General features: G+C 49.1%; 1 protein-coding gene and 3 non-coding genes across 4 annotated transcripts; all 4 read left to right on the top strand.

Annotated features, from left to right (window-relative positions):
• Positions 1 to 15,005: 15,005 nt before the first annotated feature.
• Positions 15,006 to 26,723, top strand: RPL3 (ribosomal protein L3). The gene is made up of 10 exons (XM_074941594.1): positions 15,006 to 15,139; positions 16,900 to 17,092; positions 17,800 to 17,968; positions 18,956 to 19,091; positions 20,588 to 20,774; positions 21,301 to 21,461; positions 23,348 to 23,449; positions 24,749 to 24,844; positions 25,504 to 25,623; positions 26,608 to 26,723. The coding sequence occupies exons 1-10, from the start codon at positions 15,137 to 15,139 to the stop codon at positions 26,650 to 26,652; spliced, it is 1,212 nt and encodes a 403-aa protein (XP_074797695.1). The 5' UTR covers positions 15,006 to 15,136; the 3' UTR covers positions 26,653 to 26,723.
• Positions 18,909 to 18,955, top strand: LOC141981106 (small nucleolar RNA U82P). Its single transcript, XR_012637661.1, has one exon. It is a non-coding gene; the product is annotated as a small nucleolar RNA U82P (small nucleolar RNA).
• On the top strand, positions 20,940 to 21,031 carry LOC141981102 (small nucleolar RNA U83B). Its single transcript, XR_012637659.1, has one exon. It is a non-coding gene; the product is annotated as a small nucleolar RNA U83B (small nucleolar RNA).
• LOC141981101 (small nucleolar RNA U83B) lies at positions 25,975 to 26,067 on the top strand. Its single transcript, XR_012637658.1, has one exon. It is a non-coding gene; the product is annotated as a small nucleolar RNA U83B (small nucleolar RNA).
• Positions 26,724 to 51,567: the final 24,844 nt, after the last annotated feature.

Raw genomic sequence — 51,567 nt, 5'->3', positions numbered from 1 at the left:
TCTGGCTGCTGCCAGGGACTGCCATAGGGCCTTATTTGCTAGCATCTCAGCCCAGAGCTTCTTGCCCAGAATTAAGAGTAAAGCAGTCGCCATCTCTAGGCTGCAGCGCCACAGGATGAAGAGCCTGATCACCTGGGCAGTGACCCATTGGGACGCTAGGTCTGCTACAGTGGTGAGGGGATGGAACAGTGGTTTGTAGATGTTCACAAAGACAGAATAGGTCAAGAAGTAGAGTAGCACCAGGTGGACTCGATGCAGCTCCCAGTTCATTCTGCTCTGTATCTAGTAATCTTCTTCACTGGCAGATGGAGATCCAACCTTTTTGGCCCTGCTCTTTGCTCTCCTAGAACTCCAACCTCTCAGCTGTGGGGTTGTGCTCATCTCAACAGTAATGTCCTGCCCTGCCATCTGTCCCCTGTATTTGGTTCTGGATAGTCCCCTCAGATGACTGGGTGATGACACCACAGTCAATTGCATCAGAAAGAGAGGAGGGGTGATGGGTCCTCTAGAGGACACTAGTAGCTTGAAAACACAGGATCAACTTAAAGGGAGTGGAAGCTGGTGATAGAAGAAAGTGGATAGGCAAAAATGAAGGAAAAGTGCTTGCAGAGGCCTTGGGCACTGGTACACCTTGGTCCCTCCTATTCTCTGGCTGTGGCACACCATAGTTTAGTCTCCTAAAGGCTGTAATACTTAGGTTTAATTCTGGTTGTGGGGTTTGATGTGAGTGTGGCTGGGTGTTTGGTGGCCTGTGATGTACAGGATGATCAGAGTAGATGCCTTCTGGCCTTAAACCTTAGGACTATGACTAATGCTGCAAAGATCATACTGTATCTGGCTTGCATCAAGACAACCAATCCTGAGCAGTTGCCACTGTTACTGAAATGATTTTTACTTGCCAAGGTTCTACACCAGTTCCTGTATTTATTCTGTGACTATCTATAGCAACATATAAAGCAAAGCAGAACTCTTTACAGTGTTCTAACCATCAAACTATCAAACTTTTAAATGTTTGTAATTTGCAGTGGTGTCAAACAGGGATCTGTTTTGGTACCAACACTCTTCAGTATATTCTTCTCTCTGCTCCTTCATCACGCTTTCTCATATAACACAAAGTGTGTACATACAAGATCGGACGGGAAAACTCTCCAACAGTGCATGTCTAAGAGCAAAAAGCAAAGTCAAAAACCTGCTGATACGCTAACTGATTTTCGATGATGATGCGGTGCTCATCATACACGCAGTGAAGAGGAGCTCCTGCACCTTTGCAATAGCTTTGTGCTAGCTTGTGATGAATTTGGAGTAGTCCTCTGTTTGAAAAAAAGAACAACCAAAAAACCAAAACCCAATGCTTATGGCAAAAGGTGTGTTGACTGCTCCGGAAATTCTAATAGCTAGCATCATGCTATAAGTTGTGCAGAAGTCCTGTTATCTAGGATCAATTGTATCTGATAATGTATATCCAGCTGGTGAGTTTAATTTTCATAACAGAAAGGCAGCCACCATATTTGCCCAACTGACCAAGTGCATGTGGGATAGCCGGAAACTGACACTGCACAACAAGATACAGGTCTACTAGACAAATGTTTTGAGAATGCTGCTATATAGTGGTGACACCAGCTACAGCAGACATGAGAGCAGGCTAACGCTTTCCACACCCTCTGGCTTTGCTTTATTTGAATATCAAGTGGGATACCAAAGCTCCTGTCACTGAAATACTTGAGAAAGAAAAATTACAAAGTCTTATCACTATTCTCAAACACAGACATCTGCGTTGGCTTCGTCATGGGCACCAGATGGACGATGCATTCCAAAGTATCTCATGTATGGAGAACTTGTGGATGCTCCAAGGACACTGGGTCGACCTAGGCTCAGGTGCATGGCCATTTGCAAAAGGGACCTGAAAACTTTTTACATCGACACAGCAAGGTGGGAAGATGCAGCTAGCAACTGATGGTGCTGGAGGGAGTCAAAGAGGCTGAAGAGAGGGGGCTGAGAGAGCAGAAAGTGAAAAGAGTGAAGAGGAAAGCACAGCAGGCCTCAGGTGCTAGTAGTGCACTGGCTTCATCTTCCTGCCCTGCGCTTTATCCTTGCATTATCTGGGGCAAGGACTGTCGCTTGAGAATGGGACTTTTAACCACTTGCGGTACTATAGCACGGCACATAGCAACTGATCTGCGTTGGCACTTACACCATTGTCTTTTCAGACAGACGGTTGCCATTCATTTCCAATTTTTAAGTGCACACATGTATAGCTGTGAATTACATGAAATCCAACATAGATTTTATTTATATATTTAAGCCAAAAGAGAGTTCAGCTCACCTTTGAAATGATGAGAGGACAGCTATCCTGTTCTGTCCCCGTTGTTTGGCCCAGGAATAGAGGCCCAGAGGACTGTGAGCAGTCAAGAATAGTTGGACTGTACTGCACTCTAACCTCTTCTTAGCACCCTCCCCACAGCAGGGGCCAGAAGAAGGGCTGTCAGAGAGCATTTCTAACAGCTTTGTGCAGAAGGTGATCCCCTTTAAGTGGGAGATATTCCCTGTAAGCTGTTACTTTGGCAGTAAGGTAAAGGTATAGTAGAGCTACAGCTAAGCAGGTCTGAGGAGTTAATTATGCAGGTATAACCAATCCCCTCAGCTCCTAGGACAAGAGCGAGCTGGGTAAATGTATCAAGGAACAGGAGAAATTCTCTTTTTGGTCCCTGTTTCTTCCATCTGCTGTTGGAACATAGATCTACAATCCTAGCCATGTTGTTGAGACAAAGAAATTAACAACATTGAGTGACTGAACATTTATATGAATAAAGATAATATTCTGTTATAATAGAAGCAATCTTGGAACCATTCACAATTATCACGGAGAACTCATGGAGGACAAGTGAGGTCCTAAAAGACTGGTGAAGGGCAAACATAGTACTTATCTTTAAACATGAAGAACAAAGAGGACCCATGGAGTTACTGACCGGTCAGTCTAACTTCAATACCAGGAAAGATATTGAAACAAATTATTAAACAATCATTTTGTAAGCATCTGGATCAGTGGTTCATAACCTATTTACCATTGTGGGCCACACATGCAGCTCTCTATGGGTATGTCTACACTATGAAATTAGGCCGAATTTATAGAAGTCGGTTTTGTAGAAAGCATTTTTATACAGTCGATTGTGTGTGTCCCCACACAAATGCTCTGAGTGCATGTAGTCGGCAGAGTGAACCGTCGACTTCCGGAGCGTTGCACTGTGGGTGGCTATCCCACAGTTCCTGCAGTCTCCACCGCCCATTTGAATTCTGGGTAGAAATCCCAGTGCCTGATGGGGCTAAAACATTGTCGCGGGTGGTTCTGGGTACATATCGTCAGGCCCCCGTTCCCTCCCTCCCTCCGTGAAAGCAAGGGCAGACAATCGTTTTGCGCCTTTTTTCTTGAGTTACCTGTGCAGATGCCATACCATGGCAAGCATGGAGCCCGCTCAGCTAACCGTCACCATATGTCTCCTGGGTGCTGGCAGACGTGGTACTGCATTGCTACACAGCAGCAGTTTATTGCCTTTTGGCAGCAGACAGTGCAGTATGACTGGTAGCCATCGTCGACATAGTCCTGGGTGCTCTTTTAACCGGGCGCCTGGGCAAACATGGGAGTGACTCAGCCAGGTCATTTCCCTTGTTTCGTTTCATGGCGATTGAGTCCTATCGGCAGTGCACTGTCTTTTAATCTACAGCTAGCAGAAGACGATGGCCAGTAGTCATACTGCACCGTCTTCTGCCGAGCACCCAGGAGATGACGATGGCTAGCGGTCGTACTGCACAGTCTGCTGCCAGCAAGATGTATAAAGATAGATGAAGTGGCTCAAAACAAGAAATAGATCAGATTTGGTTTGTATTCATTTTCTCTTCCCTCTCTCCCTCTGTGAAATCAATGGCCTGCTAAACCCAGTTTTTAGTTCTATCCTTGAGGTTTTGAGTTCTATCCTTGAGGGGGCCATTCAGTTTCTTGCAAAGCCACCCCCTTTGTTGATTTTAATTCCCTGTAAGCCAACCCTGTAAGCCATGTCGTCAGTCGCCCCTCCCTCTGTCAGGGCAATGGCAGACAATCGTTCCGCGCCTTTTTTCTGGGCAGACGTCATGCCACGGCAAGCCTGGAGCCTGCTCGGATCACTTTGGCAATTAGGAGCATATTAAACACCACACGCATTATCCAGCATTATATGCAGCACCAGTACCTGGCAAAGCGATACCGGGCGAGTAGGCAACGTCAGCACGGTGACGAGAGTGATGAGGACATGCACAAAGACTTCTCTCAAAGCACAGGCCCTGGCAATGTGGGCATCATAGTGCTAATGGGATAGGCTCATGCGGTGGAACGCCGATTCTGAGCCTGGGAAACAAGCACAGACTGGTGGGACCGCATAGTGTTGCAGGTCTGGGATGATTCCCAGTGGCTGCGAAACTTTCGCATGCGTAAGGGCACTTTCATGGAACTTTGTGACTTGCTTTCCCCTGCCCTGAGGCGCAAGAATACCAAGATGAGAGCAGCCCTCATAGTTGAGAAGCGAGTGGCGATAGCCCTGTGGAAGCTTGCAACGCCAGACAGCTACCGGTAAGTTGGGAATCAATTTGGAGTGGGCAAATTTACTGTGGGGGCTGCTGTGATGCAAGTAGCCAATGCAATCAAAGATCTGCTGATATCAAGGGTAGTGCCCTGGGAAATGTGCAGGTCATAGGGGATGGCTTTGCTGCAATGGGATTCCCTAACTGTGGTGGGGCCATAGACGGAACCCATATCCCTATCTTGGCACTGGAGCACCAAGCCGGCGAGTACATAAACCGCAAGGGGTACTTTTCAATAGTGCTGCAAGCACTGGTGGATCACAAGGGACGTTTCACCAACATCAACATGGGATGGCCGGGAAAGGAATGACGCTTGCATCTTCGGGTCTGTTTCAAAAGCTGCAGGAAGGGACTTTATTCCCAGACCAGAAAATAACTGTTGGGGATGTTGAAATGCCTATATGTATCCTTGGGGACCCAGCCTACCCCTTAATGCCATGGCTCATGAAGCCATACACAGGCAGCCTGGACAGTAGTCAGGAGCTGTTCAACCATTAGCTGAGCAAGTGCAGAATGGTGGTAGAATCTGCATTTGGATGTTTAAAAGCGCGCAGGCGCAGTTTACTGACTCGGTTAGACCTCAGTGAAACCAATATTCCCACTGTTATTACTGCTTGCTGTGTGCTCCACAATATCTGTGAGAGTAAGGGGGAGACATTTATGGTGGGGTGGGAGGTTGAGGCAAATCGCCTGGCTGCTGGTTACGCACAGCCAGACACCAGAGCGGTTAGAAGAGCACAGGAGGGTGCGGTGCGCATCAGAGAAGCTTTGAAAACCAGTTTCATGACTGGCCAGACTATGGTGTGAAAGTTCTGTTTGTTTCTCCTTGATGAAACTCCCCGCCCCTTGGTTCACTCTACTTCCCTGTAAGCTAATCACCCTCCCCTCCTCCCTTCGATCACCGCTTGCAGAGGCAATAAAGTCATTGTTGCTTCACATTCATGCATTCTTTATTAATTCATCACACAAATAGGGGGATAACTACCAAGATAGCCCAGGAGGGGTGGTGGAGGAGGGAACGACAAGGCCACACAGCACTTTAAAAGTTTAAAACCTTAAAACTTATTGAATGCCAGCCTTCTGTTGCTTGGGCAATCCTCTGGGGTGGAGTGGCTGGGTGGCCAGAGGCCCCCCCACCGCATTCTTGGGCGTCTGGGTGAGGAGGCTATGGAGCTTGGGGAGGAGGGCAGTTGGTTACACAGGGTCTGTAGCGGTGGTCTGTGCTCCTGCTGCCTTTCCTGCAGCTCAGCCATACGCTGGAGCATATTAGTTTGATCCTCCGGCAGCCTCAGCATTGAATCCTGCCTCCTCTCATCACGCTGCCGCCACCTTTCAGCTTCAGCCTCCTCTTCAGCCCGCCACTTACTCTCGTCAGCCCGCCACCTCTCCTCCCAGTCATTTTGTGCTTTCCTGCACTCTGACATTGTCTGCCTCCACGCATTTGTCTGTGCTCTGTCAGTGTGGGAGGACAGCATGAGCTCAGAGAACATTTCGTCATGAGTGCGTTTTTTTCGCCTTCTAATCTTCGCTAGCCTCTGGGAAGGAGAAGATCCTGTGATCCTTGAAACACATGCAGCTGGTGGAGAAAAAAAAAGGGACAGTGGTATTTAGAAAGACACATTTTATAGAACAATGGGTACACTCTTTCACGGTAAACCTTGCAGTTAACATTACATACATAGCGCATGTGCTTTCGTTCCAAGGTCGCATTTTGCCTCCCCCCACCATGTGGCTAGCCCCTCCACCCTCCCCTCTCCCCGTGGCTAACAGCGGGGAACATTTCTTTTCAGCCACAGGCAAACAGCCCAGCAGGAACGGGCACCTCTGAATGTCTCCTTAAGAAAAGCACCCTGTTTCAACCAGGTGACCATGAATGATATCACTCTCCTGAGGATAACACAGAGAGATAAAGAACGGATGTTGTTTGAATGCCAGCAAACATACACTGCAATGCTTTGTTCTACAATGATTCCCAAGTACGTGCTACTGGCCTGGAGTGGTAAAGTGTCCTACCATGGTGGATGGAATAAGGCTGCCCTCCCCAGAAACCTTTTGCAAACGCTTTGGGAGTATATCCAGCAGAGCCACGAATGCCAGGGCAAATTAATCATTAAACATGCTTGCTTTTAAACCATGTATAGTATTTTAAAAGGTACACTCACTATAGGTCCCTTCTCCACATGGCAGGTCCGGGAGGCAGCCTTGGGTGGGTTCGGGGGGTACTGGCTCCAGGTCCAGAGTGAGAAACAGTTCTTGGCTGTCGGGAAAACCGGTTTCTCCGCTTGCTTGCTGTGAGCTATCTACAACCTCATCATCATCATCTTCCTTGTCCCCAAAACCTGCTTCCGTGTTGCCTCCATCTCCATTGAAGGAGTCAAACAACAAGGCTGGGGTAGTGGTGGCTGAAAATGGCATGCAGCTCATCATAGAAGCGGCATGTTTTGGGCTCTGACCCGGAGTGGCCGTTCACTTCTCTGGTTTTCTGGTAGGCTTGCCTCAGCTCCTTAAGTTTCACGCGGCACTGCTTCAGGTCCCTGTTATGGCCTCTGTCCTTCATGCCCTGGGAGATTTTGACAAATGTTTTGGCATTTCGAAAACTGGAACATAGTTCTGATAGCACGGATTCCTCTCCCCATACAGCGATCAGATCCCGTACCTCCCGTTCAGTCCATGCTGGAGCTCTTTTGCGATTTTATCTACATACATATTTACATATTATTTATGTAAAATTAACAAGTTTATTCTACTCTCACTACACTCAATTCTTCAAACAAATTTTTTCCCCTAGCTTTAGATGTGGCAAAGTCATGAATGATGTCATTGTAATTCAAAGACCTGATGATTTCATTCTCAGTGCTCAAGAGGGACAAAGCACTGAGATGCTCTTGAGTCATGGTGGATCGGAGGACATTTTTGACCCTTGTAAGGAGAGAGAAGGAACATTCTCCAGTACAGTTAGTGATCATTAGTGACAAATTCAGACGTAATGCAGTTTCAACATTTGGAAAACATTCTATCACATTAGATTCAGTGATAACTCGGTATATCCAAATAGATTTGCTTTCGTCATCTTTTTCCCTCTATATCTGAGAGTGATGTGAATTCAACAAATTGAAGAAATTCTTTAGTAAAATCTGCTGGGAGATCGTCTGGGTACTTCTGACACAGACGTTTGATAGCTTCACTGACTTCGGAATTTGAAATGTTAGGCGAAAAAATTGTGAGTACACTAAAGGTTTTGTCATTATTTTTGTAGGCCTTGATCCAATGTTCTAATGAACTCTTCAGTTTGTCGATGATTGTGATGAAGGTATTAACTATGAAAGCCTCCTTGTCACTGAATGAGAGGGCAGTTGCATCTTCGCATGTCTTCTATCTTTTGTGGTGTTTGGCTGACTTATACTCATGGTTAGCAGTCCTTACAGCCCCCTGAATTTCATACTCATCAAAACTATCTTGCATTTGTGGAAGAACAGTTCCAAGACTTCTTATTAGATTTACAGCAGTGGAAAGGTCAATTTGAGTACTTTGCAACCTTAGACTGCACCTGCTGAATGGCTGCAGTAAATCATTCCAGACCTCACACAAAATACCAGTTTCCAAAGTGTGCATTGCATCACTCAGGATCTTCGCATCTTTTTTTGTTGCTGATTTTTGAGATTCATCATCCTTGATGCTCTCTAGCGCTTCAAGGATGATGGGGTATCCCAGAACAACTGCATTCACAGCTTCAGCGTTGGCACTCCACCGTGTCCCTGAGAGTAATTTGGGCACTGGGCAACCCTTTGGTAGTGAATCTCTAAGAATCATCCAATGACTGGTTGATGCAGAGAAAAAATTGTAAAATTCTTGACAAATCCAAAAAAAAGAAACTGCTTTAACACAACAATCCACGGCAGACTGGCAAACAAGGTTGAGTGAGCGTGCAGCACATGGTATGTAATCAACCAAAACATTGCGCTCTTTTATCTTTGCCTGTATCCCTGAATATTTGCCACTCAGATTGCTTGCATTGTCATAGCTTTGGCCACGACAAAGGCTGATGTCAATCCCATTTTCGGTGAGGAAATCAAGTAGGTATGAGGCAAGTTTCTCCCCTGTGTGGCTGGTGATGTTTATGAAGGTCATGAAATGCTCAACTGGTCTGCTGGGTAGCACATAACGCAAGATGACAGTCAGCTGATCTACATGTGACACATCCGGTAATGAGTCGACGGACACTGAAAAAAAATCCCACATCTTTGATCTCATCTACAATGGCCAATAGCGTTTTCTTTGCCAGCAGTGCAATGAATTCATCACAGTCTTTGATAGATATAATGTATGGCCTTTTCCACGATTTGCATGTTCATTGGTGTGCTGAGATAAGAAAGGATCGAACTTAGCGATTAGCTCTACAACGCCAAGGTAATTGCCGTTGTGTTTTGATCCAACAGTCTCATCTGAGCCACGGAATGGCAGACCACGCTCCGCAAGAAAAACTATGGTTTCAACTACATGTCTGAGAATGTTCTTCCAATCAGCATGAGCTTCCCAAAAATGGTTTTCCATTTGTGTATTAATACTGCCACTAACTTTCTTTCAGGCATAGTAGCTGCTAATTGAAAACGTATGCTGCTCACTCATTGCATGATTGGTAATGTATGCAGTACTCTTCCAAACACTGCAGCCTTCACAGAACATTCCCCGCTTTTTGGTATCAGAAAGCAGGTGGCGAAGGTGAATAGATGAGCCATTCTTGCTTGCCAATCTGTTTGTTAGGGTTCACGTATTCAAACATCAGATAATGATTCTGATTGCTCTACTCTCACTTTGTCAATGAAAAGTCAGCGTCTAGATTCTGGCATTTCTGTGGGCCCTTCTCAGTCCAATATGCAGTGAGATCTTGAGAAGTCACGTCCCACTCGCCTGAATCACTGGAGAAGGATATTTTTTTATTACTATCACTGGGGAAGTCTTCAGAGGAGTGGGATGAGGCTGCAGCTAGAGAATTCACAGGAGGCTGCTCCTTTTCATCAGTCGCAGCAAGGCTGGTATTCGCCTGGACTTCCTCACCACCATACTTAGTAGGAGGAAAAAACATTAGGAGCGAAGGAGAACCTTTCAGCACTACATCTTGTCTTTGCCGTCTTTCTTTGGCCTACTTCAATTTCTGCCATCCTCCATTCTTCAACATTGTTTTTATTGTCCAGTGTAGGCATACTGTGTACAAAGTTCAATATTGCTTGGGCCCACAAACACTTACTTAGCCCACAAAGACAAAATCACAACCACCATAATTTGAATTGACAATCTTGATGGGTTAATTTGTACATAGCAATATCTAATGAGACAAAACATTTCCGATGGCCCCGCTACTGTTGCTCAGCTGTTACTTCAGTATGGAATAGAGGGCGTATAGGAGGCCTAAAATAGGGCCTAAAACTAGGAGGGCCTAAGGCTATAGGCCTCCTTCTGCACTGCCTGCCCAGCAGCCGGCTTTCCTGCCCACTTGAGCCCTCCCCCTGTCTTGGAGCTGCCTGAGCACACGGCCAGGGGAAGCACTGGCTGGCAGGGTAGCTTATGTTCCTTCCCTCCCGAGGCATGTTCCATGCCTGCTGGGTGCTTCTTACCATGCTTGCCATGGGCCCCTGGTAGGATTGCCAACTCTGACTGAAGCTATTCCGGGAGATTTTTCCCCCCCAAACATGACATAATGTCATTTTCTTAAAATATTCTATTAAAATCTCCCGGATTGCTTTCAATAGTCACTGGGAGATCGATGCCGATTCCGTGAGACTCCAGGCCAATCCTGGAGGGTTGGCACCCCTAGCCCCTGCGCTCTGTCCTCCACTGCAGCCCTGCAAACCGTGCTCCTAAACAGGGGCATGCCTACTGCCAAGGGAGCTGCCACGTAAAGACCGGGCGACAGGCTGCCACCCGCCCGCAGTAACTGGACTTTTAGTGTCCGCTCAGTACATCTGACACTGAAAACCAGACCCCTGGTAACCCTATGTCCTGAGCCGGCCTGGCCTAGAGCCACCTCAGCCGGAGGCACCATCCTCCCAGCCCAACTCAGCTGCCTCCTGTCGCCCAGCGCCACCCGCCAGAGAGACCTGCGGGGGGGGACAGACGGGGGGAGGGGGCTCTAGATCCCCTTGGGGGAGTTCAGTCAGAGCTGGTGAGCAGCCTCCACACCCTCACAGGAGCTGGCTGGCAGCCCCCCTTGCCTGGGTCATCTGCCCCTCCTTAGGCAACCTGGTAACCCCAAGCTTCCCAGGGATCACCATGTTGATGCCGAACTTAGTGCGGACACCCGATCAGCATAGCCCACTGCAGCCCAGAACTCCTGAGCTCAAGTGATCCACCGGCCTCAGGAGGGAAGAGTACCCCAGGCCAGCTCTGCCAGAGGGCTGGAGGCTCTGGAGCGAGTGCCTTGTTCCCCTGGAGGTGGATGGGAGGAAGGTCAATGGATACTGGGATATGGGCGCGGAGGTGACGCTGGCCCAGCCCGAGGTGGTGGCCCCAGATCGGGTGGTGCCCAACACCTACCTGACCCTGACAGGGGTGGGCGGGACCCCATTCAAGGTGCCCGTGGCAAGGGTACACCTGAAATGGGGGGCCAAGGAGGGCCCCAAGGATGTGGGTGTGCATCACCATTTGCCAACTGAGGTTTTGATGGGGGGAGACCTAGAGGACTGGCCAAGCAACCCCCAGACCGCCCTGGTTGTGACCCGTAGCCAGAGCCGGGGAGGGGCACTGCGCCCTGACCTTGGGGAGGGTACCACACCGGAGGCGCAGGACCCTACCCTGGTGGGGAGAGAGCGCCGAGGGGCACGGCTCAGAGAGGCTGTGGCCTCAGACCCGGCCAATGAGAGGGAACCGGGCCCCATCCCTTCCCCAGCCGCTGAGTTCCAGGCCGAGTTGAGGAAAGATCCCTCCTTGTGGAAGCTCAGGGACCTGGCCGACCTCAGGGTGGTACGGACCATGAGGAGAGGTTGCCAGGAGAGGTTCCTGTGGGAGAAGGGGTTCCTGTATCGAGAATGGGCTCCCCCAGGGGAAGTGGAGTCCTGTGGGATCAGGAGGCAGCTGGTGGTCCCCCAGAAGTATCGCCGCAAGCTATTGTACCTGGCCCATGACATCCCCCTCGCAGGTCACCAGGGAATCCGGCACACCCGGCAGAGGTTGCTACAGAACTTTTACTGGTCTGGGGTCTTTACCACTGTCCGGCAGTATTGCCGATCCTGTGACCCCTGTCAGAGGGTGGGGAAGGCCCGGGACAAGGGGAAAGCAGCTTTGAAACCTTTGCCTATCATAGAGGAACCTTTCCAGAAGGTGGCCATGGACATAGTGGGACTTCTGAGCAAGATGACCCAGTTGGGGAAGAAATACATTCTGGTGGTGGTAGATTTTGCCACCCGCTACCCCGAGGCAGTGCCCTTAGCTTCCATTGAAGCAAACACCGTGGCGGATGCGCTCCTGACCATTTTCAGCCGAGTGGGGTTCCCCAAGGAAGTCTTGACAGACGAAGGATCCAACTTCATGTCGGCCCTGCTCCGGTGCTTATGGGAGAAATGTGGGGTCCGGCACAACCGGGCCTCAGCTTATCACCCCCAGTCCAATGGGCTGGTGGAGAGGTTCAATGGGACGCTAAAGATGATGCTGAAAACATTTATAAACCAGCACCCGCAGGATTGCGACAAGTACTTACCTCACCTGTTGTTTGCATACAGGGAGGTGCCCCAAGAGTCTACCGGATTTTTGCCTTTTGAACTGTTATATGGATGTAGGGTGAGGGGCCCCCTGGACCTGATGAGAGACGAATGGGAGGGGAAGGCCATTCCCAATGGAGAGTCAGTGGTGGAGTATGTCCTGATCTTCCAAGAGAGACTGGCTGAACTCATGGGCCTGGCCAGGGAGAATCTGGCCAGAGCCCAGAAGAAGCAGAAGGTCTGGTATGACCGCACAGCGCGGGCCCGTGCCTACGCCACCGGGAATCAGGTGATGGTTCTCGTCCCCGTGAGAAAGAACAAACTACAGGACGCCTGGGAAGGCCCTTTCAGGCTTGTCAAGCAGCTAAATGAGGTAAACTATGTGGTGGAGCTGTCGAACTGGGCGCACCACCGCCGGGTGTACCATGTGAATATGATGAAGCCATATTATGCCAGGGGGAATGTGGTGTTGGCTGTGTGTGGACACTGGGAGGAGCAGGGAGATGACCCTTTAGTAGATCTATTCCCTGGGACCAGAGCTGGTTCCCCCCTGGAAACAATTCCCCTCTCGGATCAGCTAAACCCTGCCCAGGAAGCTGAGATCAGGGGGGTGCTGCATCCCTACCGACAGCTGTTTTCCAACCGGCCTGGATGCACTAATCTGACTGTCCACCGGGTGCAGACAGGATCGCACCCGCCGATAAGATGCTCCCCCTTCCGAGTCACAGGGAAAACTGCTCAGGATCTGGGAAGAGAGGTCAGGGACATGCTGGCTTTGGGGGTGATCCAGCCATCTGCCAGCCCTCGGGCCTCGCCAGTGGTGCTCGTCCCCAAAAAGGACAGGTCGGTCCGGTTCTGTGTGGACTATCAGAAACCCTATGCCATCACTGTATCTGATGCCTACCCCATGCCCAGGCCTGATGAGCTCCTAGACAAGCTGGGAGGAGCTCGATACCTTACCACCATGGACCTTACAAAGGGCAACTGGCAAGTGCCGCTGGATGCAGATGCTCGGCTGAAATTGGCCTTTATCACCCCTCTGGGGCTCTATGAGTTCCTGACCCTGCCTTTCGGCCTCAAGGGAGTGCCGGCCACCTTCCAGCGCCTGGTGGACCAGCTACTGAGAGGGATGGAGAGTTTTGCCGTGGCATATATTGATGACATCTGTGTCTTTAGCCAGACCTGGGAGGACCATGTGTCCCAGGTTAGACAAGTGCTGGACCGACTCCAGGGGGCTGGGCTGACTGTAAAAGCAGAGAAGTGCAAGGTGGGGATGGCGGAAGTATCTTACCTGGGCCATCGGGTGGGGAGCGGCCGCCTAAAGCCGGAACCAGCTAAGGTGGAGGTGATCAGAGACTGACCTGCTCCCCACACCAAAAAGCAGGTCGAAGCCTTTATTGGGTTGGCAGGATACTATCGAAGGTTTGTGCCCCACTTTAGCGCCATAGCCACCCCCATCACTGAGCTATGCAAGAAGGGGAAGCCAGACAAGGTGGTCTGGACCGAGCAGTGCCAGGAGGCTTTCCGGGTGCTGAAGGAGGCTCTGGTCAGTGGCCCAGCTCTGGCAAACCCAGACTTTGACAAGCCCTTTATGGTGTTCACCGACGCCTCAGACACGGGACTGGGGGCGGTGTTAATGCAGGAGGATGAAAAGGGGGAGAGACACCCCATCGTGTACCGGAGCAAGAAGTTGCTACCCCGGGAGCAACGCTACGCGGCCATCGAGAAGGAGTTCCTGGCCATGGCGTGGGCCCTTAAGAAACTAGAGCCATATCTCTTCGGGCGACACTTCACCGTGTACACCAACCACTCTCCCCTGACCTGGCTGCACCAGATAAAAAGAGCCAACGCCAAACTCCTGAGGTGGAGCCTGCTCCTGCAGGATTACGAAATGGACGTGGTCCACGTGAAGGGAAGTGCCAACATGATAGCGGATGCGTTGTCCCGGAGAGGGGGCCCTGAACTTCCCCAGGTCACTGGTAAGAGTGACCCTGCTCAGTTCAGTCTCGAAGGGGGGAGAGATGTGATGCAGCAGGGAGCGGGGAGTGTTGACCTGGGAATGTGACAGGGGAGTTTCAATGGGAGACCTGAGAGCCTGTAACCTGAGCCAGGAGGAGGAGGTAACACCTCTGCCCAGGAATGTGAACAGAGGCTGCAGGAGGGAGCCTGCTGGGGGGGGGGGGGGGGTTAGGTTCAGTTTGGTGCTGGGTGGTGGAACGCAGGGAACCCCAGGGCTGGGGTCTAAGCTCTCTGCTCCCCCAGAAGGACTTGACTGAGGGGTCCTGGTTGTACCCACAAGCTCTGGTTTAGACTGTGTTCCTGTTGTCCAATAAACCTTCCGTTTTACTGGCTGGCTGAGAGTCTCAGTGAATCCCAGGAAGAGGGGTGCAGGGCCTGGACTCCCACCCCCCGCTTGGCTCCTGTTACTGCCCAGGTGCCCCCCCCCACTCTGACTGAGCATCAGTGATGCATCCGATGAAGTGAGCTGTAGCTCACGAAAGCTCATGCTCAAATAAATTGGTTAGTCTCTAAGGTGCCACAAGTACTCCTTTTCTTTTTGTGGATACAGACTAACATGGCTGCTACTCTGAAACCTGAAACGATCCTATTGGCATTAGGAGTTCGCTTTCTCAAGAAGTGTGGCCCTAACCATGAGCCATGGCTTCTCGCGCACCGCCGTACGGGAAGGGAGAGGAGGAGGGAGAGGATGACGTGTAAACGCGCATGCGTAACGGTGATCGTACGCCCTTACGCAAGGCGCCGTGGAAGCGGCTATAAATAACGTGTGCGCGGCCTAGCCGCCCCTTTCTACTAATTCGGTGCGCCTACCCGGCGGGATGGTAAGTGGCGTTGGGGCGGGGGCGGGTGCGGGTGCGGGGCCGGCTCTCACCATCCCCGGGCATCGTCGCCATCCCGGCCCCGGCCGCCTCCGCTTCTGCCCCCCGATGCCACGGGGGCCCTGCTGGAGGCAGCGCGGGGCCCATTTCTTGGCGGGGAGGGGAGACGGGGCTGGAGAGCGGCCCCCTGACGGGCGGGAGGGAGGGGCGGACGGACGCTCGCTGCCTGGGCTTGGAGAGCGGGAAGCGGGGGAGGAAGGACTATGACGGGCCTGGGGCGGGGGCGGGGGGGCTGCAGAGCCCCCGGGTTAGAATCGTTTGTAGGCGGCTCTCACACGTGTTAGCTGCCGGCGGGGGTGGGGGAATGACTGGGGAGAGCCCGCCTGGCACCACGGGACAGCTGGGCTTTGCAGAGCCGCCGCATGGCGTTCTCCGGGCCTCCCGTAACTTCCTGCGGCCTGTTCTACGCCAAGAGCGGGGCGCTGCCTGTAGCGTCTCACTCCTCTTCGGGAGATCGGGGGCTACGGATGGGCTGCAGCACAAAGCTTATTGATGGGGGCTTCAGCTGTGGTTGATTCACTCCCCTCACTCTTTAAAGTGAGGCTTTGCTTTGAAAAGGGACAGGCGGTGGCAGATCTGCCACCTGTATATGTCAGGGTCTGAGATGCTGACTTTAGGGCTAAAATGTGCTTTTGCTGGCTTGAATTTTGCTAGTCTGGCAAGGCAGTGCAGTTGAGTGTAAGGTGAAGTCTCGTCTAGCTTGTGTGCCACTAGTATTGCTGAGGGAATTCCAGTTGCAGGGCCAGATCTTCTCAGAGTAATAATGTCTAAAGCTGTTTTGAAGTGTGGGGGGGAGGAGGGGAGTTTGCACAGGTCCAAGTGGCAGCGTTTGGTCTTGCAGAGCCTGTTGTTGTTGCTGGTGCTTACAGGCAATTTGCAAGAAACTGGAGATTGCTTGATGAACTTTAAAAGCAACACACTACTATACTAGCTGCCACAAGATAAAGCTAAAAGTTTTAGAATTCAAGAGGGTTTGACTTCTGGAAAACGAGGGTACTGTAGTTAAATTACATGGATCAAGTGAGCCCAGAATTGTCTATTATAGGGCTTCTTGCAGCTTCCTTAAGCATGTAGTGTTTGCCACTGTTCCAATAGGGATACTAGGTTGGATGGACTATTAGCCTGAGTTGGTCTCACAATTCTTACGATCTTATGTAACCCATCTGGACACTTCAGTCTTAGGGTGAGTGTGCAGAGCTGGCAGTTAAGAAAAGCTTGTTTTTGTAAGCTAATCACATTTCATCTAAAAGTGATTCCAACAAAGGTAGACCCCATGGAGCAGTTTTTGTCATGTCACTTTTCAGAGTAGAATCACATTTTGCTATTATCTTCTGTAATCTATAAGGATTCCCAGGTGTGTCCATTAATTTTTGCTTTCCCCTTAATAGACATTTAGTTAGAATGGCACTTTGGGTGTTCAGAACCTCATCCTCCAAAAAACTTTTGTATTGTGTCTTTAAATTTTCCTCAGTCACGTGAACAAATCTGATTGACACATGTAAGGCCCTGATGTAGTCACCATTCTAAAATGGTAACACAGAGCTGGTGTGGAGGAGAGGAACGTGTAGAAGGCAGGACATACTGGTATGCCTGTGTAATGGCCCCCTCAAAGGGAACAAGAGAGACAGCAACTAGTATGCCATTAGGGGCAAATTAGTCACTCAGGCAACATGAGTGTTAAAAGTATCTCCTTTTTTTTGTAGTCGCACCGTAAGTTCTCAGCTCCCAGACATGGATCCCTGGGCTTTCTGCCCCGCAAACGCAGTCGTCGACATCGGGGCAAAGTGAAGAGCTTTCCCAAGGATGACCCCAGCAAACCCATTCACCTCACTGCCTTTCTTGGGTACAAGTCTGGCATGACCCACATTGTCCGGGAAGTGGACAGGCCTGGATCCAGTATGTATTCTCTGCTGCTCTTGTTATAGGAGGTCACTGTACAGCTTTTTTTCCCTTCACTGAGGCAGTGGGAGGAGACTATCAGGTTCACATGGGTCCCTGGATTTGATTCCAGTCTGATTTCTGCCAAGTCCTTGCTGTTCTTTACACTGGCTCCTCGGCTGTTGTTTCCAGTTGCTAGTTATAAAAGCGAGCTCCCAAAGGCTAGTGGATATGTCCTCGCTAGTTCCAGACTTAGTGCCCAGCTGGTGATTGGTGTCTTATTTTACTGTAACGGCTGTTCTTGGGGTGTGTGGGTGACTTGCCAAGGAGCCCCACTGGTAGAGCTGTGTTGTAGCAGGCTACTTATGATGATCTTTTTTCGACGGGCGGACATAATGAAATCGCCTCTGGCGCTTTTTGCTGACTGTCGAGTCCTGAATGTAGTTCTGTTATCAGCCACCACACAGCTCAATTTGGCTACTCCATTTTACATCACAGGGCCAACCTTGGGTTTAAGTATAGCATCTAGTCACCATTATACCCTTAGGGTGCTTAATAGCTCAGATGGCTAATCAAGGTCCCCTGGCTCGTGGATCCCACTGACTCCAGCTGCGTGAAGACCTTTTAGGGGGTCACTGGCCCCTCCTGATACTTTTGGGGGGGTGGTGGTGGTGTTTCATCTGCTGTGGTGCTAACTGGCACAATGTGTTTTTTGTCCTTCCCAGAGGTGAACAAGAAGGAAGTGGTAGAGGCAGTCACTGTGGTAGAGACTCCTCCCATGGTCATTGTGGGCATCGTGGGCTATGTGCAGACTCCCCGTGGCCTCCGCACCTTCAAGACCATCTTTGCTGAGCACATCAGTGATGAGTGCAAGAGACGCTTCTACAAGAACTGGTAAAAAAAAAAAAAAAAAAAAAAAAAAAAAAACATGGAGGGAGAGACCTCAGTCTGTGTTCCTTGCATTGCTGGCTTTGTTGAATGAGTGTAGTGCTATTGCAGTTTTTAGTCTGAACAATTCACTTCAAGGCTCCCACATCACAGCCAGTGGTTGGCCCTTCGGGATCTAGGTGCTAGGCTGAAGTTTTAGTCTGATCACATAATAGTATAAAACAGCAACTGGCTGGAACAGTGATTGCTCACTGCTTGTCAAGTGCTGTTCATGGTGGGGCTTGGGGATCAAGTTAACTGTCTGATGTCTGCATGAACACACTACACATGATGTTTTTTCTGTGGATGGACATAAGGAAATTGCCTTTGTTGCTTTTTGCTGAGTGTTGAGCATAGTCCTTTTTGTTCAGGGAAGGGGGGGGGAGATTTTTTTTCTTATCACTCTTCCATGCATTGCTGTCATGCCTTCACATAAGGTCACTCTGACAGTAGGGCTCCAGTGGGGTTGTCAAATTCTCCTTTGCCTATGGGATTAGGAAGTATTTCTCCTAGATGCTCTTCATGAACTTCCCACACTGCCAGGATATTGGGTATTGCATGGGTGTCCTCTTACGTCAGCTGCAGTCCAGGGTTGAAAGATGTAGGACTTTGTAGACTTGGAAGCAAGACAAGAGCATTTACAGCAGTATTTTAAGGCAACAGATAATCAGCTGATAGGCACTGTCGTGTTGCAGAGCAGTGCTTTGATATTTTGTGAATGTTTTATACTGTGTATATTAATATGCTTTGGATGAATTCATGGCAGCTCCGCTCAGCTCTGGCAACCCAGCCTCTGTCTGATGAGCTCCAGGCTCCGCTTGCTGGTGGAAAAGATTCCTTAGAAGCTGGCAATGAGCCGAAACCAACTTGGGTGGCAGCTCCTTCCGCTCACCCCCCTTTCCTTGGGGGACTGATGAAGGGCTAAGCCGTACCCTCTCTGCTCTGCTCCTGAAGGCACAAGTCCAAGAAGAAGGCCTTCACCAAGTATTGCAAGAAGTGGCAGGATGAGGAAGGCAAAAAGCAGCTAGAGAAGGATTTCAGTAGCATGAAGAAGTACTGCCAGGTTATCCGGGTCATAGCTCACACTCAGGTGAGTGTTCTGACTCCTTCACAAAGAGGGCTCACGCTTTGGGATACAGAGAATCCACAAGGGCTAGGGTGGTCCTGCCATTCTCTACAGAAACTCACTTCACTGCTGCTCTCATATTCCCTGTCCCCCAAATCTGGTGCTCAGTATTAATACCTAATAGTTATGGAGGGAGTGTAGTCTACTCTACTGGATAGGTCACTGGACTAGGACTCCAAAGACCTGGGTTCTATTCCCAGCTCAGCTACTGGTCTGCTGAGTGAACTTGGGTGAGTCACTTCCCCTCTTGTACAGATGTGAAACCGAGGCACATGGGGATAATGATACTGAGTTCCATTGTAAAGCAGTTTAATCAGTAAAGCACAATATAAAAGCTGGGTATGGTTTTATTCTTGACTTCAAAGGCTTATGCAAACGACTATCAAATCCTTGCTGTACCCCTTAGAGGTAAGGAGCCCCAGCCCCATTTTACAGGTGTGAAAACTGAGTTTGGATTGTCTACAGCAACTTGGTGCGTGCACACGTGTGTATGTAGGTGTGTGTCAGAGCTGGCATTGGAACTTGAGTTCTTGGCCTCCATCCTGTGCTCAGACCAATAGACCACCTCATCTCTCTGATTATAGTTACAGCTAGAAATAGGATTGAATGTTTTAGCCTCCTTTCCATGGGGGCCAGAGGATCCCAGGACATCTCCTTCACTTGGTTTTAAAAAATGGACGGCTACTATAGCTTCAGACCAAGGATATGCGGGCAATGCTCTCCTGTGGAGACCATCAGTGGCTTATATTAATTAGGTCATTGCTAAGCAGTGTGAAACTCTCCTCTCCTTCCCACCCCCGTGTGAGTGCCAAATACTTCCAGACTGAGAAATGTAATAGGATCTCCTGTGTGGGAATAAGTGGAGTAAGCTGTCTGCTCACAAGACTAATATTTAGAGATGGCCTCTTGTGGCAAGCAGCAAAGGGGGGCGTGCAGCTGCTGTCAGCATTTTAATGTCAGTCCCCCTTTTCCCAAATATAGTGTAGAACACTGGGTGTGATGTCACCTTACTTAGGCTGTTACCCAGTCCCAGAGGCTTTGTCTTCAGTTCTTTTTTGAGATCCTCAGCCTGGCGACCAGCTGTAAGAGCGGTGTGAGGCATGTATTACTGCTGCTCTGTGTAAGTTCAAAAGCTTCTCTCTCTCCAACAGAAATTGGTTCAATAAAAGATATTACCTAACCCACCTTGTGTCTTTACTGCTTTTCTTCTCATTCCCTTTGGTGATCTGGCTGCCAGAAACGTAGGCCTGTCTACTTACGTCATTGTACAGTCTTGATAACTCTTCCCCTTACCCCCAGAGCTTCAGTCTTCCAAGCATTGTGTATATTGTGACTGGGATACAGCAGAGGTGGAAAAATCCATCAGACCCAGGATGTGCATCTCAGAAAGATAGATTGCACTAGAGATCTCAGCACTTTGCCTGGGTTATAATATAGCTAATGTGAGGTCTGTGTTCCAGATGCGTTTGCTTCCGCTGCGGCAGAAGAAGTCTCACCTGATGGAGATCCAAGTGAATGGTGGCACCATTGCTGAGAAAGTGGATTGGGCCCGGGAGAAGCTGGAACAGCAGGTTCCTGTGTCAACTGTCTTTGGCCAAGATGAGATGATAGACGTGATTGGAGTCACCAAGGGCAAGGGATACAAAGGTAGATGTTATGGCCGCCTCCCTCTTATTTCCCCAAGGCTTCAGTCTGACCAGAACCCAGAGTTTAGTGGAGAGTTGTTTGTAATCCCCACACACTCTCTTGCCCTGGTACATAGGGCATGGGTCAGAGGGGTATCTTCAGTGTTAGTCCACTTCTGATGTGAGAGCGTTCAATGATGAGGCCATGGAATACGTGCTGGGCACAGCATCCGACATCCATGAGGAATCATTCCATGCTGCCTTCCTTCTGAGAACAGCACTCAGGGAACAGTTTGGGAAAACACGGGCAGCTGTGGGTGGGTTTTCTGCAGAGTAGTTACTCACAAGACCCATGCCTAATCGGTACGCTGATCTGAATTTCTGTTGCTGTTGCACTGGATACACATTCTCATTACGCAGCAGCCACAAACTGTGTGCATAGTGTCGTTGCAGGTTAATTATAAACACCTCTGTAAAAAAGGCACATGCCACAGCTGAGCAGTTATGACAGTCCTATAGTGCTGTAATGTTTTGTTTTCATTTTTCAGGGGTCACCAGCCGCTGGCATACCAAAAAGCTGCCCCGCAAGACCCACAGGGGTCTGCGGAAAGTAGCCTGCATTGGTGCTTGGCATCCTGCTCGCGTGGCTTTCTCTGTGGCCCGAGCTGGTCAGAAGGGATACCACCATCGCACAGAAATTAATAAGAAGGTAAGAGTCTGAGATGCATATTGAAGTGTCCTGGACAAACTAGAGTCCTGGTTCCCCCGGATGGATTGTCAAGGTCACTGCAGAATCATCAAGCAGACTGAAGGTTTCAGACTACAGTTCAGGCTTTATTTGTTTGACTAGAGTTGCGGGCCTGCAAAGTAATTCAGCATCCCTAGCTTACTATACTTACCAACATGCAACTTGTTAGCATGTATAGGTGCTTAATGAAAACTGCCAAATCTGCACCCTGCCACTGGTTGGCCCTGTGCTGAAGGGCAGTGATCTACAGTGAGCTCAGACTGTGCCTAGGACCAGCACTTAAGCTGCTTTGTTGTATTTTATATTTAGGGCCCTACCAAATTAATGGCTGTGGAAAACGTATCGCAGACCGTAAAATCTGGTCTCCCCTGTGAAATCTGGCTATTGTAAGGCGGTCATGGTATTGCCACCCTTATTTCTGCGCTGCCTTCAGAGCTGGTGCCCCCAGCCATCCAGCTCTGAAGACCGCGTTGCCAACACAGAAGTAAGGGTGGCATGATATGCGGGAGGGGAGGGATGGCTTTGAGTGAGTGACTGCTCAGGGCATTGGGCGGGGTGGTCACTTCCTCTTCTCCTGCATGGGCTGCTCCCGGGGGCAGGTCAGACCCACCTCCACAGCCAGCACAGAAGTAAGTGTGGCATTATCATACCATGCCACCCTCACTTCTGCAGTGCTTCTGGTTGTGGTGCAGTTCCCATCCAGCATCTGCCACTCTTGCTGCCCAGCTCTGAAGGCAGCACTGCCAGCAGCAGCACAGAAGTAAAGGGGGCAGTGCCACGATACTCTCCTCTTCTCCCCACCCCCCCCCACCCCGGACTGGACCTCCATGGTTAAAACTGAAATTTCAGATTTAAATATCTAAAACAATGAAATAGAAGATTTTTTTTAAATCCCACAACCGTGAAATTTTACTAAAATGGACTGTGAATTTGGTAGGGTCCTAGTTATATTTAAACATATCACAGCAAACCAGTTGGAGAAGGAGAGGCTGATGAATAGTTACACCAAAAGAGGAGGAAGAGTTGTCCAGTGAATAGGACACTTGGGTTCTGCTCTCAGCTCTGCCACTGCATGGCTGTGACCTTGGGCAGGTCACTGAGGGATGTCTACACAGCAAAGAAAAACCCTGTGGCTGGCTGCATGGCAGCTGGCTTGGGCTTGCAGGGCTTGGGCCCTAGGGCTGTTTTCATTGCTATGTAGACTCATGGGCTTGGGCTGGAGCCCAAGCTCTGGGACCCTCACACCTCACAGGGTCCTGAAGCCTGGGCTCCAGCTCAAGCCCACTAGTCTACACAGCAATGAAACAGCCCCGCAGCTTCAGTCCATGTTGGTTGGCACAGGCCAGGTGCGGGTTTTCTTTGCTGTGTAGACATACCCTTAAACTTTTCTTTCCCCATCCATAAAAATGGGATAAAGCTACTTTAACCCACTCACATAAAACACCCTGTGATACTATCTTGGTAGGTATTGTTGCAGGTGTTAATAAAAAGTTGAAATCCGGAAATTCAGCATAATTGAAATTAAGGGTTTTTTATGAAATGGGTAGGTGGCCAAGAGCCTCTGTACACACCAGTTCTAAGGAAGTTAAAATACTTTTGATTTGTTTCTGTTAATAGGGTGCCGTGGTGACAAGTTAAAATGCAGTGACTGATGCATTGGCTTCATGATAGAGACAATATTTGAGGCTCTTAATTGCTGCCCCTAAACACCAGCCACATTTGTTTTCTACATTTCTGTGTGCTCAACAAATTTCATATGGATTTGAACTGCTGTTTCTGGGTTAGGTTCTTTGCTCCTGTCAAACCATTTGCACATGCAAAATAGCATTCTCCTTTTGTCATCTTAGGTCTACAAGATTGGCCAAGGTTACCAAATCAAGGACGGAAAGCTGATCAAAAACAATGCATCAACTGACTACGATCTGTCAGACAAGAGCATTAACCCTCTGGTGAGTGGCTTTCCAGCTGTTAAAGGTTAAGTGTGTGGAAAGGGTATGGGAATTTAATCCTGGACTGTGAGCTCATAAACCAAACCACTTATTCTAGTCTAGTCAATACGGAAAAGCTCAGGTACTGCAGGAAACGATATTGATTCCTTTGGTTGCATTCTTCTCTATCAATATTGAACAAGTATAGTACTGTGGATTGCTGAGCTGTGTTTGGTTGCAACTTAAGAGAATGGTGTCAACTTAAAAATTACACTTGTGTCTGTTGTAAAGGCCACAAGGATTGGAGGGAAGACTCAAGCAGGTGTAGGACCAGAAACAACTGGTTCATTGTCTAGATTTCAAGTTTGTGTCCCTTTACCGTGGTCCTGATCACTCTTGGGCCTTAAACCCCCCAGTCAAGTTTCTGCAAAATTTGGGCTCCTGTGTTTTCAGCTTGGATAATTCTGTTGGCCTAAAATTCTCAGCTCTTTTCAGCTGGAGAACCTTTCGATTTGACTTCCATGACAGTGTGCTGTTGCTGTGGATCATTAAATGGTTGCCTTTCAGTAGTGTGCAGCTAGAAGGCCCTCACAGAGGCCTCGAACACTGAAGTTTTAGCCAAAAAATTAAAAGAAATGTTCGCCTCTTTAGGCCTGAATTTTTTATTTTTTTTTTTTGTTCTTGGCTGAAGAGAGAATCAGTGGTAGCTGGGAGATTTCATTTAGGGCAAAGTGGCTAGCCAGGTTGTCGCTCTGGGGAGTCTTAGATAGGAAGCTGAGTGGTGAAGCATTTATAAGTCATGCTGTCTGCCTTAGGGGATGAGCCAGTGTAATGTGCCAGCTCTGTGCAGTGGAAGAGCAAGAGGCAGCCAGGCAGGACAAGTGGAAAGGTGGGGGGGTGGGAAGAGCTAACTGAAAAGTAGCTTGTGGCTTGCTGGGAAAGCATAATCCCTGTGTCAGAGCCCATGACATAGCAGCGTGAAAGGACTAAAATCTCCAGAGGCTGCTCTAGTGAATGCTGGGCTGCCACAGCTCCTTGTGGAGCCATCCAGCAGCACAAAATAACTGTCGCTCTGGCCACACATCTTACTTACCTCCTCTGGTCTGCCTTTCATGTCTTGGGCTGCTCAGAGCTCTTGTACCTATGCTTCCTGGGGGTTTCCCTGGGAGGGACGTCTGCTGGCCGTGACCCCTTTAGAGCCAGCATGCGTGCTGTGCAGGAACCTCGGCACCCGCAAAATCAGAAGGCATAGTTCAGTTTAGGCCAGTACTTACTGCTACTGCATGGTACCGTGTGTTTAACCATCCTCTCTCTACTCAGGGTGGTTTTGTCCACTATGGGGAGGTGACCAATGATTTTATCATGTTGAAAGGCTGTGTGGTTGGGACCAAGAAGAGAGTCCTAACTCTGCGCAAGGTGAGAAATTCAAGAATATTGGTTCTGCCAATCTGTGGGAGGGAGCCAGGATTCTCTGTTCTGTCTTGCCGCATGCTTCAAATTAGAGTCCCTTTACCCCAGAACGTTGTCTTGTTTGATAATGGATAGGGCTTTCCATAGCAAGCTAGAGGAGAAGACTTGGGAAGAGAGAGTTGCCCTAACACAGGAGTGCACGCTGCCTAATGCTAGTGCACTGCTCTTCTGAAACACTTATCAGTGCCACTGCTGGGCGCTGGGCTACTGGTCTCTTCAGAATGCTACGGCCTGTGTTTGGTTGTTAATGAAGGACCCTGATGCGTTTGAGAACTCATGTGGCTCATGAAGCTTCTCTTGTACAATAGCTTAGCTTTTCCTTCTGCCTATTAATGCTAACCTGTGGTGACCACTCCATCCCCCTGTGCTCCTGCCTTGGTTGGTGTGATAACGGAGTGACTTGCCAACAAGTCTGCTGTTAGAGCAGCCGGTGTGTTACCAGGCTTTTCAGCTCCTTGCTGTGATGGTGATTTGGATCATGTATGTTGCCCACAGAAATCTCATTTTAAAATACCCAGTTAGGCAAATTCTAGCAGGGAATGCAGGTCCTCTGCTGAAAATTGCTGACCTGGGCTGCCACATTTGAACATGTCTCTTCCCCACAGTCCCTGCTTGTGCAGACAAAGCGTAGGGCCCTGGAGAAGATTGACTTGAAGTTTATTGACACAACTTCCAAATTTGGTCACGGCCGCTTCCAGACAGTGGAGGAGAAGAAGGCTTTCATGGTAAGGGCATTGATCTCCTGGAGCTCAGTTTTGTATTGCATACCTTTGTATCGTCTTGCTGCACAAGCATGCGTCTTTGCAGACTTGACAGAGGTGGGTGCCAATGCAGTGTGTTCCCACCGTGAGAACTGCCGTTAATAACTCAGCCATTGGGTCACTGGCACACGTGTACTCACGAAGCACAGCACAGGGGTTTGTTCCAAGGCTGTGTAACTGTCCAGATGAAGTTTGGAATCCTGTGGGAGGTTCATTTTTTCAAGACCCATGTGATTGTGAACTCATTTCATCTACGTAGCCCTTGTTACCTGGAGCTGGGTGAGGCTTGGATGCTGCCCCCACCCCAGCATATGGGCTGTTCGGTGATGAGGCCATGGAACTAGCACTGGACACAGTATCCGACAGGCATGAGGAGGCATTCCATGCTGCCTTCCTTCTGAGCACAGCTCCAGGGAACCGTGCGCAGGTTGCTGCAGGCAGCAGAGCAGGCTCTCTCTGCCCATGGCACATTGAGTATCTGATCTGTCCTTGGTGAGAAACAGCAGATCTCTGGTCCCTCCTTGAACAGTTTTTAATGTGGCGAAAACTGGTTCTGAGTAAGATTTTATCCACCATTTAACACTGCAGGCTTTCAAGAGGTGGAGCTATTTATAAGCTGCTTAATGCTTTCTCAGGAAGAGGAGGCAGTGATGATGGCTCTAAAGTTAGCTTTGCCACTAGATGGTGCCAGATTTTATATTTAAACTGTTAATTTGAGACGGTGCATAGCAGTGTAGCTTCACCAGCTTCCATTTCTGCTGCTTGCTTCAAGTTCAGCCACACACTTAAGCTAAGATCTGCACCATAAGTAGGCCTGTGGCCATTGTCTTCATTAGTGGTTCAAAGCAAAGGTAATCTTCCACAATGAGGTACTGAGGACGGTGGGGTCTCCAACACTGGGGAGATGGTCAGTTCTGCTAGGTAACTGCATGTTTGGTTTTTTTGCAGGGACCACTCAAAAAGGATCGTATCGCTAAAGAGGAGACCGCTTAACATCTGGAACAGTCCTGTGCAGCTCTGGGGTCTGCCTCAGACAAATAAAACTCCAGATCTTTTCAAAAATACCAACCCTCTTGCCTCTTGCTTTATGAATGTCTGGGTAAAATCTGAGATTGCTTTTGCTGTGAATCTTATTCATATTTAGCTTTAGCTGGGTCACCACGGTAACTTGGGGCTTCATGTCCTACCTTCTGCACCATGCTTTCTTTGCAAGAGGGTTCCTGCAGCACAATGAAAATTCTCTCACCACCATGACCCCCCTTCCTTTCCCCAATCTGTTTTTGTGGGTATGAAAGGGAGCTGGTATACCAAAAACACAAGCCCTCATGCTCCAGGACGTAATTCATCCTCTTAGGAGGAAATTTCCCCTACAGGGGAAGTTATTCCATGATAGCCTACTTCAGGATATCTGCACCTGGAACTGGACTCTGATGGGAACAAGAAACTGGACTAGATGTTACCCTGTTGTGATCTGGTATGGCAACTCTCGTAAACTTAATGCTTGGAGAAAGTACCAAGGCAACAGTCCCTGGAGTTCAGAGTCATCTCTCCATAGAGTGTTCTGCTTCCCTCATATCCTGCCCCCTCCACCATGCTTTATGCCTGCCTTGAAGGGACCATATCTGGTATGTTTAGTCTCCATGGCACTTAGGTCCCTCAGACTGCTACGAGGTGAGTAAAGCCAGGTGGAGGGCTGCCCTTGGGGAACTAGATTGACCCCCACATTCTTTATGCAGGTCCCCTTTACACTTGTCACTTGTACACTTTTTGAAGGTGCTTTAGTGGGGCAACAGCCAAAGTATTCTGGCTCCCCAGCAGTAATTGGCATGGGAGGGGAGAAGCAGAACAGGCTTCTCCCTACCATGGCTGTTCTCTGTGTATTCCAACCCCTTCCCAGTTGGTTCCCTCAGATTAACATTCTCCCCTGCATTCTAGAACAGGAAGGGGTGATGCAAAGCTTCCTTGAATTGCAGATTCTTCAAGTGCTTGCTCATGCTGATTCCTTGCTAGCTCTGTGTGCCTCATGCAGTTGCCAGAGATTTCCCCTCAGTGATATCCATAGGGCTGGCCCCAGCATCCCCTGGAGCCCTGTGCACGTGTGCTGGGATAAGGGGTGCCACCAGCTCCACATCCGCTTTCTTACCACCCGTGTCGGTTGCTTGGAACAACCGTGCTCTTTCAAGGCTTTCCTAACACCACCTGCATCTGTGCTTGTTCCACTGTGACCACTTGCTCTATAAGAGTACAGGTTTCTGCTGCGTTCCTCATGCAGTTACCAATCCTGGATATTTCCAGGGCCATGACATGGTGGTCAATTTATACCGTTGCACCCCACTACGCCATCATCCAACAGGCCTGTGACTTAGTTTGGGTAGAGCTGTGTTGCAATCAGCATGTGTGTGAGCTCTGAGCCCACCTCTGGGGATACTGCTTGAGTCACCTAGCATGGAATGGACATAAGCAAGCACTCAAAGTGCTTACTGGCCTTTGGTAACTGTTGCTCTTCGGGGTGTGTTGCTAATGTCCATGACAGGTCCTCTTACCCTTCTGTCAGTTACCCGCAAGAAGTTTGCGGAGCCAGCAGTGCCCCTTATACTGGCACATGTGTGCAGGGCTCCAGGGGGCGCTAGGGCCAGCCCTACAGTTACCACTAGGGGAAAAATCTCCGGCAACTGCATGTGGCGTGCACACACCTAGCATAGAATGGACATGAGCATCGCATCTTGAACAACAACGGTTAGAAAAGGCAAGTGACCCTTTTCTAGAAGTGTAATAACGTCCAGATTTAGAATCTAAAATGAGTTGAAAATCTCTCTAATGTCTGGACTGGAGTGCCTTGAGTTTCCATGGCAACGGCGGATGTTACTAACACCGATGAAGTGAGCTGTAGCTCACGAAAGCTCATGCTCAAATAAATTGGTTAGTCTCTAAGGTGCCGCAAGTACTCCTTTTCTTTTTACTAACACCCAAGTGGGAGCAAGAAGAATTGTCCTGCATGCTCTGTTCTGAGGTGTTAATTATGGCACTGGCTGTTACCAAAGGAGCAGTAGGGAGGTTGGCATGACACATTCATATGTATGACAGCAGTTTAATTTTCCTGAATCCCCGCCCCATCCTTGCTTAAAGGCTTTTCCTCCAGACAGACAGCCTGATGCCACAGAAATAGCTTGAGAGAGAGATGTCATTCCATGTTCGTCTGGCTTCCTGATAAATGTGTGATGGGGGGAGGAAGAAAGAGAGACAGACTGAGCTTTGGATCATTATTCTGACCCTCTATGTAAGAGCCAAGTGGTATTACTGCACCACTGAAAATAACCAGTTCATCTTGAGTTCCAGGCTGAACACTCCTCTCTCCTCCCTTCACCCCACTTTGTTTTAAGTCAGGTAAAAGTGCCGTGATTGATAGAGAGGGCACTTGTGAGAAATCTGGCTTGGTTTCCTGCTGATGGCATAAGTACACGTATTGCATCTAAGAATAAGTACTGTTTATGGGCACCCTCGTGACACTGGCTAGGAAAGCACAGGAGCTTACAGTGATGGGGGCCATACAAGTGCTGAGATCTAGTCTTATGCTTCAGGGCATAAACTGATCACTGTCAAAGGTCAGAAATTTTCCTTCCTGCCTGTAGCCCATATGGAGGAAATAATAATTACTACTTCTTCTGACGCATCCAGCAGTGGCCACAACTGAAGGTACTGCATAGTTAAGCCCCTGGCTCCATCCAATCTTGAATGAGACGAATAACTGCTCTTGGTAGACCTGATGTAGCAACTGTTCATATTAAAATGAAAATAGCATGAAAGGAGAGATTTGGGACCCTGTTTGTGGCTTAAAAACTTGCCACTGCTCAGGTAAGGTGACGCCAGCAATGGCGGGATAAAATGGGCTTTTCCTTTAAAAGAAACTGCAAGGTTACAAAATTCTACTTCAGGCCCTGGTGACTGCAGAGCAAGTGCAATTGACATCGCCAAGGGTCAAGCAAGAGCTGAGCAATGGAGGGAGAAGGGCTTTTCAGTCCAGCTTCTGCTACCTGTTTACTCTCATTGACAAACAGCCTTGAGAGAATGTCTGTTAAAGGTTCAGCATCCACGCTGGGGGGGGGGGGGTACACAGATTAGATAGATATAGGGGGTGAGAGGCCATCATACGTTTGTGAGACCTCAGTTCTAGCAAAATCAGGGGAGACCAGAGTTGACATCAAATTCCTGATTCTTTTTTCTATGCGGGTTTTAAATTATATCTACTCAGGCCTTCCTCTTAAGCAAAAAGCCCCAAGCTCAATTTTTAAAATCCTTTGCGGCTCCCTTTTAAGCCTGTTCCTCAAGCGGCACTTTAAGGACAAAGGTGTAATGGCCAGGTGTGTCACAAGATGGTGCTCTTCCCTCTGGAGCTGAATACAGTAATTATGCCTGTGGTGATGGCACTCCTTAGAAGAATTTGACAGTAGGGGAGGCTGTGGCCTGTTGAATGCCCAGTGTGGGTGCATGGGTTCCTTACTACAGCCTGGGGCAATGGGGAGTTAGGGCTGGGCGGCAGCAGGCTGAGGGTTCACTTAACCTCTCTGTGGCCATTTCTCCCTCTGTAAAATGGGGAGAAGATGTTTCCCTGCCTGTCATGCTTTAAAGCTGTCTGGGATGCTCACACCTTAGAAGTGCGGGGTAAGCTAAACAGTGAGGGGTTTGAGGCAAACTAGAATGTGCTACTTGAGAATGAAGTGGGCCAGCAGGCAGTCTGCGGGCTCAGTGCACGGGCTTGTCTAGCAGCGCGCTCTCCCCTCGCTCTCCCCTGTCCTGCAGCAAAGGCTGCCTCCTGTGTTTAGAACACAGTCTCCACAGCAACAGGCCACAATCAACTGAGGTCACAGATCAGGGCTTCTCTGGGCTCAGCCTGGAGGAGACTTGGCTGTGAAGACAATAAATGGTTTCTAAAACCTAAAGCTTGGAGAACTGGCAAGCAGGGCAGAAACCAGCTTGGTTTTGTGTTTGTGTTGCAAGGGGCTGTTCTCATATTAAATGTTCTGTTATGCAAGTCCCTCTTAAAACAAATGAACGCTTGGCCCTTCTGAGGCTCTCCAAGTACCTTACCCACATTGGTTAAACTTCTGCCCCTGTGAAACAGGCAGGGGTTATCTACATTTAATATAAGAGGGAGTTGAGGCAGAGCTTCCCCCTACATAAATCACTTGCAAAAGATCTGACAGTCTGGTAAAGCTAGGAATACAGCCTGGCCTCCAAACTGCCAGCCCTTTCCGTCAATCACTGGACTTTGCTTTCCCTCTGTTCTGAGGGCAGTGGGAATCCAGACCCCGGGGCACAAGGCCTGCAATTCACACTTCTGCTCTGAGGCCGGTGGAGCCCACAGACCCAGGACACAAGTATTGGAATCCATGCTGCCCGCCTGCAGGCAGAGCAGGAATCGCAGTGTGGAGCATCTCGGGCTGCTCCAGGAAGGGGCTACGAGTGCATTTTTATTGTCTTGCTGAGGCACATCTGGGCAGGAGCTGCCTGTTTCCAAGCTCTTCCCCTTCTTAGAGATGAATCAAAAAGCAGCTGCAAATCTCTAAGGAAGACAAAAAACGTCTGAGGATGCCTCGGGGGCAAGAGCGGGTTCAGGTTTGAGGTCTTGGCTCCCACAATTAGCTTCATGAGTGGCACAGCTGATGTTCTTGCATTTCGCCCAGGCCTCTGCCTTTGATCAAGCGACAGGTGGAGAGCTTCAAATATGCTTAATGTGGAAGGGGAGCTTATTAACATGCCCAAGGGGAATGAAGCTGGGTTCACGCGGCATGTGGCTGTTTTCTAGCACAGGTTTAACCCAAAATGAATATTTAACATACTGCTTTTTGTGGTTTGGTTTGAAAGTGCTGCTCCTCAGTCCCCTTCACTGCTAGATATATTATGGTAGACCCTCCTCAGCTCAGCCCCCATTGTATTGGGCACTGCACAAGCTGAAATGAAAGATGGGCTCTGTCTCTGAACTCAGATTTTGTAAGTCTCAGGCCAGTGCCTTAACCACATGATCATCTGTCCGCTGTTCACCTGCTCGCTCTTCACCCCCAGTTCTCCATCATCACATTCACTGGCTTCCCATCACCCCCGCCCCACTTGCTTTTCAGACTTATCTGCAGACCGACGCCAGATCTGGCTCTGTGGCACCACCAAGCCCTTTCTGAGTTGGTCTCCATCTGCTCTGTCCTCCTTCCTATTTGTATTTGTCATTTTTAGTTGTGCTGTCACTGTCTGGAAACTCCCCCCTGCAAAGTCATTGCTTGGTCTCTTTAATCGTGCCTAAATTTCTCTGTAATTCATTATCATGATTTCTTTTTTTAAAAGGAAGCAAATTACTCAGTAGGGTACAAAAATAGGATTACACATTACCATCTGCAATTGTGCTAGGATAAAAGTGTCTAAGGGACATCAACCCACATGCTTGGCAATCTACTAACTACTGTCCTGGCATGAGGAAGCAGCTCCCCCAATGAGCATAACTTAAGTGTCCTTTGTGGCAGTTTTACACCTTGCCTCTGAAATGGCAACTGCTACTGGCCATTACTGGCGATGGGATACTGGCTTAGCCAGACCACTGGTTTGATCCTGTATAGCAGTTGCTATCAATTCGGTGACATGTTTTGGGGCTACTGTGTGCATGTGAAAACTCTATACAAAGGACTGCGTGGCAAGCTCTGCTTGGTGCAATCCTGTTCTTGTGGAAGCCTCCGTCCAGCTGCACTAATAGCTCTGTGGGATGTGGACCCTGGCACATGGTGTCAATCATTCTGACAACCCCTGGGAGAGTGTTGGCACGTGGACATTCTCCGGTAAGGCATGGTCACTGGGCAGGTGTTAGAGTGGAACTGAGGTGCCCCCAAGGAAGGTGCACAGGGTGCAGATTATCTGTATTGTCCCTTGCTATTGCTCAGTTGGAGTATGGAAAACTAAAGGGGCTCCCCCCTTCCCCCCCAGCAAGGATATTTTGCTCAGGTACTGGTGTTTCCCACGAGCTAACACCACCTGTTCCATGTTAGACCTGGGAAAGGGCCCTGAACATTTGACATGATGATCTGACAGAAATTGTGGCCTTGAGGTGGCCAGGAGAAGCTGAAGGACGCTCCCTGGGTTCCCAAGTCCATCTTGATCACAGGGTACGTTGCACGTGTGAATAGCTGAAACACCCGAGCTGGGAGGAACTGCCACAAGGCTTCACTGACTCAGCAACATTGGCTCCAACTTGGGCAAGAATCACCAGGAGGAAGGAAGGTGCAGCTCCACTGACTTCAGCTGGCTTGTTCTGACGCAGCTGTTGGTTGGCTTAGAGGGCAGCCTTTTCCTTGGCTTAGAAGGTTTCCATTCTGTTCAGATGGAGTCAAATCCATGCGGGCTGGGTGTGTGATAGCAGTTGGCTAGAGCAAAATAGGGATGGACATTGGAAATTACACATGGTGCTCTGCTAAACACACTGCTGTCCTGCCCTGCTAGTCCACTCCTACGTGTGCCTTCTATAGCTATACCAATGCACCTCACTCCAGATCTGCAGTGTCTTGTTCTGTTCTTCTCTTGGGGTCCCTACATGCAGCTCTGTTTCATAGAATCATAGAAGATTAGGGTTGGAAGAGACCTCAGGAGGTCATCTAGTCCAGCCCCTTGCTCAAAGCAGGACCAATCCTCAGCTAAATCATCCCAGCCAGGGCTTTGTCAAGCCAGGCCTTAAAAACCTCTCAGGATGGAGATTCCACCACCTCCTGAGGTAACTCATTCCAGTGCTTCACCACCCTCCAAGTGAAACACTGTTTCCTAATATCCAACCTAGACCTCCCCCACTGCAACTTGAGACCATTGCTCCTTGTTCTGTCATCTGCCACCACTGAGAACAGCTGAGCTCCATCCTCTTTGGAACCCACCTTGAGGTAGTTGAAGGTTGCTATCAAATCCCCCCTCACTCTTCTCTTCTGCAGACTAAATAATTCCAGTTCCCTCAGCCTCTCCTCTTAAATCATGTGCCCCAGCCTCCTAATCATTTTCATTGCCCTCCGCTGGACTCTCTCCAATTTGTCCACATCCCTTCAGTAGTGGGGTGCCCAAAACTGGACACAGTACTCCAGGTGTGGCCTCACCAGTGCCGAATAGAGGGGCGTTTCAGCTTGTGGAGGTGACCTGCACTCACCTGCTATAAGCCACTGTGGGTTGGGGGAGTATCTCCCTCTACTAGGTGAAGCTCTGTCATTTGTGATGAAGGTCTGTCTACCAACCACAAAGGAGGTGGCTCTGGTGTATTTGTGTGTGTGTGTGTGTTTGACTCCCACTGGCATGCCATTACCCGCTATGGACCTTGGCTTGGTTTGAGAACCATGTAGGTTATGGTAGTTCCCATGACTTTTGGGGAAGTCTTTCCCCTTCCCCCACTGCACTGTTGAATCATGTGTTTTTTCAGCAGTCATCAGCAAACTGTGGTGAGCGTTAAATTTAGCTTGTGCTGTACCCGTAACTTCCTCGAAATGCCACAATGACGTTGCCTGCCTGAGCTGAGCTTTCAGGGCAAGCAGGGGTTTCCTCTGGCTTTGAATTGGGAGGAGAGGACATTCTAGAGATGGAAACCTCACATGGTTTTCTTCCCTCTTGCCCATGCCAAAGGCAGCTACAGGGCAGGACTCTAGGTGCTCTGTGGCAAGCTAGATCTCAACTCTGTGCCAAGCCCTTGGGTTTCTGCAGTGCTGCCACCCAGTGCATCACATGTTCTGTGGCAGATTCAGCTGCGTTCCAAACCAGAGGATTTTACCCAAGTTGGTTTCGAAATGAGTAACAGGCTCAGTGCAGTAGCCCCATGTTCTTTGCAGTGTGCTGCAATATCTTGCACCAACATGAAACTGCACTGTGGAAGCTGTCCAGGGAGGGCGGAAGTTGGAGGTTTTGACACTGAGCTAGAAAGGTGCGGGCGGTGGTATCAGTGTTTGGCGCCTTGGAAAAAGTTGAAGCTTTTATTGAACTAGGGTGAGGATGTAGCTCCTCATTTCCTATCATGTACAGGCAGGTTCAGAAGTGACTGTACATTCTGAGGAGAGGGTTTGAACTCTTTGTTCCCCAGCAAACCCTGAAAGTCATCAGCTGTCCTAATGGTCTCTGCATCCAGTAATGATAAGAAAATTAATTGGACGTTTATGCTTATATACCTGTTGTGAAAAAGTTAAAATATTTATATTTAAATTACAACATTCGGCTCCAGAGCAAATGCCCTATAGAGAGAACTACTTCTCAGAGCTATTGTTTCGGGTGGTCTGCAGATTCAGGCAGCCAATACTGCATCGATTTACACCTGGTTCTCCTTTTGAAGGATTTCTCTGCAACCATAAGCAGTAGAGCCGAAAGAAAGAAAGAAAGAAAGAAAGAAAGAAAGAAAGAAAGAAAGAAAGAAAGAAAGAAAGAAAGAAAGAAAGAAGCTGAGATTCTGTGGCACAAGTCTGCCGCTGTGGAATTGCTTAACTTGGTGATAGAGGCTTCCCCTACAGAAGAGTAGCTCGCTACCAAATACTGAAGCGGTAATTTTCCAGACTGTGGTCATCACAATCTCTGTGTTATCCAGCATCCTTATCTGAAATCTGGATCAAAACAAATGTTCTATTTTGTCCCTGTGGCCCAAGTAGTTAGCCAGTATTCAGGACCATGCACGTTGCTTCCATTAAGAGGAGAAATCAATCATATGAGTCAGATATAATCTTTGCGGTTAATCCTGGTTATTTGCAAAGTACACAAAGTCCTGTTTCCCTGAACACAGGAGAATCACACAGCAGCAGGCAATTTCCTTGCTCCACAATTCCCAAGCCTGCCCTCTAGCAAACTCTGTGCCTAAGAAGTTCTGTCCCTTTGCTTCCTCCCAGAGTCACAATCTCACCTGCTTCTCTGGCCTTCTGCCTCCAACACACACAGACAAACAAACCTAATCTCTAAACCCCTTTGCAATCAGGGAAACTTCTGTTAATCTATGTGAGTTAATTTTTGCACAGGCCTTGCCATGTGGCTCATAGCCGTGGGTGTAGCTTCTACTGTTTCTGGCTACCCCACTACAAAAAGGTGCTTAATTTTTCTCTCCATTTACCCTGAAAAAAGGAATGCTTAGCACACCCACTGATTTTAACCAGGTCTGTGATCACCTCTGATGGCAGCCCTTAACAACTTGCAGCAAAACAGTTGGCTTTTATGAAACTCCAGTTTGGCAATGTTTTCAGCTATGCTCCATGCCCTTAATAAAACAGGGGTCTCTCTGTGCAGCCATGCAGAGCCTCAAGAGCTCTCTTTGAGTCCTGATGTCTCAGCAAAACTCCTTCTATTCAATGCTCCCGACCCCAGCTGTTTCTCCCAGCAAGTGATTGTGAATATTCTTCTCCTACAGGAGAGGGGCTGAGCATGCTGCTTCCATCGCGCTCTCAGCCCTCTCTGTGCTTCTTGGCGTGAAGGGCCGTTAAGGGGAACTACTCTCTGATATAGTAGTTTAATGTGGCTTGCCAGGTGTCTCCTGCCTGTTCCTGCAGCTGTAAACAGCCCAGCGCCCTGACATCAGTGATGAGGCCCAAAACATCAATGTGACTTTCTAAGGTTTTTGGGGGCAGAGGGGTTGCCTCTGTCCAAGAAGGGAATTTCCCAGCCTTGTTCGCTACCTCTTCTAGGTTTCATTTTATAACACCAGTGGTGAGTGGAAACACGAGGCTGATGGGAAGCGACAGAAGGGGAACACAAGACGTCAAAAGTCATGTCCAACTTCCTCAGAGGGACTTAAATATTAAAAGTGAAGCACAAACTCAACAGCCACCAAAACTGCCTTTCATGCTAGAACAGCCACAAAACAATTGTTTGCTTTCTTTTTAAAGGAGAGAGAGTAACCCAGTTTGGGTAGCAGGGCTGTCTTTCTTTAAGCTGCCTATCTTGGCCACTTGTCAAAATTATAACACTTTGCTTGGCCACCTGGGGCTCTTAAAGCCCTTAATACAAGCCCCATGTGCATCATTTCATAGCTGAGTAAACTGAGGCTCTGGTGACCCGGTTTCTGAATCGGTTTTCCTCTCGCTTTACCTCCGCTGTGTCCCTTCCTCCCAGCCCCGCACTCCGTGAAAAGAAGGCATTGTCTCCTCACTGTTATTGTTGGCACTGCTGGGATGATGAAAAGTGATCAAGAAGGGGGAACGAGAGGCCCCAGCCCCCTCCGCTGGTCCCCTGGGAATGTGGCGTGGCCAAGCTAGGTGCTGAGTGGGTGTTGGAACCTTTCTCCCATGTTGACAGTGATTCAAGGGGTTGGGGGGGGTACTCATCTGAACCCATCGCACCTGTCTGTGCAGCGGCGGGAGCAGTGGGAGGACCGATGGGGCATGAGACCCTGTTGCAGGCTCTGAAACAATCTTTTGGGGGGGGGGTTTTGGCCAGTTTAAAAATGTCATTTTTGTTGTTTTCAACAACCTATAATAAGTGGGCATCTACAGTAATATCACTCCTAATATCAACCATGCTCAAACAACTCTTAGCAAACTTAAACCAGTGCCCTGTGGCCACTGGCATCCAGATGTTCACAGTGCATTGAAGAACTGAAATTTAATGTTTTCTATTCTAGCTGTGCACAGAACATTCAGAAACTGCTTTTTAGGTCCTCCTATTCTAGATATGCAGACAGCATTTGAGAACTGAACTTTAGTGACTTTCAGTCCAGTTGTGCACAGAGCACTCAAGAACTGCCCTATAGCATCTCACTTTCCAAATGTGAACACAGCATTCAAGGACTGTCCTTTGGTAACTCCCATTCCAGATGTGTCCATTGCAGGTGAGCGATGCTCATTTAAGCACCCCCTGTCTTAGAAGTGAAGAGAGCATCCAAGAACTGTCTGTTGAGCTTTCACCACTCTAGATATGTGGACCATCTGAGAACAGCCCAGGCTAAGGGTTCTCTATTCCAGATGTGCATAGAACATGCGAGAACTGCTCTTCTGACATCCCCCATTTCAGAGACCACCAGTGTCTGGCTGGACTCATGCGTCTTATGTGGTTCAAGGTCCACATGACCACAGAGCATCCCTGACCTGCTCATTTAGCACCTGTCCTGCAATCCAACATGTGCAGATGGCAACCTGGCCAGATCCAATTCCTCCCTCCCCTGATCCTGCTGATCATGATGTACCACTCGTAATGTGCTCTTTTTGGTTCTCCCCAACCAAAAAGAACCTTCTATCCCTATTTAGCATGGTCCATTCTTTGATTTCTCCCCAGTCCTCTTCAGCACAGTTCACTCTTTAACCCCCACCACTAGGAGGAGAGGGATGTACATATCATGCTGAGGTGGCAGGTGCCTGGGAGTCCCTCCCTCCCCGCCCCCTTCCATCATTCCCACTCCAGCCCCATTTGGCCGTTGTTCTGTTTCTGCCTTTGGGAGCTGGAATTTGGAGCAGCCCTGACGTGCATGTGTTGCTGCCTGTACAGGCTTCTCCTCTGAAGCTGGGCCAGGAATTCCTCATGCCTGTTCCCAACAGGCCCTGAAGGAGGGGAGGAAAGAAGGTGGGAAACAGCAGCCTTGACCTGGGACATGGGAATAGGAACTTTCAGGAATGTGAAGAAGAGAGCACCAAACATCCGACCCCTAAGTAAAACCCGGTTTCCCCCACAGCCCAGAAGTGGGAATTTGTAGGAAAAAGGGCCAAAACTGGCTGAAAATCCTGGACACTGGGCCACAGTGGTGCCCTTTGGGGTGCTCACAGGGGAAGGTAGGGTACCTCCACCTTCTGAATCCCAGATCCCAGCTTCCACTGGAAAATGACCTGGTTGAATGATTGGAAAAGGCAAACAACAAGGTGGCCTCAAGCCACCAGTCTGGAGATTTTATCTCCAAATCCAATTGTCAAGAGGGGCTTTTTGTTCCCCTCAGAGATTTGTATGCTTCTAGTGAACAGCGGAGTACTGGGACATTGCTCCTGGGTTCGGTAGGGGCTCCTTGCTGAGCTGGAGGATATAGTCTGTCCTGCAGCTTCTCCAGACAGAGCCCCAGAGAATACAGGTCACAGGAATTTGCTCCCAAATTCAGAAATTCAGCTGCTAGAACTTAGGGCGTGAGGGTCAGTTTCAAGAAGTCTGAGCTCCCATCCCAGGAACTGCCCTTGTCTCCTTCCATCTGATAGCAGAGGCCCTCTGCTGTGCCATAGCTCTGTTGTCACACTCAAGAAGAGAACAGGGAAAAGGAAGAAAAAGGAAATACAGGTATTTTCCTCTAGCCTTTTCTACCTGGGAATGGGAATCTCAATGTACGGTAAAGAAGTTAATAAATAAATCTGCACAGTACCCCTATTACCTTTCCTGCCTTTTTACCAATGAGAAACTGAGGCCAAGTGACATACCCAATGGCACAGAGCAAGTCTGTGAGAATGAAAACCCTGACCTCCTGGCTCCCAGTCCTTGGCTTGAACCACTAGGCCACGCTTCCTTTGTCCCTGTTCCTGAGAGGGCAGACTAGCAATTGAGAGAAGAGGTGAGGAGACAACTAGCTGAAAAGAAGGCAAGAGAAAGCCATACAAGGTCAGAGAAACACGAGGGGAGCAGTGTAAATATTCAGATGGGAGTTTGGCCCTCTGCAAGACAGAGGAGCGCGGAGGACAAACAGCGATAGGGGAGGGGTCTTGTGGCTGTCGGTCCTGAACAAGTCAGGGCACACGGGTGCTGGACGCCCCCCTGCCCCTGAGCTCTCTTTCATTCTCTCTCCACGCTGCAGTATGGATTGGGTGCCTTGCCCAGGAGTCCCTGTTGCCACCTGGAGCAGACAAGGAGCCCGGTGAACGCACCCCAAGCAGGAGCTGGCGGCTTCTTTTCATGTCTCCCCCTCACTCACACTCGCTCTTTCACCAGGTTGCCATGATGTCACTGGCTAATTAACAGTGTCAAGTTTGGGGTAGCCAAGAGGGGGCTTGATTTTAGGACAAGGCAGGGGACGGGGGGGAGGGCTTCACTGGGTGAGAGGTCTGGGGAGAGGGGCCAGGCCCATGGGGAAGGAGGGACCCCCACAGGAAGAGAGGCTGAGGGAACAGCTCTGGGTGGAAGGGGGATCCATGAGGATAGGAGGCGCCCAGTGAAGGAAGGGTCTGATGGGGTAGAAAGGTGAGGCAGAAAGGCCCTGAGGGCATTTTTATTACACAGTCTTACTACAGACAAGAGTAATGTGTGTGTGTGTGTGTGTGTGTGTGTGTGTGTGTGTGTGTGTGCGAGGTTGTGTGTATGGTGTGTGTGATGTGTGTGTTTGTGTTGGGTGTGAGGTTGTGGGGGTATGTGCATGCGGGGTGTGTGTGAGTGAGGCTGTGTGTGTTTGTGGGTGTGGATGTGGATGTGCGGCATGTGTGCGTGAGGTTGTGGGGGGTATTGGAAGTTGTGGGGGGGGCGGGGTGTGTGTGTGTATGTAGTCAGTCATGGGATGCAGGAGGAAGGGCCCTGCAGCAATGAGCTTTGTAGGTGCCCCCCATTTTCTGAATGACACTGTGCGTGTATCTCTGGGCATGTCACTTTCCTGAGAGCTGATGTTCATTCTCCCCTGCCCCCACCCAAAGTGGACCCCACAGCTCACTATGGCGCACACATGACCTGATCTCTTAGAACCCTGCATCCAATTTGGGGTGCACAGGGGAACGATACACTAGGCAACTAATCTGGAGAGAGACTATGGCTACCACCCACTGTGAATTTGATAGCAAACCTCGTTTAATGCTCCAAATCGCAGGGAGGGGAAGAGCCACCAGCTCCGAGGCTCATCACAGAAAAGGAGGGAGGCAAGCTGGCCTCATGGTAACACACTGTGTGTGAGTGAGAGAGACACACGGGGAGGGAATCCCTCTCGCTCCCCTGCTGGCCAGTGGGGTTGTGGGCCCTGAAGAGACAATGAGGGAAATTCATAGTTGTGTGGTGCTTACTTTACAGTGGCAGCTGAAAGGGGGTCTCCCTGGCAGGCGCACAGCCAGCATAGCTGGCTCTGGGCCACCTACTTCCACAGCAGCTCCTGGCACAGCTGTGTACTGGGGACAGGAGAAGGGTGTACAGAGTGCTCCTATGCCCCAGCTGTTCTGTGGTACTGCAATGGTTCACAGGGGCTGAAGCCGGGATGCAAGATAGGGCTGCTCCAATCCATGCTGAGGGTGTGGGTTCAAGCTGCTTTCCCCCCTCGTGATCAGTCCCCGTGCCAGGATCAGCACTAGTGCAGGGAGAAGTTCCCTTCGGTGTGCTCAGCCCTCTGGGAACAGGTGAGGCTGCATGTCCCCTGCTTGGCAATCTGGGAGCTCTGCTGCACCCAGGGGGACGGAAGATCACTACATTGTTGGGCCTGGAGGATGTACGTGTGGGAGGACTGAAGGGTCTGAGGAACACCTCAGGGAATGTGAAGGGCAGCAATCCGCCTCCTTTCAAAGCTGCCAATGGTGTGGGGTTAAGGAGCAACTGTCCTGAGGGAGAAGAGAGGAGACATGCCCAGAAGGAGAGAACTCACATTCCCCGACGTCTCTGTACATTCCTCCAGATGAGTGGCATAGTCAACAATAGAAGTGGAAGTTCCCTTCCTCCCTCACAGGTGCTAGTTGTCCTGGTACCCTTTCACACAAATCCCACTGTAGTCTGACTCAATGGTTCCCTTCCCCTGTGTGGCTGGCTGCAGGTTCTGGTTTCGGACTATTAGAACCCCCCTTGCTATACACATTCTCTCTCTCTCTCTCTCCCATCCTATGGAGTCTGATATGATTCAGGATTCACTAACGCCTCATTGTGTACTTTGACTATCCCCTCTAGCGCCTCCGGCTGGCAGAGCCTGAGAAGAGAGGAGCAAGTGAGCACTCAATCGCCAGCACTCCTGCGCCATTCCCCCTCGTGCCCTCTGCTGGGCGAGACGGGGAATGGAGTTGTGAGTTCCCCAAAGGCAGCGCTCCAGAATCACCTCCTGTCTACTGTGCTTCTTCTTGAAAGGGGCAGGAGTGGCTGTGAGTGCCTCACAGCCAACACTTCTGAACCCTTCTCACAGTGCTCCCTGCTGAGAGCAGCTGGGCAGGAGTAGCTGGTTCAAGGACAATGGGGGTCTCGTCTGAGACTGCTGAATGTTGTGGGACGTTGTGCCGGCCTGTACACCTCCCTGCTCATCTCCCTCTCTTGCCTTCATGCTCTCCACTGACAGCGTGGGAGTCGCTGAGTGACATCATTGCTACAGTCCAACCTATTCTGCCGCCTGCAGCTGTTCCACATTCACACATAGAGCAGACAAGCCTGGACCCAATCCCACACTACTAAAAATACACACACTTCCCTGGAGGGGGGCAGTCTGGGCTCACTCCCGCACTCCTAAAAATACACACAGAGCTAAATACACAGACAGCCAACTGGCCAAAGTGGGCTCAGTCCCGACTGGTTGACACTAAAACACCCACATGTAGGAATTTGGCCAGGCTATGGAGAGTGGCACCCCTAGTCCTATGAAAAGTGCTCTGGGAGCTTCAGTGACCATAAATAGTCATGGCCGTGGTTTTAGGTCTCATCTGTCAGCAGAGCACCCTCTAGCAGCATGCTGGGGCCTGGGTTCAACACAGATTCAGAGGGACAAGCACCCCCTTCCGAATCACCAGCACCACTTCTTGCAGCCCCTGAGGTTTGCTTGGGGGTATCCATTGTAAGAACTAACTAAACCCAGCCCTGCTTAGCTTGTGAGAGCAGCCTGAGGTACCGTGGCTCACTCATAAGTGAGTGGTGGGTGTAGGGATGGGGGAATAAAACGGGCTTGGCTAAGCCGCAGAAGGAAATGAAAGAGACAATTTATAGTTCAAAAGTGTCTGTGTGAGCCTGTCTCCCTCGCTCTCTTGCTGCTGTCCAGGTGCAAGTCAGCCCAGGTAAAGGAGACCTGACTCATCCGGTGGAGAAAGTGCGGTGTGTCTCAGACACTGCAGCCTGGGAGGGATCAATCAGTGAACAACACAAACACACAGCACATCTCTTGCCACAATCCAGGACAGCCTCGGCAGCAACGCTAGCTAAAGTACCAGTGACAAGGGCTATTGCTCCTCATGCTTCAGGACATAATCTGATCGCCAGCTGGTGCCAGGAAGAAATACATGCCCCCTAATTCACAACTGTTATAATTCTCTACAGCGAGGGGGGTGAGCATTCAGCACTGACTACCTTTGGGATTCCTGATCAGAAGGCCCATGGCACTGTTCTGTTACATGAATGTCTATGTTCCTAGGCAGGTGGGAAATTTTGACCCCCTCCCTCCCTTTCCATGTGTAAGAGGTGGTAGGTAGAGAGTGACGGAGTATCTCTTTTTCCTTCTTTCTTCTTTCCCACAAAGAGTTAACACCTCACTGTGCTCTAGCACCTCTTCCCCCCCCCCCCCCCAGCTTCCCAGGTTAATGTTTAAACAAGCCCCATTGCTAATTAAATATTGATGACCTCAAGCAGGTTTTGTTATCACCCCATAACACCTGATGCATGTGTCACCAGCGGGATTAGTTCTCCTCATGGGCACGCTGCAAGCTGTACATGGACTAGCCATGAGGTCTCCATTGAAGGAGAAAGAACTAGCACAGAAAGACAGACAGGGATTAGTGGCAAATGGAGGCCCCAGATGGCAAAGTTTGCAGCTACTTCAGTCTCAGGCCTTTCCCTGCAGGGAGCAGTGCAGTGTAGGGAATGGTGTTGTAGGAGCACTGACTGTGGGGAAGCTCATGCCTGCTACAGTCCCAGTCTTCCCCGGCATCAAGGGGGATGGCAAAGAATCGCTGGCTGTAGGGCACATGTAGCTACTTCAGCTCCAGCCTCACAGCAGGAGGCACTGCAGGGAAGGGTATGAGAGCTGAGAAATAGTCTGTCTCTTTAAGCATGGTGACATCACCTAATTCCTCCCACCCCATCCCCTCTACAGACCAAAGCATTGACTGAACAACTTGCCCTGCCTGATCTTTCTCCCCGAGGCTTGACCTCTGACCTCCCACCCACAGGCACTGAAACAAGGAAGTGCCTCTTTGACACACAAGGCCAAGATCAAGAACTATCTTGAAGGTCACTTGCCAAGAGAGGTGAATCTCCCTCAGAATTGGGCTTCTCCATTCAGCTCATCACTACCTGCATCTCTGAATGCTCATTCAACTGAACTGTAGCTACCAGGCCTGCTGACCTGCTGGCAGGGCCACGCCAGGATGCTCTGTTCTGTGTTTTTCAGCAGAGAAGCGCGTAGGCAGTAGCAGAAACCCAGGTGGGTTTGATGCTGCTTCAAGCTTGCGATTGATGAGCAGGGGGTGCTGCAGACCAAGCTACAGGTGCATTGGCAAAGCTGTGGGGGCAGCGTGGGCCTGAGCTATGCATGCACGCGCACACCCAATGGAGAAATAAATGAACCTTGTCAGCACAGGCGGAGCAGAGGCGGCGAGGCCAGTTGTGAAGAACTGGATCCTGCAGTTGTAGCAGGGGCCCTGACACGACCTCCCCATCACCTCACTGTCCAGCGGCTTGAGCTTCAGCCCCATTGTTTAAATGTCAGCAGATTTTTCAATCTTTCATCCAGCCAACAATGGTGTTTTCTTGCAGACACCCTCCCTCATCCTCCCCACTCCAAAATCTGACCTAGATGACCCTTAGGGGGTGCTGGCTGTCAGGGGCTGGCCAAACCAGCTGCTTCAGGGAGATGGAATTTTCCCAAAGTAGCTCTGCCAGTGAAAGGGGTGGGGTGGGGGAGAGATGAAAACAGAGGCAGGAGAAAAAGAGATAAAGGGATAGAGAGGGGAAAAGAGAAAGTCAGAAAGAGAAAACTGGATAGGAGCAAGAAGGATAGAAAAGTTCTTGTGGACTTTGTGAAGTTTGTCAGAGGTATGATGGACTTCACAAAGTTCTCCCATAGGAATGGATTAAAGAAAACTTTAACCCATACAGACTTTGAGTTAACACGCTCCTGAATCATGCCAGGTGCACTACGGTGAGATAAACTCAAGGGCCATACATGAACCAGCAGGTATTCCCCAAGAATTTCAAGGCAACTCAGGGGTTCCTGCAGATGTTACCAACATAATGGGATTCCTGAAAAGTTTATAAGATGCTCAGGGACTGCTTTGATGTTTCTTAGCCTGGCAGAAGGCTCAGTGCTGGTTTTCCCAGCAGTAAAGTGGTAGAGACTTCATTGAAATCATTTTCATATTCAGGGTTATAAAAAGCTGTTTTAAAAAACAAAGGTAGTTCCCTAACAAGACCAGTTAGGGAAGAGTTAAGGATGTAAATACACCATTTATTTACAACCAATGTATTAGAACATTGTAACTGTTACCTCCCGGTGCTGGTCAGAGATCCCACACTTCAGCTAAAAGCCAGAAGTCAACTTTTCCACATTCATTCTGAACCTATTGGCCAGAGACCCCCCAATAACCTACACACCCTTACAAGACAGGCCTAACATCTCCCAGTATTGGCCCCCAGTCCTGCAAGCTGCTCCACTAGCTTGGACCCATGCACTGGTCTGTAGCCGTTTTCATTGGGGCTCAGGAGTCTGCCTGCACAGAGTAGCTTGCAGGATTAGGTCTACTGACTGATGATGTAACTCGCACTCACTCATCCATACAGCCAGTGACCTGTGATCGGGACCCTCCCCGATTCCAGTTATGGGACAGAATTATTTCAGGGATAAGGCTGGGCTCAGTTTTGTTACCCTTGCAGGCTTTTCTCTGATAGGACCTCCTTTGTCTTGCAAATTGCAGCAGCCTCTGTTTCTTTTATGTTCCTCCTCTTTCTTAAATCAAGTCATTGGTCAGCTCCTCTCTCCCTGTTATTCTTTCTCAGAGGCTAGAGGTAGGTTGGATGAGCTCCATTAGGAAATCGAGTGAGTGCCCTTTAAAAGTGAGGCATGATGGGGACCATCTCTAGACTATAAAGTCCAATGGTACAGAGCTTTCTCTGCTGATGGTTTTAACAGAGAAAGGGCCTGGTGATGTACTTGGGAAACGAATTCTGCTGGTTGTGGGCTATGTCTGATTTGTTTTGATTGTTTTTTTTTTAGTGTCAACAGATCAGAACTGTATAAAACTGGCTCCCCGTGGGTTAGTGTGTGACAAACCACGTCTGCTGGCACGCAGCGGCATTACAATCTTAATCAAAGCTCAGCACTGGGATCTTCAGCTCCCAAAACACAGGTCTCTATTACTTGTGCCAAATGAGAACTTTTACCAGAGAACAGTAGTAGGCTGTAATAATTTCTGGGGTTAGGCACTAGAAGGAGATGTAAACACACACACTAAGCCAGTGTGTGTCATATGGACTCCTTGTTAGAGAAGCCAGACTGAGAGTCTTAGGGCCACAGAAGTTCAAACTCCACCTGGAGTGCAACATTTTTCTGACTCTCCCTCCTGCATATATGCTAAGGGAGGGTTATAGGTGCATTTCATGTCAGGAGTTCTGGGGACGTCACAAGATCATGTTATAGGAATTCACATGCTTAACAGGGAAGATGCAATTGTTTTCATGTGGCAGCCAGTAGGGGGTCTTCTTTGCCACGTGCCCTGGATCACTAAGACCCTATCTATCCTAGGAAATGGAGCTGCGTTTGAATGAGCCGAAGTATGTTTGAGGATCCTTGTTTGGTCCTGTCTGTACAAGCTGGCTTATTGACTTTTGGTTTTGGATTGTGGTGGGGACAAAGCCATGTTTGGAAACGTTTTTCCACTATAGCTTAATTTTCTAGTTGTGACATTCTATACCTTGGGGGAGCGTACTGTAACCCCTATATTCCTCATTTTCGTATAATCGTGATCTCACATACAAAGCATGCCTTGTAAGGTATTGGGGAAAGGTTATGATCTGCTGAAAGTCATTTCTCTATCCATAGATGTGTATCATTAATGCATATGAAGTTATGAGAATTGTGTAGTATGGTTGTCACTAAAACATGCTGTAAACTGGGGAATCAGCCAGATATTAGCTCCCCAGAGGCAACAGCAAGGAAAGTAACCAACTCCCTGGCGGGGTGTGAAACAACCGATCAACAGTCATTGTCCAGCAAAGGAGCTACAATGCAATGACTCACCTGCATGAGGCTACACCAGGGGAATTGCTCAACCTTGCTTGGAGAGACTCAGCAATGCCCCCAAGACATGCCTAGACTTGTGCTCCCCAAGCACATGGACTAAGGGTATAAAACAGACAGAGTGGACACATACTGGGCCCTTCTCCTGCCCCCACCTATGCTACAAGCAATTAAGACACTGAGAAGAAGACAAGACTCCAACACAGGAGTTTGGCCCAGGTTTAAGGAACAAGCCTGTATATTAAGGACTGCAATATCCAGCGGGGTGAGAAAAACTGCTTAATCTAGATGTTGCCCAGTCTAATAGGGTTGAGAATTTAGACTGTGTGCTTATATTTTCTTTTCTTTTGGTAACCACTCTGACTTTTTGCCTATCATTTAATATCACTCAAATCTATCTTTGTAGATAATAAATTTGTTTGTTTATTCTATCTGAAGGAGTGCGTTTGGTTTGAAGGATGTCAGAGACTCCCCTTGGGATAACAAGCTTGGTACATATCAATTTCATTGTTAAATTGATAAACTCATATAATCTTGCAGTCAGTAGCGTAGCCGGGGGGGGGGAGTGGGGGGAGCGGCTGCTCCCCCTCTGAGCACAAGTTAACTTATAGGCGCCTTTTTTAATTTTTACTCACCCGGCGGCACTCCGGCTCCTCAGCACTCTGGGTCTTCACGCACTCCGGCTCCTCGGCGCTCCAGGTCTTCACGCACTCTGGCTCCTCGGCGCTCCGGGTCTTCACGCACTCCGGCTCCTCGGCGCTCCGGGTCTTCACGCACTCCGGCTCCTCGGCGCTCTGGGTCTTCACGCACTCCGGCTCCTCGGCGGCGGGGGCCTTCACTCGCTCCGGGTCCTCGGTGGCATTTCGGCGGCGGGGGCCTTCAGTGCCGCCGAGGACCCGGAGCGACGCCCGGTGAGTACAAGTGGGTGGCACCTTTTTTTATGTCCACTGCCCCTGTTCGCTCCACCTAGCTACGCCACTGCTTGCAGTGTCCAGCAGGCAAAACTGGACGCTGCAAGACGGAGGGTCCTAGGGTTGTGTCTGGGACCGGCGATATTGGCTAGTGTCATTCAGTTGCACAATCCAAGGAGCAGCTTACATGCTAGAGCAGGGGTGGGCAAACTTTTTGGCCAGAGGGCTACATCTGGTATGGAAACTATATGGTGGGCCATGAATGCTCATGAAATTGGGGGTTGGGATGTGGGAGGGGGTGCAGGCTCTGGGGGTGGGGCCAGAAATGACGAGTTTGGCGTGCGGAATGGGGCTCTGGGCTGGGGCAGGGGGTTGGGATGCAGGTGGGGGGATGAGGGCTCCGGGGGGGGTGCAGACTCTGGGGTGCAGGAGGGTGGGACTGAGGGCTTCAGAGGGCGGGAGGGGGATCAGGGCTGGGGCAAGGGGTTGGGGCACAGGAGGGGGTCGGGGTGCAGGCTCTGGCTGGCGCTTACCTCAAGCAGCTCCCGGAAGCAGCAGCATGTCCCCCATCTGGCTCCTATGTGGAGGCGCGGCCAGGCAGTTCTGTGCGCTGCCCCGTCCGCAGGTGCTGCCCCTGCAGCTCCCATTGGCTCTGTTTTCTGGCCAATGGGCGCTGCGGGGGCGGTGCTTGGGTGGGGGCAGCATGCAGAGCCCCCTGACAGCCCCTACGCATAGGAGCCAGAGGGGGGACATGCTGCTGCTTCCGGGAGCTTGAGGGCCGTATTAAAATGTCTGAAGGGTCAGATGCGGCCACCTGGCTGTAGTTTGCCCACCCCTGTGCTAGAGGCTGTATGAGAACAACCTGGGAGTGTGGGTTCTCACAGCAGAGCAGGGTAAGGCTGGCTCCCAGAGTCGACAATTGGAATGGCCTAGCAGATCACTGGTCCAGATAACACCAGGGGAACGTCACACTAGTGTAGCCAGGCAGGGCTGGAGTAAGAGGCCCTAAGCACTGGAAAGATTATGGTGCCCCCCCATATCTAATTCAAAATAAAAACAATACTATACCGTAAAATAAAATTTTATTTTTTGAAATGACACAAAACTTACATGTATGCTGAAATTAAAATAGCTTCTTTCTAGATTTTCTGATTGCAAAATTCTGGATAAGTTCATCAAAGCTGACTCGACGAAGCATGTCCGCTTCCATACACAATAGGGCAAGTGAATCAAGTCTATCCTGACACATTGTTGTTCTCTGAGGGTTTTTTATTCTTTTCAGCTGAGAAAAAGAGCATTCTGCGGAGCAGTTAGTAGTCATCAGTGTTAGAAAAATATGTAGTGCGATCTCTACATTTGGAAATACACATTGTATTCCGCCTTTCAATATTGTGTCATGAAGATCAATGTGACTGAATTTCATTTTTCCTGTTTCATTAAACTTTGTGCACACATAACAGTGGAACTGCCGTACTTCTCCACAGAGATTCATGTTCAAGTCAACAGGGTATGAGTCAACTAGCTTTTGGGAACCTTGTGAATATTGTTCGTCAGATAAGTCCATATCATTTAGAAAAGAAAATCTACTTGATACTTCTTTGTACACTTCACCTCTCCTCTTCATATGAGCTTCAAGTGTATCAATTATAGTGTAGTAAGTAGATACGTGAAATTTGTCTGTAGGATTCAATGCTGTTTCTGTTGCACTGCTATCATTTGCTTGTTTTTTCCTGATTCGCTTGTGGGACTGGGCTTCTTTGTAGTTACTATCAGGAAAGATATCTTTTGATATGTCTTCAAATCTTTTGAAATCATTCCTCAAAGTGTGTAAGTGGTCTGCAAATGATTGACAGAGGTCTGCACATGTTTTCAAATCCAATTCTTTTTCGTGGAGAGCTTGACTTGTGTGGTAAAAGTGTTGTAAAATTTCATTCCACATGGTCAACATGAATACAAACTCTAGTTCTTGCATCTTGTTTGCAATGTTTTCTGCCTCTTGTACAGTTTCTCCCTTTTGTGATTGGTCTTCAGCTAGACTTTCTAATGCATCCACAATCTTTGAGTAGGACTCCAGAATTGCACTTGTTGCCACTGCATGTGCCTCCCAGCGAGTATTAGAAAGAGATTTCAACACACGATCATTGCCCAAATATGTTTTGAGAACTGCCCATCAGTGTGTTGAGGCAGAGAAAAATGTATAAAGTAACTGGACTGTTGAGAAAAAACTTACTGCCACCGGACAACAATCAACAGCACTGCGGCCAACAAGATTGAGAGTGTGCAGTACATGGTATGAATATGGCATATTTGTTCTGTTCTAAAAGCTTCTTCTGCATTCCTTGATAACGCCCTGACATGTTGGCAGCGTTGTCGTAAGATTGACCTCTGCACTTTGAGAAATCTATTTTGCAAACTTGGCATAGATAACGCAGTACTTGATTTGCCATTTCTTCACCAGTGTGGCTTTTCAAATTGAGGAACGTTATAAATCGTTCAACTGATCAATATGTGAAAGATCAGGTGTAGAGTCGACAGATAAACTGAAGTGCCCAGCAGTACTTATTTCATCCACAATAGCTGAACGAACTTTGTCACTCATTAGACCAATGAGTTCATCACATATTGTCTTGGATAAGTATGATCGGTTACCTTTGCCAGCATTCCCATATTTTGAGATGTTTCAGAGTAACAGCCGTGTTAGTCTGTATTCGCAAAAAGAAAAGGAGTACTTGTGGCACCTTAGAGACTAACCAATTTATTTGAGCATAAGCTTTCGTGAGCTACAGCTCACTTCATCGGATGCATACTGTGGAAAGTGTAGAAGATCTTTTTATACACACAAAGCATGAAAAAATACCTCCCCCCACCCCACTCTCCTGCTGGTAATAGCTTATCTAAAGTGATCCCTCTCCTTACAATGTGTATGATAATCAAGTTGGCCATTTCCAGCACAAATCCAGGTGTTCTCCCCCCCACACACACACAAACCCACTCTCCAGTTGGTAATAGCTTATCTAAAGTGACCACTCTCCTTATAATGTGTATGATAATCAAGGTGGGCCATTTCCAGCACAAATCCAGGGTTTAACAAGAACGTCGGGGGGGGGTGGTGGTAGGAAAAAACAAGGGGAAATAGGTTACCTTGCATAATGACTTAGCCACTCCCAGGCTCTATTCAAGCCTAAGTTAATTGTATCCAATTTGCAAATGAATTCCAATTCAGCAGTCTCTCGCTGGAGTCTGGATTTGAAGTTTTTCTGTTGTAATATCGCAACTTTCATGTCTGTAATTGCGTGACCAGAGAGATTGAAGTGTTCTCCGACTGGTTTATGAATGTTATAATTCTTGACATCTGATTTGTGTCCATTTATTCTTTTACGTAGCGACTGTCCAGTTTGACCGATTTTGAGATATGGCCTGCTAAAAATGGGTGAAACTGAGCCACAAACTCCAACAATCCCCAGAAATTTCCATTCTGCAATGATCCAAATGTGTCATTCGAGCCCCGGAAAGGCAGACTACGTTCAGCTAATGTTTGAATAACAGCTATAACACGCTGCAAGACATGTTGCCAGTATTCACGCTCCCCTTTAATTTGTTCTTCCAATTTTTGTGTCAATCCAAAGCCCTGTCTTCAATTTAAATATGTCAACATTGAATCTCTGTGAGTAGTGCTATTTTCATGTTGTTCAATTAAATCAGTATTCCGCCAGTCACTAAATCCATCTGCAGCAAACTGGGATGTTGAAGGTTTATATGCAAAAAGTTTGCAAACAAAACAGTACACAGACCCTGTTGATGGTGAATACAGCAGCCATTCTCAAGTGTATTTCTCACCATTCGCTTTCATGCTGAAAAATATATCTTGTTTGTTCGCAATTGGTAAAAGTCCACTGTAATTTCTCAAATGGCCCAGTGTGGTGTTGACAGTCATTTGGTCCACGATCTATCCAGTAAGCT

This window comes from Natator depressus, chromosome 1 (genome assembly GCF_965152275.1).
Source record: "Natator depressus isolate rNatDep1 chromosome 1, rNatDep2.hap1, whole genome shotgun sequence".
NCBI classification, from domain to species: Eukaryota; Metazoa; Chordata; order Testudines; family Cheloniidae; genus Natator; species Natator depressus.
This window is presented reverse-complemented; position numbering and strand designations above follow the sequence as displayed.

What these genes read in the sequence shown, in the direction of transcription:
- RPL3 (XM_074941594.1), top strand. An exon ending in CAAGGGCAAGGGATACAAAG is followed by an intron (nt 20,775 to 21,300) that starts GTAGATGTTATG and finishes TTCATTTTTCAG; the next exon opens with GGGTCACCAGCCGCTGGCAT. An exon ending in AGGAGAAGAAGGCTTTCATG is followed by an intron (nt 25,624 to 26,607) that starts GTAAGGGCATTG and finishes GTTTTTTTGCAG; the next exon opens with GGACCACTCAAAAAGGATCG.